Source organism: Oncorhynchus clarkii, chromosome 4 (genome assembly GCF_045791955.1).
Source record: "Oncorhynchus clarkii lewisi isolate Uvic-CL-2024 chromosome 4, UVic_Ocla_1.0, whole genome shotgun sequence".
In the NCBI taxonomy this organism is placed as follows: domain Eukaryota; kingdom Metazoa; phylum Chordata; class Actinopteri; order Salmoniformes; family Salmonidae; genus Oncorhynchus; species Oncorhynchus clarkii.
Genome location: NC_092150.1, coordinates 63,550,912 through 63,623,000, shown reverse-complemented (window position 1 = coordinate 63,623,000; position 72,089 = coordinate 63,550,912). Strand labels below are relative to the sequence as shown.

Below are 72,089 nucleotides of genomic sequence, written 5' to 3'. Positions count from 1 at the left end.
AGAATAATGTAGGCTCAGCTGTGGGCTACAAAATGCATAACTTCTGCAAGGAGTAGGCGGCAGGCCTGTTTCTTATAGTATCACCCTACAGAAAGACAGTTCACAGACAACCAAGGGAATGTGACAGAGGAAACCCGGATTCCAGGTGGGAAATGGCAGTATAGAAACCCAAATACCATGGCGTGTAGCGATCAATGGCATCCTTGTCAATGATCAATTAGCACAAGGTCGGCTGCGGTATCCCCGCAGGTTTCCCACTGCCCTGCCGCCACCCACGCGCCCGCCTCTCTCCCCCCATCTGGTGTTCTCACAGGCTCCCAGCGGCTGGCCCGGGCACATCTCATTAAGGAGTTATGTGTAACACAAACAAACCAGCTCTCTCAGAGTGTTTATCTCATGGCACAGAGCACTGTGTGCCCGCACATCAAAGACTGTGGGAACAGACGACGCTCGGCGCAGCAGCTGCACTGGGATCCTGTCCACACCCTTCCTGTTTGCCGCGGTCTACCTCGGGGCTATTATTTTCCCAACGGCCCTGCGACGATAACCCCCCTACTGCCGTGGACACAGCTCCGCTGCCAGCACCACCTCCCCGCTCCATGTCTTTGCTCCCGACCGCACCACGTCTCTCCGGGGCTCAACGGCCCACTGTGATGTCTGAAGCTGGCTGGCATTGTTCTCAGGGCGCTGGGGTCATAAACAGAGGTTTGATCAAAAGTTAATTAGCAATGTCAATTGAAAATATTTGCCTCGACGCAGTGTAATGGTTATTAACTGGAAATGAATTATTTACAATCTGAAAATTACTTTGCAGAGGAAGATTTATAGAACAGATTTACAACTGACTGTATAGCATGTGAAGCTATCTTTATTTTAGTGCCTGTACACAAATTAACTCTGGCTGCATGTCACGCCCTGATCTGTTTCACCTGTCTTTGTGCTTGTCTCCACCCCCCTCCAGGTTTCGCCCATATTCCCCGTTATCCCTGTGTACTTAAACCTGTGTTCTCTGTTTGTCTGTTGTCAGTTCATTTTGTTCGTTCATACCTACCAGGGTCAGGTCAGGCAGAGGTCGATAATCCAGAGTAGTGGGGCAAAGGTACAGGACGGCAGGCAGGGTCAGGGCAGGCAGGAATGGTCAAAACCGGGAAACTAGAAAACAGGCACTAAAGCACAGACAGAAGCAAGGGAAAAACGATGGTAGGTATGAACGAACAAAATGAGCTGACATACAAACAGAGAACACAGGTATAAATACACAGAGGATAATGGAGAAGATGGGCAAAACCTGAAGGGGGGTGGAGACAAGCAGAAAGACAGGTGAAACAGATCAGGGCGTGACAGTACCCCCCCCCCCCCCCCCCCCCCCCCCTCTAGGTACGCCACCTGCCGTCCTACCTGGGCGCATACCTGGTTGAGCGGGGTGCCGGCGATGGAACTGGGTCCCGGATGTCCCAAATGGAGACCCAGCACCTCTCCTCTGGGCCATAACCCTCCCAGTCAACCAGGTACTGGAATCCCCTGCCCCGAGATCGAGCCTTCAGGAGACGTCTCACACTGCTGGTTGGCCATCGAAGAGATGGGGGGGAGGGGTGGGCCTAGAAACAGGAAACAAAAGGCTGTGCGACATGGTATTAATTCTAGACACAGGAAAGGTAGGAAGTGTACGGAGGGTACGGGCAACAGAGCACAAACAGCAGAGGGGCTAATGATCTTGGAGCGGGGGGGGGGAGGTCTCCGCTTCCGGATGGGTGTAGCTGCAGGCATGTAGCCGTGGGGCTATAGTGGCGTGCCAGCGCATCGGGCTTGACCTTCTTGGATACATGTCGGTGCCATACTGAACCCCACCCGGAGGTCCTGGTACTCTGCGGGTCTGGCGGAGATGTCCGGGGCAATTTCCAAGCCCCCAGGAAAACATCCCGGGGCAGGCAGAGCTGACTTCAGGCAATGAGTGTGGCAGGACGGACTCCAGACCATGATGGCACCAGTAGCCCATGATGGCATCAGTAGCCCAGTCAATAGATGGATTGTATCGCTGGAGCCAAGAGAATCCCAATACCAAGGGGAACCTGCGAAGACTCAACTAACAGGAATTGGATCGTCTCACTGTGGTTCCCTGACACTCATAGATTGATGAGCGTGGTATGGTGGGTGACCCGGCCTATAGGAGCGCCCATCCAGCGCTCTAACGTTCATGGGGATGGAGAGGGGTTGAGTGGGGATGCCCAGCTCAGACGCCAGGGTAACGTCCATAAGACTCACATCGGCCCCCGAGTTGATGAGTACCTGGAGAGACTTGGACTGGTCAACCCACAGCAGAGGGGCATGGAGAGGGGGGCAAGTAGGGGGAGAATAAAAATGATTAATTAAAGACCCACCAGAGTACTCACTCCAATGAATGAGCTAGGTCTCTTGAAGGGACAGGTAGACACATAATGGCCGGCAGTACCGCAATACAGACAACTCTGGGTGTCAAGTCTGCATATACGTTCGGCTGGAGACAGCCAAGCCCTGCTGAGCTGCATTAGCTCGTGAAGAGGTGAATCGGCAGTCTTTGGAGACTCTTGAAGGAACTCTGGTAAGCTTTTGATCCTCTCGGGGACGTAGACACCAGGGACTTCATCAGATGCAAGGTGGGATCCTTGAGTGAGCGATTGGGACCGCAATCAGACCTATTCTCCCTCCTACATTCCCGTAGCCTACCATCGATCCGGATGGTTAAAGCGATGAGTGAGTCGAGGTCCATCGGTAGTTCCCGGGCTGCAAGTTCGTCCTTTACCTCCCGGACATCAGCGTGATGAGGTATGCTATCTTAGAGGGGTCCGAGGGAAGGAGAAAGGCTGCAGCTCCATGACGAGGGAACAACAGGTGACCGACTCTCCATCGAAGCGCTCCAAGGGAAGTAAGCGGGGTTCCCGGGAAACCAGGGTGACGGCCCTGCTACATGCCGGGTTACTGAGGGGCTGGGAGGTTACCGTCGTGGTAGGCTGCCTAGTAGACAACCCACTGAATTGCTCCCGCAATGTGTACAATGCTCAGTCGTTCGGCCACAGCCTGGAACCCTGCCATCAGACCGCGAAGCAACTTCTCGTGCCTACCAATGGTGGCTCCTTGGGAGGAGATGTCATTGCGGAGTTGGTCCAAGTCTTCTAGGTCAGTCATGATCAGTTCGTACATGTCATGGTCAGTTTGTACAGGTAGGACGTACCTGGAGGGGGGGGGGGGGGGTACTGTCACGCCCTGATCTGTTTCACCTCTCTTTCTGCTTGTCTCCACCCCCTCCAGGTGTTGCCCATCTTCCACGTTAACCCTTGTGTGTTTATACCTGTGTTCTCCGTTTGTATGTCAGTTCGTTTTGTTCGTTCATACCTACCAGCTTTTTTCCCTTGCTCCTGTCTGTGCTTTAGTGCCTGTTTTCTAGTTTCCCGGTTTTGACCATTCCTGCCTGCCTGCCGTCCTGTACCTTTGCCCCACTACTCTGGATTACCGACCTCTGCCTGACCTGACCCTGAGTCCGCCTGCTGTTCCGGTGTCTTACACCCTCTCTGTATTATTGACCCCTGCATGCCTTGACCTGTCGTTTGCCTGCCCCTGTTTAAAGAATAAACTGTCGTTTCTTCAACACTGTCTGCATCTGGGTCATACCTTAAAATGTGATACCGCATATTGGTCCCATAAAAACAATAACCAAACTTGAATTTATGTTCTCTTACTTATTTCATTTTTACCCATCTCCAGTGTCTGACATCAACTGCAGGCTCCGTGGTGTACCCTGAGTGCAATTTGAAGAATGAGTCATAAAAAAAAGTTACAGAGCGCATAATATCCAGTAACTGTAACTGACTGGCGGCCCTGGCTGCTCCATGCTGACTGGCGGCCCTGGCTGCTCCATGCTGACTGGCGGCTCTGGCTGCTCCATGCTAACTGGCGGCTCTGGCGGCTCCTTGCAGACTGGCAGCTCTGGCGGCTCCTTGCAAACTGGCAGCTTTGGCGGCATCCTGCAGACTGGCAGCTCTGGCGGCTCCTTGCAGACTGGCAGCTCCCTGCAGACTGGCAGCTCCTTGCAGACTGGCAGCTCCTTGCAGACTGGCAGCTCTATGCAGACTGGCAGCTCAATGCAGACTGGCAGCTCCTTGCAGACTGGCAGCTCCTTGCAGACTGGCAGCTCATTGCAAACTGGCAGCTCCTTGCAAACTGGCAGCTCCTTGCAAACTGGCAGCTCCTTGCAAACTGGCAGCTCCTTGCAAACTGGCAGTTCTGAACAGGCGGGAGACTCCGGCAGCGCTGTAGAGAAGGAAGGCTCTAACAGCGCTAAACAGGCGGGAGACTCCGACAGCGCTGAAGAGGAGGAAGGCTCTGGCAGCGCTGGACAGGCGAGGCGCACTGTAGGCCTGATGCGTGGTGCTGGCACTGGTGGTACTGGGCCGAGGACACGCACAGGAAGCCTGGTGCGGGGAGCTGCTACCGGAGGGCTGGGGTGTGGAGGTGGTACTGGAAAAACCGGACCGTGCAGGCGCACTGGAGCTCTTGAGCACCGAGCCTGCCCAACCTTACCTGGTTGAATGCTCACGGTCGCCCTGCCAGTGCGGCGAGGTGGAATAGCCCGCACTGGGCTATGCAGGCGAACCGGAGACACCGAGCGCAAGGCTGGTGCCATGTAAGCCGGCCCAAGGAGACGCACTGGGGACCAGCTGCGTAGAGCCGGCTTCATGGCATTAGGCTCGAATATACCGCACCGGGCTGTGCACCCGCACTGGAGACACCGTGCGCACCACTGCATAACACGGTGCCTGTCCGGTCTCTCTAGCCCCCCGGTAAGCACAGGGAGTCTGCCCAGGTCTCCTACATGACCTAGCCATACTCCCTGTTAGCCCCCCCCCCAAGAAATTTTTGGGGCTGCCTCTCGGGCTTCCATCCGCGTCGTCGTGCTGCCTTCTCATACCAGCGCCTCTCTGCTTTCACCGCCTCCATTCTACGATAACCTTCCTCGCACTGCTCCAGCGAATCCCAGGCGGGCTCCGGCACTCTCCCTGGGTCGGCCGCCCACCTGTCGATCTCCTCCCAAGTAGTATAGTCCATACTCCTGCTGTCCATAACGTCCTCCCATGTCCATTCCTCTTTACGCTGCTGTTGCTGCCTGTTGACACGCTGCTTGGTCCGTTGGTGGTGGGTGATTCTGTAACGGTTTTCTGTATGAGAAGGAGAGTCGGACCAAAATGCAGCGTGTAGATTGCGATCCATGTTTTAATAAACAAACGTAAAACACGAATCAATACAAACACTACAAAATAAAGAACGTAACGAAAACCTAAACAGCCCTATCTGGTGAAAACACATAGACAGGAACAATCACCCACAAACACACAGTGAAACCCAGGCTACCTAAATATGGTTCCCAATCAGAGACAATGACGAACACCTGCCTCTGATTGAGAACCATATCAGGCCGAACATAGAACTGGACAAACTAGACATGTAACATAGAATGCCCACTCAGATCACACCCTGACCAACCAAAACATAGAAACATACAAAGTAAACTATGGTCAGGGTGTGACAGTAACCCACAAGTATTCCCAGTGACAGAAAAATGTCACAGCTTAGAGGATGTGTTTATGTGTGTCCTGTGTTAGGTCTGTGTGACCCTTGCCCTGACCACCTCCTGGGGAGGCCATGTTTCCTGTGGGTGGCGGTGCGTGGCAGGTTGTCCCCGGTTACAGGCGGGAGGAGAGGCGTCAGAGTGTGCGGCGCAGACCCAGGTGAGCCACTTCAAAGACCCGGGGTTGTGACCTCCACCCTAGAGCCCCACTACCACATCCAGGTCGCACTCACGCATGACCCCTCCTCTCCCCAGGAACGTTGTCCTCTCTCTCAGACCTCCGCTGAGGGTCAGGAAATATTAGTCTTGGTCATGATTGGCACACACAATAAACACACACACAACACACTACACACACATCATGGTGACAATCCCAAAACTGAGTGTAGTGTTACTGGAGAGTTATTTGACACTCAGGGATGTTAATTTGTTCATATTGGGTTTGCAGTTGAGTATTGAAAAGGTCAACTGAACACACATGTTAAATCTCATCTTTGTACAAATTCCCCAATGTTTCTTCTACAATTGTACTTTCTCACACAGTTTGTCTTCCAGTAGCACAAACCAATCCGTTTGGTCTGTGTCTGACCCGTGTGACATGAACAAGTAGGACAGGAAATACACAGCAATTATCAAATGACCAACAAGTGTCTGTAACCTCATGTTCAGACATTTTTCTCCCACACTTCTCAACATTTCCAATGTAAAAGAGGTTCCTTTTGTCATTTTTTAGGGCCTGATCCAGTAAGTAGGTTATCTTGCTTTGTGCACAGAAAATGAGAAACAGCAATAACACCAAAGTCCATTGGGAGAACAAATAAGTAGGCTGGGACATAAAAGTGGCATTTCAGATGAGAGGAGTGTTGTTTCATACATCAAACACTTATTTTCTAGTGTTACTTCAAATGGTACTTTTGGTCAAGGGCCCCTGATCTTAAAACATTAAAGCCATGCACAGGCTGTGTGGGCGGTGTGTGTGTGGTGGCTACTGGCACCTGCTCTGCCAACACTACTGGCTCTCACGAAACCAGCCCTAATTTCCATCTGAAAGGGGCAAGTTGTGAGAGGAAAAACGTATTATCTGCTTTTTGGACCAGATCTTTGCTTGAAACCAAGAAGGGGCCCAGTTTTACCATTATACCAGCCATTTTGACTACAGCCTCCAAACAGAGACAAAACCAGAGCCACAACAGGAGGCTAGGTGAGAAAGAAGAAGTGTGAAGGAGAACTAGCTGAATGTGATGCAGGATATGAGGTCATGAATGTGTGGAAGCATCCACTCTGGGCCCAGTATAAACAGTCTTGTTCTGAGAAGTGCAGAAGCCATGAAACGTGTCAAGAGTCGGCTTCCGTTCCCCTCCATTGTCATTCATCTCAAACTGCAGTGGGTAGATATGACAACCTTGACTAAGCCCCCCCATTCCACCCTACTGGACTCTCATCTCTGAGGGAAAGGGTTTAATTGAGGGTAAATAGCCACAAAAAAACTGAACACTACCCTTTTGTACTTGTGGGTACATTAGATCACATTATCATTATCGGTGCTAATATCTGTCTAAGTGAGAGCTGAGTGCTGATAGCCTCTAGTCTTTTCTCAGCCAGGTCAGTAGAGTGGTCCCATAGTGCCGGTGAAGAGAGGACCTTCTCTTAACCCTACACGGCCCGTTCCCTATAGGCCTTGGCTTGAGCCTGGCCTGGACTCGGAGCACACTGAGGCCCCTCTGTGTGGTGTGCCAGCACTCTGTCACCGCCCGTTATTTACTCTAACCCTTGGCAGTCAGGCACGGTCAGGTTACAGTCTGGGAGAGAGGAGGGGCAGTGGCTTCGTCTTCATCAGTGGACCTGAACCAAGACCAGCAACCAGATCCACGACAGGAAAACAAAGAGCGTGGTTACGAACAATGGCAGCGACGGCCATTGGCTTGGCGCCGGAGGCACACAGGGCTGCAGCACACCTCTGTGCAGCCAGCTTGGGTCCCATGGACTTCTCTCTACCAGTTAACCCTCCACAGATGTTTAGTCAATAAGAAGAATAGAGTGTGCCATTATGCCTCATAGATTTGTCAGCTTATCCTGTTGCCCAGTCTAACAATGGGCAGCCACTTCCAGGTCCATTCACTGCCCAAGTTTCACTGAGATCATGTAAATAGATTATTCCATGGGGCCACTAATCTTCTGGTCCCATATCCTTTTATGAGGTAAGCATTGCTGGTCAATACGTTCAACAGGAACAAATGAACAGATAAATCATTCATGCTATCTACAATCAAGCCATTATTGCGTGAGTGTTGCTCTGGGGTTAGGGTCTTTTAAATGATAAAACAGAACTAAGTCCTCTTTTAAAGCAACTTTAAAGACTTTTGAATAATCAAAAATGGCCTTGACGTCAAAGTAGTTAAACCTTAAATCATTGTTTTTCTTTCCTTTCATTTCCAGGTACTTTTCTCATACAGGGTGATACATCCTCCTAGTCCAGGCACGAGATATCTATTTGCCAGCCCATTGGGAAAGAGCAGTGGCTATCTGGGAGACGTCATGGACACCTCTTCCTCTCCCTGCGTCTCTCTGTGGTGGTCAGTGTGAACAGCCTTAGATTCTTCTGGGTGATTCACAGGCCCGTTGATGACAGGTATTTTCCAAGCCTGGGCCTCTACAGCCACAGCTGCCCCTCCCAGTGTTTCCCGCGCTGAGTGTGTGAAGAACCGCTGGACGTGTGGGTGATCGGGGCTTGCGAGCACCCGGCCACCCCCCAGCCGCCCCCACGCGCCCCGATAAGGGAGCTGACCCCTCTGTTGTCACATTCTCCCAGAGATTAGCCACAGTGGTTGGGGTAGATTGGACCGGGCTGCCAGGGAACAGAGAACCAGAGAGGAGGGGCAGGGGTCAAGCATGTATGGTAGTAATGTTCTTCAGCTCCTATCTCTGATAATAAGGATCCGCCCCTTTAAAAAAAATGATATACCCAAATCTAACTGCCTGTAGCTCAGGCAAGGAAGCAAGGATATGCATATTTTTGGTACCATTTGAAAGGAAACACTGAGATTTGTGGAAATGTGAAAGGAATGTAGGAGAATATAACACAATAGATCTGGTAGAAGACAATACAAAGAGAAAACCAACCTTTCTTTTGTATTTTTTTTGTACCATCATCTTTGAAATGCAAGAGAAAGGCCATAATGTATTATTCCAGCCCAGGTGCAATTTAGGTTTTGGCCACTAGATGGAGGCAGTGTATGTGCAAAGTTTTAGACTGCTCCAATGAACCATTGCATTTCTGTTCAAAATGTTGTATCAGACTGCCCAAATGTGCCTAATTTGTTTATTAACAACTTTTCATGTTCAAAATTGTGCACTCTCCTCAAACAATAGCATGGTATTCTTTCACTCTAATAGCTACTGTAAATTGGACAGTGCAGTTAGATTAACAAGAATTTAAGCTTTCTGACAATATCAGATATGTCTATGTCCTGGGAAATGTTCTTGTTACTTACAACCTCATGCTAATTGCATTAGCCTACGTTAGCTCAACAGTCCCGTGGACAGAACACTGATCCCAAAGAAGATAAGGTGCAGAGCTGTAGGGTCTTCCCAAAGTGATGGGGGACCTTGAAAAACTAATCTTGAATTAGAATAGAGTTCATCTCAAGTCTGGCCTGACATAGATGGCCATTCCCATGATGCAGCTAGACTTCTAGATTTTTTGCTGTCATATGGAAACTGTTATTGCTTCTTATGATATTTATCATATTCTTGTTTTATGTTTCATAAAACATTTGTAAAAGACAACTGAAGTATTCAGGTGTGTTTGCAGTCAATACAAAGTTTTATGTTTTTGGTTAAAATGTTGAGACCTCTGAGCGTTGGGCCAGTAACTGAAAGGTTGCTGGTTAGAATACCCAAGCCGACAAGGTGAAAAATCTGTTCATGTGCCCTTGAGCAAGGCACTTAACCCTAATTTGCTCCTACTACTATGGCTGAACCTGTAAAACATCATTTTTCACTGCACCTATCCGGTGAATTTGACAATAAAACTTTTTTATTTTTGACACATCAATACCTATCCTTATCACTCATCACAAACCCACAGCACTCGCCAGTGTGTGAACACTAGCTTATTGTAATTTCACAGGCATCCTTCAAAGTGGAAGAAAAGACAGTGATAGAACATTGGGGACACAGCCCATAACAACAATATTTAGCATTGTTTATCAGGAGCAAGTGACCGGCTGTATCAGTGTTGTGGCTCTAGCAGGTCTTGCCCTGATATCGTCTGGCTGAGAGCTCCTTCCTGGACAGCCTTGTGGCTCCTCAGGGCCAGGTCAAGAGGGCCCAGACCCACCCCAAGGAGAGATGGTCTGTCTAGGGCTGGGACTGGGCGCTGGAGGGGAGAAGTCAGGTGATTGTCTGGAGACCCTGAACACAGACAGTGTTTTCACTAGGATGCCTGTGTTATACCTCTTGCATAACAAAAGTTAGCTAATATATTCTGCACCAACAGTCGTGGTTATTTTTGACTTTCTGAAGATCAAACAAAGTGTAAGCAAAGTATGCACGTGTGTGTTTTTTTGGAGGGGGGCAGTATCTGTTACTCTTACTGGTTTCTTGGTTCATTTTCTCCTGTGAACCACAGTAGTAGACTAGAATACTATTGGGAAGGTAGTTTCATTGGCTGAAGCCACAGGTAAAAGTGTATCTTTTTGCCAGACAACTGCTGTATCCTGCCGCAATTTCACAGTGGTCAGGTCATTTTATGTGTGGCTGATGACTTCCTCACTCCCAGCTGATAATTGGTTTTACACATTTACCACAGGGAGTCCCTCCAGTGTGTGTGTGTGTGTGTGTGTGTGTGTGTGTGTGTGTGTGTGTGTGTGTGTGTGTGTGTGTGTGTGTGTGTGTGTGTGTGTGTGTGTGTGTGTGTGTGTGTGTGTGTGTGTGTGTGTGTGTGTGTGTGTGTGTGTGTGTGTGTGTGTGTGTGTGTGCATCCCCATTGGGCAACCTTTACCAGGATCATTGAACAGCATAGTGGGACTGGTCGTAGGTTATGTGATCAGAAATCATCAATTTGTTGTTCCTTCCCTTCTTTTAGTGGTAAAAACAACAATCAGTTGTTTAACAGATTTTTTTTTTAAGTTTGAAAGAACATCGTAAATGTTTAATTTTTGCAAGGGATGCCACTACAATTCAAAGGTGAAATGGACAATGGGGTCTGGAGACATAGTAGGGAGACCCAATACTTCCTAAAGCATGTATCCCGACAGGAAACTCAGGTCACTAGACAGGAAATAGAAACAGTGGAGTGGAGCAACCTGTCTGTAATATGTCTATAAATATGTTCTATACCACTTCTTCCACCAGGATGCCAAAGCTCTCTCACTGCTAAAAAACATTATAACACCAGATAAGTGAATGTACCCGTCCTCAAGCATTAGACTTCTCTGGGTATGAACTTGCATGAAGGATGCATTCTGGACACACCTTATCTGGAGATGACAAGGAGATGTCAATCTAGAATGGGGGGATGATTTGTGGGCTGCTGGACAGAGTCTCTGAGCGTGTGCCTGCGAGGGGGAACTCCAGACGTGTTGCTTTTTAAAAGGCCTGACAGAAATACAGCAGCGTGACAGGGTGAATGGCAGGAAGGGACCTATTATTCTGTGCCGTTTTGTTCCAGCGTTGGCCTGTACGACGCCTGGACCCCGTCTGCCATGTTCTCGCTTCCCAGGATATCCGACTCACGGCCGCCGCTCCAGCTAAAAGCCAGCTATTTCACTCCTGAGACGCACAGCGCTTCCTGATATAGGATGCACTTGCTTGTCTCTCTGTGACCTTAAACACTAATAATGGGCCTATAATATGACTCTGGAGTCAAGAGGTTTGAAGTCCGCCCGCCCAGGGCATTGTCACAGTGACTGCTCGTTCCCACTCTCAGGGAAAATAAACAGAGGGCCGTTTGTCTCTGACAAATTAGACAACAATAAGGAAGAGTCTGTATTATTTGGATAGGACTGGATTGTTGTTTTAGCAAACCTGTTGTAATGATATACACTAATGTTTTGATTTGAAATGTGACGGATTCATTTATTGGTCTCAGACTGAATATAATCAGAATAAAATCCTTTAAATATTAGTAGACAATTTATTGGGCTGAATCTGTATGCCCAACAATGTTTGTACCCTGTTTTGCACTGCTACCATTTTGTGCTGCCGGGTTGTGTTGCTATTATGTTGTTGTCATGTTGTGTTGCTACCATGCTGTGTTGTGTTGCTGCCATGCAATATTGCTGTCTTAGGTCTCTCTTTATGTAGTGTTGTGTTACTCTCTTGTCGTGGTGTGTTTTGTCTTATATTTATTTTTATTTTTAATCCCAGCCTCCAAGGCCTTTTGCCTTTTGGTAGGCCGTCATTGTAAATAAGAATTTGTTCTTAACTGACTTGCCTAGTTAAATAAAGTTTAAATACAAAAATATATAATAATAAAGTAATGATACAGGCACAGCTCTAAGTTCCCTTGATACGTAATGGATTTACTCAGTAGATCCAAGGTCTGTAGCCTATTGCACATTCTGTAAGAAATCCACTTGTTTTTCACTCATATTGGGAGTGGCGAGAGGGGCCGTCCTTGTCTAAGCCCAAGAAAAGAGAGCGCAGGAAGTGGAGGCCTCGGTAACGGCGTCTGTTACCATGAAGCAGTTAACTTTGTTTGAAGAAGGCAGCTCGCAGGTGACTAAGGGGCAGCCTTGTGTTAGGAGGAGGGCTTGATATTGTGGCTGTTGTTTTCATTGTGTGCTGGGGACTCTGGGAGGGTAAGAACAATAATGCATGTAATGCTGATTTTGGAACGACTCCACACAGCCTTTCCCAGGCTGGGCAGCCTTGGGAACCACTGATACCATTGCACACCGGGCCGGGACCGGGGCTCCATCGCATGGCACAAGGCAGGGGCTGGAGCATGGGGCAGGGTGGAGGATGGAGCAAGTATGTTTGGGACGACGAGAATTCTACTTCCTGCATGGGAATGGAGGACAAAAAAAACACACACACACACACACACTAACACACACATATGCACACACTCTCTCTCACACACTGACACACACATGTACACACAGTCTCCACACAAACACACACACTCTCTCTTTCACACACAAACACATAGTCTCTCCCTCTCACAAACGCGCACGCACATGCACACACACAGTACATTATGCCTTTGCGCAAGTCGCCCAAGGCTGGACCAGCCTCATGCTCAGACTATTCTAAGAGGTGACACCAGACATACTGTTTCAAGACACCGTCAAGGAGACTCGACGATGGCAGACATATTTCAACTAATGTTTTCAAGTCATGTCCTGGTTTTTAATCAGTGGCTCTTGTTTTCTATCTCCCAAGGATGGAACGTGAAAACAAACAGATTAAGGTGGAGGAGATGGAAGTTTTATCCCCCTTTTGGCAAAGTAAATGTTCAACAATTTACCCTGTTTTGGAGGATCTGGAGGACAAGTGAAGTGAATTGTCTAATACTTTGCCACCTGTGTTGCAAATTATAATATCGAAACTGCCTTTGAAATAATCTACAAGGGTCTTTGTGACCTTCTAATGTTATAGATTTCCTTAGATAAATGTGGTGGGTTTGATTACAACTAGTCATTAAACATGTTAAAGGAATACATTTCCAGTAACACACTGGTTTGAAATCCCTTGTACGGATAACTCTCATCATGGGAGGGATTGACAGGGAAAGTCCCAGTAGGGACTACAGCACATGTTTTAATTACTCCTCTATTCCCTGGGTCACACCTGAGAGAGCTTGTGCAGGGCACTGGGCTATGAGAGGGTGCTGACAGGTCAATTGGCCTATATTCAGCAGAAGGTGGGTGTGGATGAGTGAGCTGGGGGAGTGGAGACCAGCCTCTCAGACCCAGGAGGAAGAGAGAAGATGTAAAGAGTGTGGACACCATGGTCACAGTGCAAATCCACTGTAGCATTTGAATCACTGATGGCGATAGAAAGAGACAAAATACGAAGAAATAAGGAAAACATTTTTTAAATTCATTTTGAGTGCTCCGTTTTTGTACTATTTTACTAAGATACAGTACTTTCCCTCTAAGTAGTGTGGTTTGACTTAAGTTGAAGTTATTTATTAATGTATTTCACAAACAGAAATAAAAACAACCTGTTCACTAAAGATCCCACCAAAGAGACCACCTCTTTGTTGAAACAAAGTTGTGAAAAATAAATGAACGTGTGAAAGGTCAAAAGTTGCCCAGGTCCATTATGGAAGTGGTGCATTTATAAGCTTTTAGATCATGTGGGTTCAATTGGGCAAACAACAAACACAAACAATGTGAAGAATAGGGTTAAGAGCAGCGGTGTCGGCAGTGGGGGGGGGGGGGGGGGGTGCGAAGCTTGGCTAGCGGTAACCTCCCTGTCACACCAGCCCAGCCTGTGTTCCTGGCTGCATCTCACACGACGATTGGGTTTCACTGCAGTGCGGTGAGTTGTGGGAACGAGTCATCACACTGGCAGGCTGCCTGGGAGTCTGTGCTACCCACCACCAGGGGTTAGGCACATGACGGGGGGGGGGGGGGTTGTGCACCAAACAATGCGCTGTCTTCACTGTTTAACCCAGGAAACTAACTACAGCTGGAGCATCCAACTGGCAGGGGATCCAATTCATTGTGTGTGTGTGTGTGTGTGTGTGTGTGTGTGTGTGTGTGTGTGTGTGTGTGTGTGTGTGTGTGTGTGTGTGTGTGTGTGTGTATGTGTGTGTGTGTCCTCAATTATATTTACAATGTAATCATTTTGTTCAAGTTGTGTTTTATTTGATCTTCATCCCAATGTATTTTATTCAGTTCCAAACAGCACTCCCTATCTGTTGCATCTCTGCTTTGGGCCATAGGCTTAGGCATAGACATAGGGTTAGGCATAGATTTTTTTCTCACTAATTGGTCTTTTGACCAATCAGATCAACTCTGAAAAAGTTCTGATGTGAAAAGATCTGATGTGATTGGTCATAAGACCAATTAGTGGGAAAAAAGATCAGAATTGGGCTGCCTGTGTAAACACAGCCATAGTGGCATATCTCTGAACAGATGATTCAGATGCGTGAAAATCTCTTTCCCCAAAGCTCACATGAGATGTTCTTGGCTCCTCCATGTCTCAATCGACTCTTTTTATAGTCCTTGATGTTGAGTAGACAATTTCAGTTCAAGACCAGGTGTAGACTCTTGACATTCTCCATGCAAGTCCATGATGTCATACACACTACAGACAGATAGACATTCATTCCTTTCACTCCTTGGGGGCAGATTAGGATTGCTGATGGTCTGGATGTTCAGTTTCACCATTTAAAACGTTCCTATGATTATCTAACTTCTCTCAAACACACCACCCCTTTGTCAGCCATGTTCATAGACTAATGTGGTCAATTATGAAAATACATTTATTCTGGTTATTTTGGGAAACTATTCAACACATTATTCCAAAGTATATCACTATATCTTTCCATATAGGCCTATAACTGGGGAATGACATGGTCATGGTGAATAGGTTTCAGGTGGGGAGAGGTGGGAGTAGTTTCTCAGAGGAAATAATTTCTCACTGAAGATGAAGGATTTCACCAACATTAACATATTTATGAATATTATATTTAGTTTTTATTGTTATCTTTTTTTAGACGAATTACATGTTTCTCTCATTCACTATTTTTGCTTAGTTTTTTCACGTTCATCTAACGGTTTTGCTACTGTAGCCTAATTTATTATTCCCTGCCATACATATATATTATTTTATCGTTGACACAGTGCGCTATGTCCTGTGTATGTTTTGTCACAGTACGCGTTGCTGTAAACAGCTTCTCACGCTTTTCGCAGCCCGCGGGTGTTTTAAACACTAGGCCGACTAAAACTGGGCAGAGCCAATTATCTAGGGAACTTGGTCCAGCGCCGCGGCACAAACTTCTCTCTCGTCATTGCTCAGTGGCTCGGGGCGTGTTTTTTCTACTGTGGGTGTTCCCAAGCAGGACGTAGGCGGCTACGCTGCCCTGCATCAGTGAATGAGGCTCCAACGGTTCGTGGGAAAGCTGTACAGAGGGAATTGTATAGGCACCAGTCATCAGTCTACCTGGCCGCGCACCGATCCACTGAGACGTTAGTAAAGACATATTCTCGCCATCACCATGAAAAGGCCTTGTGATGATAGTACTTCTGACAGCGACATGGATGAAACTATTGATGTCGGCAGTGAGAATAATTATTCTGGGTAAGTTCATAAAAATGATTTGGGTTAGATTAGTCCCATTTTCCGCGTGTGCGCCACATGGGAAACGTTGATGAAACTTTAAGTTGAGAAAAGTTTAGCAAAAGCGAAAACGTTTTATTCTGGTGTCAACCTTCAGGTGACAAGTGCAAATTCTCACCTTGATATATGAACACATCCAGGCAATTTTGGAGAATTCTCTCCAAAGTATTTTGAATATATAGGAGACTCTTGCTTGATCAGTGCAGGCTACATTAGTTTTTTATGCATAAATTACACACAGTAAACTGTGTGGTTTGGATAATTGCTCATTCGCAAAATAAAAATATTATTTTGAGTAAAACATATCGATTATGTTTGTCCCATACAGGCACAGCAATGGATCATTTATTAGATGTGGCTCCCCAACAACAACAACCCAAGTTATGGCAAGAAAAAAACGAAGAGGGGTAATTATTTATTGAGTAGTTTATTACCATCATTGTTATTATGTATGGCTTATTATTCATTACTGAATTATTTATTACTTATTATTTAAAGATGTATTTCATTATTGTCACGTTATTGTTAACATTATTATTAGTATTATTATTAGGCCTTGAATTGTTATATTTTCAAGTATGCAATAATATAATTGTCAATCCCAGATCATCGAGAAGAGACGGAGGGATCGAATCAATAATAGTTTATCAGAGTTACGTCGACTTGTTCCAACTGCATTTGAAAAACAAGTGAGTTTAAATTATATCCGCTCTGATTTCTAAATGGAACTTACACAAAAGTTTCATTTTCATCAAAACAATAACAGATAAGGTCATTTTGTCTGTCTTTTATTCGTCAAAAGTTCTGAGAGTTTTAAGCTTCATACATCCTGTTGCTCCTTGCAGGGTTCTGCCAAATTAGAGAAAGCAGAAATATTGCAGATGACAGTGGATCACCTAAAGATGCTGCAGACCACTGGTGGTAAAGGTAAGGAGTTCATTGGCTGCTTCTAACTGCTCTCTGCCATACTGTGTAGTGAAATCCTTGCAAGCAGACCCCTTTGACAAGATTAAAGGAGTGGAAATCAATGCTAATGGCAGGGTTGAACTCGTGGGAAAGCGATGCTGGGACAAAAGGAGCACTTGACCCTGCATTGTGTTTGCTTTCATAAATCCGTGGGAGGAGAGGAGGCTGCATTCACAGGCTGCCCTGTTGGTGGTTTGTTTGGAGTTTCCAGTGAGTGTAAAAACGGGTGCACTGGGGAGACAAAACAAACATACAATCATCCCAGCACAATCCCAGACTGTTAAGCTTATGCCTGGAGGCACAGCCGGAGCCCTAATGGTCAGCCTAGGGGACCAGTGTGTATCCATCCCACACCATTTAGTCTTCAATCCCATCAGCAGCTGCTGGCTACATTACAGCTCGTTAGAGGGACCAGCAGTATTTATAGTTGCTTGGCATTCATATTTTCACTGTCACTCCTCTGTCTGTTTGTCTCTCTAGGGTATTTTGATGCCCATTCCCTGGCTATGGACTTCATGAGCGTGGGCTTCAGGGAGTGTCTGACGGAGGTAGCCAGGTACCTGAGCTCTGTGGAGGGATTAGACAGCATTGACCCCCTGCGCGTGCGCCTGGTCTCCCACCTCAGCACCTGCGCGTCTCAGAGGGAGGCAGCTGCCATGACCTCATCCATGGCACACCACCAGCAGGTGCTCCCCCCTCACCACTGGGCCGCAGCCTTCCACCCCCTCCCCGCCGCCTTCCTCCAACAGAGTGGACTGCCCTCCTCAGACAGCGCCACCAGCAGACTGTCTGTGGAGGTGCCCCAGCGCGGCTCGGCCCTACTAACAGCCACCTTCGCCCACACTGACTCTTCTCACAGGGCGCCCTCTAATGGCAGCGTGGCACCCTGCGTCCCCCCACTCTCCACCTCCCTCCTGTCGCTCTCGGCAACCGTTCACGCGGCGGCCGCTGCTGCCGCGGCCCAGACTTTCCCCCTGTCTTTTCCCGGAGGATTCCCCATCTTCACACCTCACAGTGTGAGCAGCACAGCGTCTATGGTAGCTTCAGCTGTGTGCCCCTCCATTTCCACCACATCCACTTCACAGCAGAGCAGAGACCGAGAGGGCAGCAGCAAACCATACAGACCTTGGGGAACAGAAGTGGGAGCCTTTTAAGTGTTTGACTTTTACAAGGTCTCAGTGTGGCTGGAGGCCATCCACACCATACAGATAAAGGACCAATATTGTTTTATTAACTGGCTTTTTTTTGTGTCCATGGACTTTTATTCTACCAGCTTATTTCATTTCTGGCTGTGTGCAAATTCAAAGCACATTCATGCAAGCTCTCTCATGGGAGAGAGAGAGAGAGAGAGAGAGAGAGAGAGAGAGAGAGAGAGAGAGAGAGAGAGAGAGAGAGAGAGAGAGAGAGAGAGAGAGAGAGAGAGAGAGAGAGAGAGAGAGAGAGAGAGAGAGAGAGAGAGAGAGAGAGAGAGAGAGAGAGAGAGAGAGAGAGAGAGAGAGAGAGAGAGAGAGAGAGAGAGAGAGAGAGAGAGAGAGAGAGAGAGAGAGAGAGAGAGAGAGAGAGAGAGAGGATAATTAGATCCACTTAAAATGTACTAATGTTTTTAAGCAGTGTCTTTAGTTTGGAGTTGCTCCAATCAATCAGATGAAGGACATTGGAGGAAGAACCACAGGTTTTGGATATAATAAGTCAACACATGAATCAATGTAGTGTGTATCTACTCAAATCCATGAACTAACAAGTTTGTAAATATGTGTGAATATTAGATGAACTAGAAGCTATATTGAAGATGGAGGAAGACATATTTGGTATGATGCACTTCAATTTGCTGCTGGAAACACGACAGGAGCTTTTTTCTTTAGAATGTACAAAAACAACACATCACATCCCAGTTCCAACTGGAGTTGAATGATACTAGTATAACTTGTATTTTTATATAACCGTTTCTTTGCAAACAGCCCTCTATGGATGTCACTGATTAAACATTTTGTTAAATATTTGGCCACTCACGAGTATGTTCTTCTTTGTTTCACCACAGATCAATGGAACCAGTGTGTGTGCCACTGCCAATACTATAGTACCATATTAAAAGCTTCTTTTTTTTTTACAAGTCACAAATTGAAGACCACAAAGTATATGTTCAGTCTTTTGGTGAGGGAAAATATTCATCTTTCCTGTTATTTGTTTTTGAGACAAAACAAAACTCCCTAAGAGAGACACATAAGTATAATTGCATAACTGGCACCGTCTGGCACTGTCTGGTAGCCTATACACAGAGTTGTAAATCAGTCACCAAAATGTCTCTAGCCTTTCCCATCAAAAACTCACCCTATTCTGTAATTATATCTACTACAGGGACATATAGACCTTGACGTTTTAAAATATATTCATATGTGTCTGTTGTGTCACTTTTAGACTGCACCTCTAGTTGATTGCATTGGTTAGCTTATGGCAATGCTTAATGGCATTCAAAGGGGGAAAAAGAGAATCTGTAAAGAGTCTGGTTCCATTTCTCCCTTGGAGAAAGAACTTGTCAACGCGAATACAGGGTATCAACAGCCCTGACAAACCGCTGGTTTGGAACAGAAGTATAAAGGCAAAACAACTTTGGTCACTCCTCCCAAGATGGATCTTTATGCTGGCCTAATCCACTCTCTTTATCCTGGGTCTGTTAGAAAGATTTACATTAGTAAATCACTGTCACACCATTCAATTCCTTAAAAGAAAAAGTATCAGCATTTCCAAGTGAATGGGGATTACGACAAACAGCGCCTGCTGCCCACCGACAATCATGGGAACAGCGCTCGGTCATAAATCCGCGGGTTATATGCTTTGCTCCGGACTGGTTCTCACGCCGGGGCGAGCGCTTTGAAGTCCTGTCATAAATCAAAGGCGCACATGAACCACAGAAACGTCAAATGGCGGATGCTGTGGGCTAGCCTGGGCTGGTCTGCACACCTTTTAGTAGGCTTCATCATCGTCGTTTAGAATGTATTACATCTAATGTTTATCGATTCAATATGATGATGGTTCTTTTGTGAAATTGTTTTAATCAGTTTAATGTGTCCGACGCTACGCATCATCTCTCGGTTATCAATGTGCCCTTTTTTTTGCCGCGTAGCCTAATAACAATATTTTTACCAGTTTATGCGCCAAAAATAAAAATCACATCGATAACTCAACGGATTTCATGTTCTTACATAGATTTAAGACTGATTTAATATCTTCAAATGAAGCCGAGGTAAGGAGGCCTAAATACCTAACTTTGTACTTCAAACCTGAATTGCCGAACACTCAACAAAATGATCTAAGTCATACAAATGTTATTATCATTTTAAACATTTGTGATCAAGTTGCAACAAGTGACTTTTCTTGAATTATTAAAATAGTCATTGTGATTATTTTCAGTGAGTTTTATCACACCATATAAAGTTACCAAGCAAAAAACAAGAAACCTAACCATTTGAAATGGTACACTACAGGTGACAAATAAGATTATTTATATTACATAATAAAGTAGAAGATGGTTGATACGTTCAAGTGAGTGATTACAGACACCCACGGCAATGTCGCCACCTTGTGATGAAGTTAATTCAACCATTGGATATCCATTATCCAATCCATAGACATGAATTTGGACCATAGAGAACCAAGATAATAAAACATATATATGACTAGGTTCTATACAATTATTAAAGTTGTAGCCTCAGTATGTGTTCAGCCGTTTGCTCATAATGGGGGGTATCGATTATGCTGTACTGTGTGGCACCAGGCAAAGACCCGTTATGTCATAGGGCGAAACACGATAGGGAGGAGCTCCCATTCAAATCGAACAGTAATCAATACCGCTTGTTCATTTTGTCAACAATGCAGCATGGTGCATCGTCAGCATGGTGCATCGTCCATAAACATAGGCTACATATCTTTTCCATAAAATACATGTTTGAATTGTCTACCTCGTTTTCATTGGGAAAGCAGATGAAGCTAAATAGCAATCCATTTTGCATGCGATAACAGAATCCTACTCATTACTCCACATGCTCTTACGTCACTGCTTTGAACGGGGCACCTGGCTCACGCTTGGGAGTCAGACCGGTTCCAAAATAAATACAATCAACTTTTACCCGGGCAAACACTCTTACAGGGCACCCGGGTGAGGTTAATCGAAGCCCCTTAAAAACCACACAAGGGCTGATTTGGGATCAGTAAATCAGTGCTCAAAGCCATTCGACCAATGAGGAGCTTGGGGGGAGCACTCACCAATCAGAAGGCTTGTGATCTTTGTTCTTCCGTGGTGATCTCGCAAACGAGGAAGTGTGGAGACCATACACTAGAGATTAATGTTTATTAACAATATATGTTTACGTTCCTGATTAATAAAGCTTTGTTACGTTGTAGCCTATTGTATTTTCATAAAACTATGCGCGCAACACAACTATTTTGGGCAGGTTAAACATTACAACCAAGTGTTGCTCTGTTTGACGAGGCAGTGACAGTACAACCCACCAAACAACTTGAGAGGTTATGAAGACATTCAAGTTCCCAGCTCGACACGGCTATGCAGTGGAGATATCACCGTTTATTCCAACACGGTTGGCGTGTGCGACATCCCAGTATTATGGAATTGCAGGTGAATAAACGGTGTAGACTATTTCATAAATTAATCTCGTCACGACAAAATCGAAGAGCAGGGCTCAGGTAAATGTCACATTGTGATTAACGGATTGAGAGTTTCGAGACTGCAAGTGTGTATTTATTGTGGGTTACTGTCGGCGATTACAATATGACAGCCATTGTTTTTAGCTAGGTTCCATAGTGGTATCATGAAACCAAGAACTTGTTGCACTTTAATGCAATGCTTACTTGCATTTATTCTAATGAAGTGTGTGTGTGCGTGTGTTCTCAAGGATGTGGGACACTGCTTGTGCTGGAGCAGACCGAGACCGGGATCTCTCTTGTGAAAAGGTAATCAACTTTCCAACATTGAATTTCTCATACTGACACAGTTTGACAACAATGCATCACACATTCAACAGTCACTCAAACAACTACGCTGATGCATCCTCTCCCTGTACTGCTACCTCTGTCTCATGCAGTTTTGACTGGAACGATGGTCTGTTTGACGTGACGTGGAGTGAGAGTAATGAGCATATCCTGTTGACCGGAGGAGGAGACGGGTCTCTGCAGGTCTGGGACACAGCCAACCCCCAGCCCGGGCCACTGCAGGTGCTCAAAGAGCACACACAAGAGGTGGGCTTGTTACCTTGCATGAGCTTATCATCATATTACCAATGTAACTATTATAAGCATACAATTGTAGGGTTCCATCTTACAATACATCATTGTAATACTGTTGTAAGTACAGTATAATTACTAAAGGACAATGTTATCACTGTAGCCTACTGGTCCATGCATTATCATATGTGACACATTTGCTGCTAGTCTAGTTTTAGTTGATGGACTTCCTGTTCTCCCAGGTCTATTCTGTGGACTGGAGTCAGACCCGGGAGGAGAACCTGGTGGTGTCAGGCTCATGGGACCGCACAGCCAAAGTGGTGTGTTTCAAAATGGCGGTGGTAGTATTGGCATCACACACACACTGATCGTCAAACTGGATTGGATGAAACATGGCTTTGTTTTATGAGTGGAGTTGTTGTTCCAACAGTGGGATCTCAGCCGTGGCGGCCAGTCGCTCTGCACTCTTCAGGGTCATGAAGGGGTCATCTACAGCACACTGTGGTCTCCTCACATCCCAGGGTGCTTTGCTTCAGCATCAGGTGAGTACAGTTACACTTCCCTTGGTCACTAATGCTTCGGATATTTCATTAGTTAAAATATAATTTAAATTCTTTAGGTCGATCAAGGTTTGTGACTTTTTCCATTAACCTCGACTAACCTGCACATTGACTCGGTACCGGTACCCCAAGTTTAAAGCCTCGTTATTTTATTGTTACTTTTTTATTATATTTTTATTATAGTTTATTTAGTAAATATTTTCTTAACACTATTTATTGAACTTCATTGTTGGTTAAAGGCTTGTAATAAGCATTTCACGGTAAGGTCTGCCTGTTGTATTCAGCGCATGTGACAAATAAAAATGGATTTGATTTGTAATCAGTTTTTTTTTAAATCCAGAAATTGATTGTAATGCCTCACCATAACCACATGGTGTCACTAAAGCTCTAGTTCTGATTCACTGGTCTGGCGCGCTGCCTCTGAAGCAGTGTACAATTGCTGTTAATCAGTACAGCTGTAGCCTTTCATAGTAAGTATTTTCTTATTGTTCAATTCTGAATTATAGAGTAGAATATAGTAACTTATGCTTCTAAAAGGTTAAGGCCTACATTCATTATTATTGCCGTTTATGTTATGCTAGAGGGCCAATGAAGCACTGTCCACAGTTTCTGTGCTCCTGAAACATTCAAAGAAAATAGGTTTTGTATGTTACAACTTAACAAATTGACTTTAACAAAAGATCAATGGACTTAACCTGCATTTAGCATGAGCTCTTATCTCCATCAATTATCTGGATCATGCGACCTACAGTGTGCTCTTGTGCTGCTTGTGAACATGACATTGTTTCTATTAGAAAACAGATACATGTTGCCACACTGTGATCTCATCTAAACATGAGCCGTTTAGCCTACAGCGTCCTCCCTCTCACAGTCAGTTCCCAGTCGCAGCACTCTAGGGCTGGGTGCTAACATGGTTTGTCACCGCCGATAAGTCTTGGGCCCTGATGGGTATCAGAGCCTCTCTGTGGAGACCATATCAGAATTAACCAGGCTCTGTTTGCTCTGCCATAACTTTCTTTTATAAGGGGCTGTCTTGTCATAGCCTACAGTCTGTGTTCCAGTGTTCAGCCAGGGAAAAGTTCAGTAGTCGCAAGAGAAGATGTGAATCCATTGTACTATCCCAGCACGCAAAAAATTGTCATGGGACGTCATAAGGACATTGTTTTTGGGTGTAAGGAACATCTAAAAATTTTAAGTGTTCAAGTATTGCCCAAAATATGCTCACTGGGTTGAGTGGGTTCATGTATCAATGTTAACATTTTTCTGTGTGCGAAACTGAAATTGAACACACAAAACGTTAAACACCAGGGTGTCTATCGGTTTATGAATCTACTCTCTTTTTACAGATGTATCAGAAAAATGTAGTTTTATAAGGGAATGCTGTAACGCCTATTACTAGTCAAATACGTTTCAAAGATCATGAATAACAATGATTTGATAGAGGGTATATTTACCTTTGTAAGAGTTGGGGGAATTATACTGAACAAAAATATAAACGTAACATGTTGGTCCCATGTTTCATGAGTTGAAGTAAAAGATCCCAGGAATGTTCCATACACACAAAAAGCTTTTCATACGCACACCCCTGTTAGTGAGCATTTCTCCTTTGCCAAGATAACCTGTCAGGTATGGCATATCAAGAAGCTGATTAAACAGCATGATCATTACACAGGTGCACCTTGTGCTGGGGACAGAAGGCCACTCTAAAATGTGCACTTTTGTCGCACAACACAATGCAACAGATGTCTCGTGTTTTGAGGGGGCATGCAATTGGCATGCTGACTGCAGGAATGTCCACCAGAGCTGTTGCCAGACAATTGAATGTTAGTTTCTCTACCGTAAGTCACCTCCAACGTAATTTTAGTGGATTTGGCAGTACGTTCCAACCGGCCTCACAACTGCAGACCATGTGTAACCATGCCAGCCCATCCCAGCTCACCTGCGGGATTGTCTGAGACCAACCACCTGGACAGCTGATAAAACTCTGGGTTTGCACAAAGAAAGAAAATAATTTCTGCACAACCTGTCAGAAACTGTCTCAGGGAAGCTCCACTGCGTGCTCGTTGTCCTCACCAAAGATCTTGACCTTTCTGCAGTTCAGCATCATAACCGACTTCAGTGGGCAAATGCACACCTTCGATGGCCACTGGCACGCTGGAGAAGTGTGCTCTTCACAGATGAATCTCGGTTTCAACTGTACCAGGCAGATGGCAGACAATGTGTATGGTGTCATGTGGGCGAGGGGTTTGCTGATGTCAATGTTGTGAACAGAGTGCCCCATAGTGTTGGTGGGGTTATGGTATGGGCAGGCATAAGCTACGGACAATGAACACAATTGCATTTTATCGATGACAATTTGAATGCACAGAGATACCATAATGAGATCCTGAAGCCAATTGTTGTGCCATTTATCCGCCGCATCACCTCATGTTTCACTATGATAAGGCACAGCCCCATGTCATAGCAATTTGTACACAATTCCTGGAAGCTGAAAATATCCCAGTTCTTCCATGTCCTGCATACTCACCAGACATGGCACCCACTGAGCATGTTTGGGATGCTCTGGATCAACGTGTACGACAGCATGTTCCAGTTCCTGCCGATATCCAGCAACTTGGCACAGCCATTGACGAGGAATGGGACAACATTTCACAGGCCACAATCAACTGTATGCGAAGCACATGTGTCGTGCTGCATAAGGCAAGTAGTGGTCATACCAGATACTGACTGGTTTTCTGATCACACCCCTACCTTTTTTTTAAGATATATGTGACCAACAGATACATATCCGTATTCCCAGTCATGTGAAATCCATAGATTAGGGCCTAATGAATTCATATCAATTGGTTGATTTCCTTCTACGAATTGCAACTCAGTAAACATGTTGAAATTGTTGCATGTTGCGTTTATATTTTTGTTCAGTGTATGTGAAGATTGACTGAAATCACATAATCATATCTGTTCTGGTGATCGCCGCTGGTTTGATATCAAAATATGATACATCTGGTCAAATGTACCAGATTTTTACCCCATGATGATGTTGCGTATTTCTTCGTTAATATACACTGCACATGATCCCCCAATGATCTGCCATGAAGGGGGCACAGTAGAACAATATAATAATTGTGAAGACAATGGTTTTAGTGTGTGAGACATTTTTTACCTAGCTTCAGGGGCTAGCCCCCTCACCCCACTACACGCACACACACACACACACAGACCCTGGTAGGTTATCTTATCCTTCGCTCTCTACATCTCGCTCAGTAAGGCAGCCTACCCCGAGAGCCATTAGCTATGATAACACAGCGAAGTGTTGATGGAAGGTCCCCGTTTTCCTTTTAAAACCTTGACACTGAAGTTGTTACCAAGCAGGTAATGAGAAGTGGGTGAAAATCAATAGGAGGGCTGTGAGGCATGCACACAAATCCCACAGCACAGCTGTATTGGTCCATGGGAGCGAGAGGAGATGGGAGAGAGAGGTTTGCAGGATGCTGCCTCAGCAGGGGTACATAGTAATAGATGCGACGTGAGGGAGATCTGGTGGTAACCCCACACCCGCAGAAGCCAGAACCTGCAGTTAGACACTTGATCCAGAACTGCGTATTGTCAAAGCTGCCTTACAGCTTTCCAAAAGCACAGTATTTAAATCCACACTCGGTTACGCAAACTCTGGATTGGCTAGGTTTTTTAGGGATATATCAGTGCCATATAAATGGATGATTGCGTTTTCTATATTATATGAGCTGTGTTCCTTAAAAGCAGCCACACGTGGGTAAATGATGTGCTGTTCACGAACAATTTGTTATTTTTGAATGACTCTTTTTACTCACTCGATAGTCATGACTAGTTTTTCTGAGTGACTCGTTATTTTTTTATTGTTTGTTTCACCTGCTGGCTGTAATTAATTATACAGCAGGATTAATACAGTACACGCTCTTCCGGTGACCAACAACTGTCTGTCATGTGCTCACAGGCAAAATAGATCAGGCTGGAGGCAGCATATCAAGAAAACAAATACGTGTTTATAACTGATAATTGATTGAATGGTGCAAGATTGAATGCAATTCCTTGATTATTGAATGTTATTATAAATACAGCTTTGTAGAACCAAAACGTACACAGCCTCTGCTCAACATCCCCGGGGGGGGGGGGGGGGGGGGCACACAATGCTTGCACTTGCTGATTAGTGCTTATCTGGAACTCCCATATTCTCTCTCTCGCTCCTCCAAGATGGGCCACGGCGACAAGCCCTGCCTGCTTGCAGCATCTTGGCAGGGATGAAGGAGAGCTTTACAGGCAAGTGGCTTTGTGAGGCTGCAATCTCCACCATGGATCCATTTCACTGTAATTAAAAATGTGAGTTGAGCCCTGAGCGAACCAAAAAAGCAAAGTTGCTATCAAACACCAGCATCTAGGTCATCCCAACCACTGAATATTCACCTAACTAATCGCTCAGAAACTCTTTAACAATTTTCATTCATCTCCTCCCTTTCGCCGTGATTCACTTTCGTAATTGGCAACGTTTTTTTTTCCCGCTGCGTTCTGAAAAGCCATCAAGGAATTCATTTCTGCAGTGGTTTCAGTCAATAGGAGTGACAGTGGGAGTTAGTCTGTGAGCTGCTGCCTCTCTTTGTTAATGGGAACGTAAAGTGGACAGATTCATTTAGAATTCAAGGCACACTTGGCTACTTCAGCATGGCTACCACAGTATTCCACAGCGATTTGCCATCCCATCTGGTTTGCGCTTAGTGAGGCTGTCATTTGTTTTTCAAGAAGACAATGACCCAACACACCTCCAGGCTGTGTAAGGGCTATTTGACCAATAAGGAGAGTGATGGAGTGCTGTGTCAGATAATCTGGCCTCCACAATCCCTCAACCCAATTGAGATGGTTTGGGATGAGTTGGACCACAGCGTGAACAAAAAGCAGCCAACAAGTGCTCAGCATATGTGGGAACACATTCAATACTGTTGGAAAAGCATTCCAGGTGAAGCTGGTTGAGAGAATGCCAAGAGTATGCAAAGCTGTCATCAAGGCAAAGGGTGGCTACTTTGAAGCCACCCTTTTAACACGTTTTTGGTTAGTACATGATTCCATATGTGTTATTTCATAGTTTTGATGTCTTCACTATTATTCTACAATGTAGAATAATATTATTCCTTGAATGAGTAGGTGTGTCCAAACGTTTGACAGTGTGTGTGTATACAGTGCATTCAGAAAGCATTCAGCCCCCCGTCCCTTTTCCACATTTTGTTCCATTACAGCCTTATTCTAAAATGTATTAAATCATTTGCTTACAGAAATATCTTATTTACATAAGTATTCAGACCCTTTGCTATGATTGGAGTCCACCTGTGGTAAATTCAATTGATTGGACATGATTTGGGGAGGCACACACCTGTCTATTTAAGGTCTCACAGTTGACAGTGCATGTCAAAGCAAAAGTTAAGCCAGAGACCTGAATATAGCTGTGCAGCGACACTCCCCATCCAACCTGAAAGAGCTTGAGAGGATCTGCAGAGAAAAATGTGAGAAACTCCCCACATCCATGTGTGCCAAGCTTGTAGCGTCATACCCAAGAAGACTCGAGGCTGTAATCTCTGCTAAAAGGTGCTTCAACAAAGTACTGAGTAAAGGGTCTGAATACTTATGTAAATGTGATATTTCAGTTCTTTATGTTAAATACATTTGTAACAAAATGTGTAAAAAGTTGAGGGGTCTGAACATTTTCCAAATGCACTGTATATAAGATCCCACAGTTGAAAGTGCATATCAGAGCAAAAACCAAGCCATGAGGTCGAAGGAATTGTCCGTAGAGCTCCGAGACAGGATTGTGTCGAGGCACAAGTCTGGGGAAGGGTACCAAAAAATGTGTGCAGCATTGAAGGTCCCAAAAAATACAGTGGTCTCCATGGATTTCACATGACTGGGCAGGGGCGCAGCCATGGTTGGGCCTGGGAGGGCATAGCCCGCCCACCCACTTCAGAGCCAGGGCCACCCACTGGGGAGCCAGGCCCAGCCTATCAGAATGGCTTATGGTAGTGTAATTAACATTAAATTCTCTGTCAACAGCTCTGGTGGACATTCCTGCAGTCAGCATGCAAATTGCATGCTCCCTCAACTTGAGACATCTGAGGCATTGTGTTGGTTGACAAACTGCACATTTTAGAGTGGCATTTTATTGTCCCCAACACAAGGTGCACCTATGTAATGATCATGCTGTTTGAGCAGTTCTTGATATGCCACACCTGTCAGGTGGATGGATTATCTTGGCAAAGGAGAAATGCTCACTAACAGGGGTGTAAAAAAAATGTGTGCAAAATTTGAGATAAATAAGCTTTTTGTGCCTATGGAAAATTTCTGGGATCTTTTATTTCAGCTCATGAAACATGGGACCAACACTTTACATGCTGCATTCATATTTTTGTTCAGTTTAGTATATCTGTAGAATACGTAGGATGGAATGGTATATGTACAGCAATCGTTAAATAGGATAGGCCTTGACTAGAATACAGTATATACATATGAAGTGGGTTTGTAACCATTAAAGTGGCCAGTGTTCCATGACATTGAGAGCGACAGAATGTGGTTTAGCATAATGCTGTGATGCAATGCAGACTAGGACAGAGAGTAAAGCTCAGTATGCACGTATTTCACCTAGATTTGGATGACTTTTTCCGAATTTAGATGGACTTCACATAATTAGATGGACTTCACAGAAGAGATGCCAAAGAAGTTAAGGCAATGCCTTGTGACGGGCTCCGAACCGCTTTACAATGCAATGAGTTGCTCTTCCAAGTGGATGACCACAGATCAATGAGGTTAATTAGTGGAAGTGTTTTGCTGCAAACAGACCAACTCTTTATTCCAGAATGACTGGACATATTTCAAACCACATTTACCCGACCTTATGTTGACTTGCAAGCTTGAGCTGGGCGATATGGACAAAAATCCATATAGCGATAAATCGCCTGAATTGATGACATAACTATAAATAGAATAATATATTTATAACATTAATATGCTCCACAGTTGTTTTATTTTATTATCCTTTAAACTACTACTACTAGTTTGATGGTTGTAGCCATCAAGTTATCCAGGCTGCATCACATCCAGCCGTGATTGGGAGTCCCATAGGGCGGCGCACAATTTGCCCAGCGTCGTCTGGGTTTGGCCGGGGTAGGCTGTCATTGTAAATAAGAATTTGTTCTTAACTGACTCGCCTAGTTTAAATAAAGGTTCAATTTAAAAAAATCTATTGTCACATTAACAATCACCCATATTAGCAAACGTATTTCATTTCAAACGTCACATTTCTCTAGTACGGGCTACTTATCGTACTGAACAATGTCAGCAAAATGTCTGCGATAAGTGATCGGTATGGTTGGTGTCGATAATTGAGGGTTTATTGTCCCAGCTTTACTGCAAGATATGTGTTCCATGGAAATGGCATGGGGCTGTAAAAGTGTTTTGCTTGAATAGACCACCTATTCATTATAGAATGTCTAGAGGGTTTCTTTCAAACCACATTAATCCAATGCTGATACAGTATGTAAACATATTTCCAATGGAAATGGCAAAGTTGAAAAATAAGTCTTAATTTCAAATATCACAAATGATATTTGTATGTACAGGTATAAAGTATTTAATCATAATATTTAAGCCTCTATATTCATATTTAAGCTGTAGATTTAGGACTAGATGGGAAATGCAAAAAACATTGAAATGTAAACCTTGATTTTGCTGTATTGTAGTATAGTGTAGTGTAGCATTATGCTGTAGTGTAGAATTGTATAGGGTGAAATGGTGTGAAGTTGGCATTAGGCTCTGGAGCTGACGCAGCAGGTTTCCATTGATACTTGTAATAGACACTGAACACCCGGCCGAGGTCATTCACTGCAGACTGCAGAGGGAGTGGCCTAAAAACCCATTGTTACAATCTCACCAGGGAGCCCCTTCCAACTTGGGTCTGAGTGTGTGTGTTAAAGAAAGAGGAGAGGGAGGATGGATGGAGGGAGGGAGGGTGGATAGTGAGAGCATCTTGTCCAGACCATCTTAAAATGCTTCCATCTGGCTGTCGTTGTGCCGATGAGTGTCGCAGTCCCTTGGCAGGCAGGGCCACATTCCCATGTCCCTGGTCCTGTATCTGATCCAGGATGAGCCAGGGGGAATGGGGGCTGCTGCCTGCCTTCCTTCCTCTGTGGAGTGAGAGCTGGCCCTTGAAATGAGCGTCATGGTCCAAAACCCTGTGGTAGATTGTACGAGGGAGGCTGAGTGTGGGTACAGTTGACTGTGGAAGTGTGAGTCATGAATAGAACAGCATGGCTGCCTGTGTCTGTGACCCTTTCAACCCTCAATCTAGTCTTGTCTTTTGTCACCAGGGGACGGGACGCTGAGAGTGTGGGATGTGAAGACAGGGAGGTGCAGGCTGGCCATCCCAGCCCACAAGGCAGAGATCCTCAGCTGTGACTGGTGCAAATACGATCAGGTACCGAGGTATTTTACTACAGTACAGCCCCCCCACTGTTAAAACCTCAACCCAAAACATTTAATTTGACGCTTGGAAGCAGGAGTTTATGAAGTGGACCTAAAGACATTTAGGTTTAAAATGCCAACGCTTCAACCATGAATAAAACCCATCTTGGAATTGAGAACAGAGATACTGTACAATCACCTCTGCCATATACTAGCCTCACTGCCGTTGTTATTAATGATGTTGCAAATGTATATGTGAGAAGACCTCTCTATAGGTTGTAAAAGGTCTTCAGCATTTCTTGCCATAAAGATTAATATGAATTTCCCCTAATTATAATTACAGTTAATAACATGCCTGTGTTAGTACAGTATGTACGTTTGGGATACTTGTTTAACCCACTCTGTCTGGGCTGTCCTCAGAATGTGATAGTAACCGGAGCAGTGGACTGTAGCCTGTGTGTGTGGGACTTACGGAATGTCCGGCAGCCTCTGTCACGCCTACGGGGCCATTCCTACGCCATACGAAGAGTAAAGGTAATTAAGCATTCCTTCTCACCCATACAACATACTAGGGCTGGGCGGTAAACCGTATTTTACTATATACCGTTGTTGATGCACGGACCGGTTTGGATTTTTATTTGACCTTACATAACGGTATTTCAATATTTGGTTTGTTAGTTTCAAGTTGTAATGTCACATGCACAAGTACAGTGAAATGCCTTTCTTTCAAACTCAATGCCCAACAATTGGATAATCAATAACAATGTAATACTTGAAAATAAAAAATAAGAATAGGAAATATGAAATACACAAAGTTAGTAAGTAAGCAAGCATACTATATACAGGAAATGTTGAAAAGGTCAGATCCAATACCATATTTACATGTGCAGGGATACTGGAGTGATGGAGGTAGATATGTATAGGGGTAAGGTGACCTGGCAACAAGATTCAATCCTAGTAAAAATGTCCTGTCCTAGGTCAGGTAGGATCACCACTTTATTTTAAGAATGTGAAATGTCAGAATAATAGTAGAGAGTGATTTATTTCAGCTTTTATTTCTTTCATCACATTCCCAGTGGGTCAGAAGTTTACATACACTCAATTAGTATTTGGTAGCATTGCCTTTAAATGATTTAACTTTGGTCAAATGTTTCAATTTGCCTTCCACAAGCTTCCCACAATAAGTTAGGTGAATTTTGGCTCATTCCTCCTGACAGAACTGGTGTAACTGAGTCAGTTTTGTAGGCCTCCTTGCTCACACACTCTTTTTCAGTTCTGCCCACACATCTTATAGGATTGAAGTCAGGGCTTTGGCCACTCCAATACCTTGACTTTGTTGTCCTTAAGCCATTTTGCCACAACTTTGGAAGTATGCTTGGGGTCATTGTCCATTTGGAAGACCAATTTGCAACCAAACTTCAACTTCCTGACTTATGTCTTGAGATGTTGCTTCAATATATCCACATAATTTTCCTACCTCATGATGCCATCTATTTTATGAAGTGCACCAGTCCCTCCTGCAGCAAAGCACCCCCACAACATGATGCTGCCACCCCCGTGCTTCACGGTTGGAATGGGGTTCTTCGGCTTGCAAGCCTCCCCCTTTTTCCTCTTAAGATAACGATGGTCATTATGGCCAAACAGTTCTATTTTCGTTTCATCAGACCAGAGGACATTTCTCAAAAAAGTATGATCTTTGTCCCCATGTGCAATTGCAAAGTGTAGTCTGGCTTTTTAATGGTGGTTTTGGAGCGGTGCTTCTTCCTTGCTGAGCGACCTTTCAGGTTATGTTGATATAGGACTCGTTTTACTGTGGATATAGATACTTTTGTACCCATTTCCTCCAGCATCTTCACACGGTCCTTTGCTGCTGTTCTGGGATTGATTTGCACTTTTCACACCAAAGAACATTAATCTCTAGGAGACAGAACGCGTCTCCTTCCTGAGTGGTATGACGGCTACGTGGTCCCATGGTGTTTATACTTGTGCGTACTATTGTTTGTAGAGATGAACGTGGTACCTTAAGGCGTTTGGAAAATGCTCCCAAGGATGAATAAGACTTGTGGAGGTCTATAATTTTTTTCTGAGGTCTTGGCTGATTTCTTTTGATTTTCCCATGATGTCAAGCAAAGAGGCACTGAGTTTGAAGGTAGGCCTTGGAATACATCCACAGGTACACCTCCAATTGACTCAAATTATGTCAATTAGCCTATCAGAAGCTTCTAAAGCCATGACATCATTTTCTGGAATTTTCCGAGCTGTTTAAATGCACAGTCAACTTAGTGTATGTAAACTTCTGACCCACTGGAATTGTGATACAGTGAATTGTAAGTGAAATAATCTGTCTGTAAACAATTGTTGGAAACATTTCTTGTGTCATGCACAAAGTAGATGTCTTAACCGACTTGCCAAAACTATAGTTTGCTAACAAGACATTTGTGGAGTGGTTGAAAAATGAGTTTTAATGACTCCAACCTAAGTGTATGTGCATATTATGTGTGAGTGAGTAAATGAGTGAGTGAGTGTGTCACGCCCTGGCCATAGAGGCTTTTATTCTCTATTTTGGTCAGGCCAGGGTGTGACTAAGGTGGGCATTCTATGTTCAGTTTCTATGTTTTGTATTTCTTTGTTGTTTGGCCGGGTGTGGTTCTCAATCAGAGGCAGCTGTCTATTGTTGTATCTGATTAAGAACCAAACTTAGGTAGCTTTTCCCCACAGGGTTTTTGTGGGTAGGTGATTTCTGTTTAGTGCTTTTCACCTTTCAGGACTGTTTCGGTTATTCCCTTTGTTATTTTTGTATTTAGTGTTCAGTGTCAATAAACAAACATGAACTCGTACCACGCTGCGCTTTGGTCCTCACCTTCTGCCACCAACAGCCGTTACAGAGTGTGTGTGTTGGAGTGACTGTGTGGGTGTGTAGGGCCATGTGAGTGTGCATAGAGACAGTGCAAACATTAAAATCAGTTGTATTGCGTTGGGATAGAAGCTGTTCAAGAGTCTGTTGGTGTCAGACTTGAAGCACCGGTACCTCTTGCCGTGCGGCAGCAAAGAAAATAGTCTAAGGCTTTGACGATTTTCCTGGCCTCCTTTTCACACCTCCTGATATAGAGGTCCTGGGTGGCTTGGAGCTCGGCCCCAGTGATTCACTGGGTTGTCCGCACAACCCTCAGTAGCGCCATGCGTTCGTAGGAGGTGCTATTGCCATACCAAGCAGTGATGCAGCCAGTCAATATGCTCTCAATGGCACAGCTGTAGAACCTTTTAAGGATTTGAGGGCCCATGCCAAACTTTTTCAACCTCCTGAGGGGGAAGAGGAACTGTCGCACCTTCTTCACAAATGTCTGTGTATGTTTGGACAAATTTGTACATCATTTTTTACCCCATTTTCCTCCCCAATTTTGTGATATCCAATTGGTAGTTAGTCTTGTTCCATCGCTGCAACTCCCGTACGGACTTGGGAGAGGCGAAGGTCGAGAGCCGTGCATCCTCCGAAACACGTCCCTGCCAAGCCACACTGCTTCTTGACACACTCGCTTAATCCGGAAGCCAGCCGCACCAATTTGACGGAGGAAACACCGTACAACTGGCAACACGAGTCCCCGGCCCGCCACAAGGAGTTGCTAGAGCGCGATGGGATAAGGACATCCCGGACGGCCAAACACTCCTCTAACCCGGACAACGCTGGGCCAATTGTGTGCCGCCTCATGGGTCTCCCGGTCGTGGCCTGCTGCAACACAGCCCGGGATGGAACCCGGGTCTGCGATGCAGAGGCTTAGACCTCTGTGCCACTCGGGAGGCCATTGTTTGGCCCATTTTAAGTCTTTAGTGATTTGGACACCGAGGAACTTGATGCTGTTAAATGTATGAATGTAATAACTGAGTGATGAAACTCATAAAAAATGATGGCAATAGTCTGTTCTTACCGCCAGTAAGAGACCGCTAACAGACTGCTAGCCGAATGTGCGCACAATGCACTTTTTTTGCTCCTGGTGATGAAGTAAGAAACTGCCATCGAATCCATTGAAAATACTTGGTCATAGATAGGTTGTTTGTTTAGCATCAAAACCGACGCATGCACAACTATGGGGCAAAACACACAGGTTTGGCTTAGATTGTTGACAACGTGTAAACTTTATTTTGTTTCCAAATGTTTATTGAAAACAAATACATTTGCACAATTAGCACTTGTTGTCTCTCAAATACGTTGTTACAGTTGTTGATTAGCTAGCTAGCAAAGTTGAGCCATATAAGCATTGCCATGACATCAGTCAAAACACCTCAAAACAAGACATGGTATCAATAACAAGATAAAACTAGCTGAAACGAGCCACTTACGATTCCCGACATGGCTGTTTCTTGTCATTGCTGCTAGCTTACGATTCAGAATCGTAAACAAAGCATGGCTTCCGTCCCCATCAACGCATGCGCATCATTTTCGTGACATTGTCAGACAACTCGTCTATAGAGGACCATAATTATTATGATAAAGGAAAAGTTTTTTTTTTTTTGCTAAATAGAGGCATAGAAAGAAGAAACAGATGTGGTACGATGTGGAAACGATAACACACGAGGGAAGGAAATGCAGAAATAGATAAATGCAAAAAAAGTATTTGTGGTTGAAGTTTGATTGAACATTGTTTTACAATCAGAAGAGAGAACCACTTGAAACCACTTAGAATGTATTTGTTGCCACCCCAGGGTCACTCACTACTTATGAAGTATATTTAGAACAGATAAAATACCTTCATACCGTCAAAAATGAGAAGTGGAAGCAAGAAACAGCTCAGCAATACTCGACAGCACAGCTTCCCTCCCTTACCTGCCTGCCTAGCAACCTGTTCTGGAAAGATGGTTCTGGTGTGATCAAAGCACTTAGCTGAATGGAGTTAACAAGCACAGTACAGTACGGTCTGATGGGATCCTTGGCAGCTTTGCAGTACACTGGCCCTGCTCACAGGTCCTGCTGTGGTGACAGCTATAGATTTTTTTTCTCTCCTCCAAGATCTTTTTAATGGATTTTGAGAGAGAGGTGGTGGGTTGGATGCTTGGATGGGTTGGTCGACGGGCCCTAGCTACCATGTCCAGTCTAACAACCACCAATTAGTCAGATTAAACAGAATTGACTTCACCCAGCCCCCCGACAGACGGCCCAGCAGGTTTCTAGACCTCATTGGCCCCTCATCACATGATCCATGTGATTCTCACTCCTCTTAACAATGGGGAATCACCCTGCCACACACTTTAACATCACATAAGCAGCTAGAGCTAGCTACAACACCATCAGGAAGTCCAGTGTTTTCAGGACAGCTTTTTAGCATGCATGGGTAATCAATAGATGCAAGGTGTTCGTAGTGGACCTCATCTTGAGATTTCCAGTGTGTTTGTGAACCCTGCCATCAGGTATAGATTTTCTTAAGGCTGCAAGTCTATGTGATGTTACAAATACAGCATATCAGCAAGTCTGCGAGGACACTGAAAAGAGTGCTCAAAGTAAATGGAAAAGTGCTTGGCAAATCCCTTGTGCTTTTCCATATTGGAAAGGTAATATACTGTCGATACGAGCAGAGATTTGATTGCTTTCATTTAACAACATCAAACTTGAAAAGTGTTTTGTCATGGTTGTGTGTGTGCCAGCCAATTTCCCCCTCACCAGGGTGACCACCTGTCCCGGATTGTGTGGGACAGTTCCGCATTTTGGCCCTTTGACCCGCAACCAAACAATCATGTGTTGCATTTTATCAACAAATTAAAACACTAATTTACAAAGGTCGATTTGACCCTTGTTTCAGTCAGACTCCCCATTAATTTGATGAGAATTTACTTTCCAACCTGTTTCTTTTGCAGTCTTGTTGCGCTAATGACAAGATATACTCTGTGGCCAGTTTATTAGGTATACCTATCTAGTACCGGGTCAGACCCCCCTTTGCCTCTAGAACAGCCTGAATTCTTTGGGGCATGGAAACATTGCTCAATTTGTATCAAGGGACCTAACGTGTGCCAGGAAAACATTCCCCACACCATTACACCACCACCACCAGCCTGTACCATTGACACCAGGCTGGATGGGTCCATGGATTCATGCAGCTTACGCCAAATCCCGACTGCCATCAACATGACGCAACAAGAACTGGGATTCGTCGGACCAGGCGGTGTCAGGGGAAGGCCCTAAAAGACTCCAGTCACCCTAGTCATAGACTGTTCCCTCTGCTACCGCACGGCAAGCGGAACCAGAGTGCCAAGTCTACGTCCAAAAGACTTCTTAACAGCTTCTACCTCCAAGCCATAAGACTCCTGAACAGCTAATGAAATGGCTACCCAGACTATTTGCATTGCCCTCCTCTTTTACGCTGCTGCTACTCTCTGTTTATTATCTATGGATAGTCACTTTAACTCTACCTAGATGTACATATTACCTCAATTACCTCGACTAACCGGTGCCCCCGCACATTGACTCTTTACCGGTACCACCTGTATATAGCCTCGCTACTGTTATTTTACTGCTGCTGTTTAGTTATTTGTTACTTTAATTTTTTATTTATCTATTTTTTGCTTAACACTTATTTTTCTTAACTGCATTGTTGGTTAAGGGCTTGTAAAGTAAGCATTTAACTGTTAGGTCTACACCTATTGTATTCGGTGCATGTAACAAATGTATTTTTCCACTCCTCAATTGTCCAGTGTTGGTGATTGCCTGCCCACTGGAGCCACTTCTTTTTGTTTTTAGCTGATAGGAGTGGAACCCCGTGTGGTCGTCTGCTGCAAAGGAACGACGCGTTGTGCTTTCCGAGATGCGGTTCTGCATTCAACTGTTGTACTGCGCTGTTATTTTCCTGTTTGTGACCTGCCTGTTAGCTTGCACAACTCTTGCCATTCTCCTTTGACCTCTCTCATCAACAAGCTGTTTTCGCCCACAGGACTGCCGCTGACTGGATGTTTTTTGTTTGTCGCACCATTCTCTGTAAACCCTAGACAGTCGTGCGTGAAAAGCCCAGGAGGCCGGACGTTTCTGAGATACTGGAAACAGCGCGCCTGGCACCGACAATCATTCCACGCTCAGGTCACTCGTTGGGCCATTTCTAATGTTCAATGGAACAGTAACTGAATGCCGTGATGCCCGTCTGCCTGCTTTGCGTAGCAAGCCACAGCCACGTTACTCACTGTCTGCAGGAACAAACCATTTTCATGAACGGGGTGATGTACCTAATAAACTGTATCATAAGGATGTGGTACTGGTGACGTAAAATACTTCTCCAATCGTTGTTGAGATTTGATATTCTGCACAGAGCAAGTCGAGACGTAGGCCAATGTCATATCGTCAGCCAATCACATTTGTCAAATCCTTTCGGGCTAAATTTCAGCTGAAATTGGAGAGGACAGTTAACTATTTACAAAAAGCATGCTCGTAACGAAGAGCTACAAAGGTAAGTAAATAGCTGTTTTAGACTGAAATATATAAGGTAGTTCAGCAAAACTTGTGAGGCTCTCCCTGCTCATTAGTTGCTCATTCAACAATTAATGTCATTTTTAAACGTCTCCTTTCCTAACTGTTGTACATTCCCAGAGACCAACCAGAAATGTTTCCTTTGCCAAATATTCCCATATTTTCATAAAATCTTTCGTTTCTACATAACCAAATTTTGTGCAAGGCAGTAGAGTAGGCTAATTGTCATTCGATCAGCTTGCTCAGTGCAGCGGGAGAGGGATTTTTGTTTGTGTGTTTTTATTCATGTAGGCTACACTGTCCGGCGAATGTACTGCAAAATCATTCCGTTGTCCCGCATTTGGGTATTTTAAATGTGGTCACGCTATCCCTCAGCTGTTAATAAAGTTTGACAGTTTAAAGTTTATATCGTATTCTTGTGGCTTTTCCCACAGTTCTCTCCATTCAACCAGACCGTGTTGGCCTCCTGTTCCTATGACTTCACAGTCAGGTAAGACATTCTAATCATGACTCGGTCATTCTTGTTCAGCTTGTAATGCAAACTGAGCAATAATATCCCACTGTGCATGAACAATGTTTAAAGACAAACGCCACAAACAAGATTTCATTTGTGAAACCTTTACTAAAAACCCATTGGAGTCAGTGAAGCGTGATCACTAGATGATACTGTTTCCTGGAAGAAGGGCAATCTCCTTGAATTATTTAAAAGAATTGACCTCCAGGAACACTCGTGTTTGAGAGGCCTGTATAAAGATGTGTAAAATATACATGCAAGCAATGGAAATACCAACCAAATTGTGGTACTATGTTGAGTAGGGTCATAAAATCTGTAATTTCAAGGTAGACTGGTTTATTTTTATTTGGCAAATCGTATTCTCCATCTCAGAGTTTGAATATGTGAGCCTAATTCCCAAACAATGCCGTCAGTCAAGGGTGTGATGTTTAGTGTCATGCATCCACCAACAGACCCCCCCTCCCCCCCTCACATAATCAGAGCAGCGACAACATGACCCATAAATCACTTTTGTGTACGCTGTCGCCTTTTAGAATCATTCCTTGAGACAGAATTAAAATCGTCCTATGCTATCCTGTACTGAGATCCTATTCTATTCCTCCAGTTTTTTTCCAACCTTAGATCTATTTGAATAATGTTAATGATGCCTGTTGAGGTTGATGCAGGAAGTTGGGTTTTAAGGTAATGTGTCTGTATCGGCCCTTTAAGATCTAGGTATCACCGGTCCTCCAAAGAGAGGGAAGGTTGTCTTGTAGTGATGGGGGGGAAAAAATTGATACAGTTACATATCGGGACATTTATTTTTCATGCTACATCGTGTTGTTTTGCACCAGTTGGCTGTACCTGCACCAAAACCAGTATATTTCCTTCATAGCTTGTTCTCCATCTTTTTTTAAAAATATGGAGCCAATTTGTTTTCAGCACTTTTGTTTCCATGACCGATCAAAATGTGATGTTCTCATGGCTCTCTCTCGTCCCTCTGCAGCAGACATATGATGAACAATAGGGTTGGAACATCGAATCACAATAAAATCACAGTATCGAATCACAATATTATATAGAATCTTGAGAATCACAATACATATCATATCAGCACCTAAGTATCGTGAGGTCCCTGGCAATTCCCAGCGCTATTGTCTTGTATCTCTACAAGTTCTATTGTCACATACACTGCATAGATGCAGTGAAATGTGTTGTTTTACAGGGTCACCAATCGTAGTGTGACACCCTGGAGCAAAGTAGGGTTAAGTGCCTTCCTCAAGGGCATATCGACAGACCATGTCGGCTCAGGTTTTCAAACCAGCAACCTTTCGGTTACTGGCCCAACGCTCTAACTGCTTGGCTACCTGGTGCTGTTTACAGTGCAATGTGCAATGCAGTGCAGTGTTCAGTGGGCTGGTTGGCTGCTGAGGTTTGGACCAGTGCCAACCTGACTTTTATTGATCTGGCCTGGGGCAAGACTGCCTTGGTTAATTCAGGCAGATTACTGTGGTGGTGTATTTCATTAGAAACTATCGCTGACTACACAGAGACATTTATGCGACACCAGGCTTCTTCATGCCCCTCCAAGGCCAGCCTTATCTTGTTGTTTGAAGTCCGAAATCGAGTCAATTGCTTTCATGTGAAAAAAATAAACACTATTTTTTTACATTTTATTCTTGGTGTTGGATAAACAGTTTTTCTCTGACTCTGTGGGGAACCTGGTCTCTTTGTTGACGACTTGGCTGCATCTGTCTGACAGAAAGTTATGCCATGTTATGCAAGTACCCTTAGGTAAAACATAAGTAACACACTTGCCACTGATCGGAATTAGTCATTTTTGGGAGGTTTTCTTCGGCATGCTGTCACTGGATTACTGTCATACTGTTTGCTGAAGGCCTACCTGAACTATCTATCTCTGTTCTAGCTGCTGTTCACTCTTCACTTCCCTTGACTTGGCTTTTTGTTTCCGATGTCACGTGAAAGTCAGTGGCTATGGGAAAGCCCCCTCTCTATATATTTTACAAGCCCTTGTCCCACACTGGTGCCTCTGTGCTCTTATAGGCCTAGACACACAGAGCAGGATCATGAGTCTCTCACAGAATTTCAGCCTCAAAACTTTTGAGAAGTGTAACTTGGTCCAAAAAAAAGTTAGATTTTTACATTCTCCCATCTCAAGAGGTTATTTAAAAAAAAGTGCCTATTAAGTGCCAAATAAAGTAACAGTAACCGAGTTGACGATTTCTTCAGAAATCAGTCACGAATCCCCTTTTGACAGGGGGAATGGAAGCTTATTGTGTGCAAAGGGAAGTGGCAATTGAATGCAAGTTTCACAAAAAAAAATGTTTTAAGTTCCCTTAAATTTAAATGTAATTTAACTTGGCAAGTCAGTTAAGAACATATTTTTATTTACAATGACGGCCTAGGAACAGTGGGTTAACTCCCTTGTTCAGGGGCAGAACGACATAATTTGACCTTGTCAGCTCGGGGATTCCATCCAGCAACCTTTCGGTTACTGGCCCAACACTCTTAACCACAAGGCTACCTGCCTCCCAATTGAGGGACGTAAATGAATCACTAATCACATAAAATAAATAAGAATCTTCAGAAATTACTTTGTCAAAGCAACAAAAAAACTAAGGCCTTACAATGATGAAACTTGAAGACATTTTTGGATTTAAAATATTCCTAGAAGTGACACATGGTTGGGGGACATGTCAAAATGCATTTATTTATATTTATGATTTATAGAATTTTCCATATGGTCTATATTAAAAGGCACTTCATTTAATATAACAGTCTTTTAAAATTCAATATTGCCGCACAATTTCTAGTTAAATTATCATAGGCACTGTTTTCATGTAACAACCCAATTATGTTGTGCTGGCCTGTACACATTTGGGAGAAATTAGCAGTTATCATTCAGATGTATATATGATATTGGTTACTGAATGGATATTTAACCAGAATTGTCAGTGCAACTCAAGCCCACGTTAGCCTACAGAGCTAATAGCCTAACTCTATGTACATATGACTGGGTAAACTCATAGGTCAATACTGTTTTTGATGTGGAGCGTGTTTAGCCATGAGGTTGTGTCATATTCCGTGAAGAAACCAGGTAATTATTTCTAGCACTGCACTGCATCGATCACCTATGCTTTTAAGGTAATCAACGGAAATGATTTTCCTTAGATCGTCATGGCACTGCTGAACAAAAGGTTTGTTTTCCTATGTACTGTCCATTCATTACAGGCATGGGACTGTGTAGAGGCGATGGCACCTGTTGTAACATAGACCTCATCCCAGGCCTCTGTTTACTCACTCCAAGTTACGTTTGGGTGTCTTTAGAATTCTACCGGGTCCTGGTGTTTACATGAGATTAGGTGTCCTGTTTGATTCACAGCGCTAGGTGAGGTTGGGTTGCCATGGTGGGCTCTGTTCATTCAGGAGTGTTGGGACGGAAGGTAAACGATGCGCTGGCCGCTGCCACCTGTTATTGTAGGGCTAATTAGAGCAGGATATTGCCTCACCTCAATTAGCCAGAACGCTGGCTGGGTATTGTGGGAGGAACGAGAAGGGGAGCCATCTACAGTACCTGAGCTGCGCCTGGATCTGACTGTTTGTTCCCACAGAAACGTACTGAGTGTGAGTTAAGGAGATGTATCGTGTCATCTTTTGAGTCCTACTGACACTACTCTTGAAGTGAATGGGGTGGTACACCTGCTTATCAAACATTTCATTCCAAAATCATGGGAATTAATATGGAGTTGGCCCCCTACCTGCTGCTATAACAGCCTCCACTCTACTGGGAAGGCTTTCCATTAGATGTTGGAACACTGCTGCAGGGACTTGCTTCACTTCAGCCACGAGCATTAGTGAAGTCGGGCACTGATGTTGGGCGATTAGGCCTGGCTCGCAGTCGGCATTCCAATTCATCCCAAAAGTTTTCGATGGGGTTAAGGTCAGGGTTCTGTCCAGGCCAATCAAGTTACTCCACACTGATCTTGACAAACCATTTCTGTATGGACCTCGCTTTGTGCACAGGGGCATTGTCATGCTGAAACAGGAAAGGGCCTTCCGCAAACTGTTGCCACAAAGTTGGAAACATAGAATCGTCTAGAATGTCTGGTATACTGTAGTGTTAAGATTTCCCTTCAAGGGCCTCCCGGGTGGCGCAGTGGTTAAGGGCGCTGTACTGCAGCGCCAGTTGTGCCATCAGAGTCCCTGGGTTCGCGCCCAGGCTCTGTCGTAACCGGCCGCGACCGGGAGGTCCGTGGGGCGACGCACAATTGGCCTAGCGTCGCCCGGGTTAGGGAGGGCTTGGTCGGTAGGGGTGTCCTTGTCTCATCGCGCCCCAGCGACTCCTGTGGCGGGCTGGGCGCAGTGTGCGCTAACCAAGGTGGCCAGGTGCACAGTGTTTCCATCCGGCGCATTGGTGCGGCTGGCTTCCGGGTTGGATGCGTGCTGTGTTAGGTTGTGTATCGGAGGACGCATGACATTCAACCTTCGTCTCTCCCGAGCCCGTACGGGAGTTGTAGCGATGAGACAAGATAGTAGCTACTACAACAATTGGATACCATGAAATTGGGGAGAAAAAGGGGTAAAATAAAAAGATTTCCCTTCATTGGAATTAAGGGACCTAGCCAAACCCATGAAAAACAGCCCCGGGCCATTATTCCTTCTCCACCAAACTTTACAGTTGCCACTGTGCATTCAGGCAGGTAGCATTCTACTGGCATCCGCCAAACCCAGATTCGTCCATCTGACTGCCAGATAGTGAAGCATGATTGATTCATCACTCAAGAGTCCAATGGCGGCAAGCTTTATTCCAATCCAGCCAACGCTTGTTATTGTGCATAGTGATTTTAGGCTGCTTGGCCATGGAAACCCATTTCATTAACAGTTCTTGTGCTGACGTTGCTTCCAGAGGCAGTTTGGAATTCGGTAGTAAGTGTTGCAACTGAGGACAGACGATTTTTACACACTACGCTCTTCAGCACTTGGCGGTCCCGTTCTATGAGCTTGTGTGGCCTACCACTTCGCGTCTGAGCCGTTGTTGCTCCTAGACGTTTCCACTTTACAATAATAGCACTTACAGTTGACCGGTGCAGCTCTAGCAGGGCAGAAATTGTACAAACTGACTTGTTGGAATAGTGGCATCCTATGACAGTGCCATGTTGAAAGTCACTAAGCTCTTTAGTAATGTTTTCTATGGAGATTGCATGGCTGTGCTCAATTTTATACACCTGTCAGCAACGGGTGTGGCTGAAATAGCCGAATCCACTAATTTGAAGGCATGTCCACATACTTTTGTATGTTCTCTTTGTGGATTTGTTTTATTCTTCTGTTGAACACCAATGTATCATTTAAACTAGAGAACAATCAACACATATTTTATTTTTCGAGGCTAATTTCCGAGTTTGTTTTCATCATCCGCATTGCTTTCGCAAACCTCTTATTTCCTTTTGACTCTAATGGTCTAAGTGGATTTTTTTCTTGAATGTAATCCTACCTGTTAACATCCAATGGGCTCCAGACCCACAATGCAGTTGCAGTATGGGAGAGGCCTATTGCTGATTGGCACTAACAGCTCTCTTTCTATAATAATTCTAAATGACTGACTCCCCTGGCACACATAAATAGGCCCGGAATATTTTCAAAATAAATCATTTAATTACATTTGCTAAGTGGTTCAGTCTGGCGCGCGCTGCGTCAGGGCTTTGAGCCATCGCCGGGCATCAGAAGGGGAGAAACGGCGTTTCAATTAGTGGGATTGCCTCAAGTTCGGCTGCGTCTGCTTCCACAGGCTCTGGGACTACTCCAGGACCGAGCAGCCGCTGCTGGAGACCCTGGAGCACCACTCAGAGTTCGTCTGTGGCCTGGACTTCAATCTGCAAATCCCCAACCAGGTCTGTCTCACTATTGTCTAACTATCATCTCACTGGCCCATGTATTTATCTCAGCCACAGGGCTCAGCCATTGGACCCAACTTCTGTGGGGAAAAACGCTACTAGGGGTTCCGACACAGCGACATAACACAACAGTGGACACTTACCCCTGCAGGCCCAGCACGTTCACTTAGAGAAAACACTACTTCTGCCTTTTCCTGAGGTATATGCTGTACTGAAGAAAACTGTTGCATAGAGTAAATGTATCCTTATAAAGTCCACTGCAGTGCTGTTCTATCTATCTATATATCTGTCTGCATTACAGTAGCCAGCATCACATTCTCCCACACAAAGTTTTTGATACCAGTCCAGCTATCAATCTAGCTGAGGAGCCATATAATTGAAAACGTCACTCTCAGTTCTTCTTATTCCTAACCCGTACCTAGCCTCTACTGTTGGGTCTCTCATGGCTGTTTACATTGTTCAGCCTGAGAGGACTGGAAAATTGACTGATAGGATGTAATAAGCTCTATTGTAAAGGCTAGTCATTACTGGGGTTGTCATTTTTCATATGACGCTGATAGCCTTCCTGTATTATTCTCTGGAAAAAACCCGTCACGCACAATTTGGCATAAACACGACTGTGGGTATACAGTGTCCATGGAGCCTGTAGATCTACACACATACACACATCGAACAAACACACCCACATTCCTGGAAACTTTCAAAGTTGACCAGTAAACTACCAGAATGTTGGTATCTTTCAAGGATTTGATGTAATCTATCACACAACATCTAGTGGCCCTTTAGGGTACTTCAGGTGTTGAATAATATCTAGTCCTCTGTGTGGCTTTATCACCTATTAAATAAGAAAACATTTAAATAAAGAATGACAAAGCTGTAAAATATATATATATATATATATATATATACACTACCGTTCAAAAGTTTGGGGTCATTTATACATTTCATTGTTTTTGAAAGAAAAGCACAAAAAAAATGTCCATTAAAATAACATCAAATTGGATCAGAAATACAGTGTAGACATTGTTAATATTGTAAATGACTATTGTAGCTGGAAACGGCAGATTTTTTACAGAGGCCCATTATCAGCGACCATCACTCCTGTGTTCCAATGGCACGTTGTGTTAGCTAATCCATGTTTATCAGTTTAAAAGGCGAATTGATCATTAGAAAACCTGTTGGCAATTATGTTAGCACAGCTGAGAACTGTTGTCCTGATTAAAAAAGCAATAAAACTGGCCATTAGACTAGGTGAGTATCTGGAGCATTTTGATTACAGGCTCAAAATGGCAAGAAAAATAGCACTTTTTTCTGAAACTCGTCAGTCTATTCTTGTCCGGAGAAATTAAGGCTATTCCATGCAAGAAATGGCTTTAGAAGCTTCTGATAGGCTAAGTGACAACATTTGAGTCAATTGGAGGTGTAATTGTGGATGTATTTCAAGGCTTACCTTCAACCTTAGTGCCTCTTTGCTTGACATCATGGGAAAATCAAAAGAAATAAGCCAAGAAATAAGACAGAAAAAAAAATTTGACCTCCACAAGTCTGGTCCATACTTGGGAGCAATTTCCAAACACCTGAAGGTACCACGTTCATCTGTACAAACAATAGTACGCAAGTATAAACACCATGGGACCACGCAGCCGTCATACCTCTCTAAAAAGAGATGCGTTCTGTCTCCTAGAGATGAACATACTTTGGTGCGAAAAGTGCAAATCAATCCCTAAACAACAGCAAAGGACCTTGTGAAGATGCTGGAGGAAACAAGTACAAAAGTATCTATATCCACAGTAAAATTAGTCCTATATCGGCATAACCTGAAAGGCCGATCAGCAAGGAAGAAGCCACTGCTCCAAAACCGCCATAAAAACGCCACACTACAGTTTGCAACTGCACATGTGGACAAAGATTGTACTTTTTGGAGAATGTCCTCTGGTCTGATGAAACAAAAATATAACTGTTTGGCCATAATGACCATCGTTATATTTGGAGGAAAAAGGGGGAGTCTTGCAAGCCGAAGAACACCATCCCAACCGTGAAGCACGGGGGTGGCAGCATCGTGTTGTGGGGGTGCTTTGCTGCAGGAGGGACTGGTGCACTTCACAAAATAGATGGCGTCATGAGAGAGGAAAATTGTGGATATATTGAAGCAACATCTCAAGACATCAGTCAGGAAGTTAAAGCTTGGTCACAAATGGGTCTTCCAAATGGACAATGACCCCAAGCATACTTCCAAAGTTGTGGCAAAATGGCTTAAGGACAACACAGTCAAGGTATTGGAGTGGCCATCACAAAGCCCTGACATCAATCCTATAGAAAATGTGTGGGCAGAACTGAAAAAGCATGTGCGAGCAAGGAGGCCTACAAACATGACTCAGTTACACCAGCTCGGTCAGGAGGAATGGACCAAAATCCACCTAACTTATTGTGGGAAGGGTGTGGAAGGCTACCTGAAACGATTGACCCAAGTTAAATCATGTTAAAGGCAATGCTACCAAATACTACTTGAGTGTATGTAAACTTCTGATGTAAACTTCTGGGAATGTGATGAAAGAAATAAAAGCTGAAATAAATAATTCTCTCTACTGTTATTCTGACATTTCACATTCTTAAAATAAAGTGGTGATCCTAACTGACCTAAGACAGGGCATTTTTACTAGGACTACATGTCAGGAATTGTGAAAAACTGAGTTTAAATATATTTGGCTAAGGTGTATGTAAACTTCCGACTTTGTGTGTGTGTGTGTGTGTACAGTTCCCTCAAAGTATTCAGACCCCTTGACTTTTTACACATTTTGTTACGTTACAGCCTTATTCTAAAATGTATTACATTGTTATTTTTCCTCATCAATCTACACACAATACCCCATAATGACAAAGCAAGTACAGGTGTTTAGAAATGTTTGCAAAAAACAAAATTGTTAAATTTACACAAGTATTCAGACCCTTTACTCAGTACTTTGTTGAAGTACCTTTGGCAGCGATTACAGCATTGAGTCTTCTTGGGTATGACGCTACAAGCTTGGCACACCTGTATTTGGGGAGTTTCTCCCATTCTTCTCTGCAGATCCTCTCAAGCTCTGTCAGGTTGGATGGGGAGCATCGCTGCACAGCTATTTTCAGGTCTGTCCAGAGATGTTTGATTGGGCTCTGGCTGGGCCACTCAAGATCATTCAGAGACTTGTCCGAAAGCCACTCCTGCGTTGTCTTGGCTGTGTGATTAGGGTCGTTGTCCTGTTGGAAGGTGAACCTCCAGTCTGAGGTCCTGAATGCTCTGGAGCAGGTTTTCATAAAGGATCTCTTTGTGCTTTGCTCTGTTCATCTTTCCCTCGATCCTGACTAGTCTCCCAGTCCCTGCCACTGAAAAACATCCCCATAGCATTAGGCTGCCACCACCGTGCTTCACCGTAGGGATGGTGCCAGATGTGACGCTTGGCATTCAGGCCAAGGAGTTCAATCTTGGTTTCATCAGACTAGAGAATCTTGTTTCTCATGGTCTGAGAGTCCTTTTGGTGCTTTTTGGCAAACTCCAGGCAGGCTGTCATGTGTCTTTTACTGAGGAGTGGCTTCCATCTGGCCACTCTACCATAAAGGCCTGATTGGTGGAGTGCTGCAGAGATTGTCGTCCTTCTCCCCAGTAGGTGGGCCTATGCCCTCTAAGACCCACCCATGGCTGCGCACCTGCCCAGTCATGTGAAATCCATAGATTAGGGCCTAATGAATTTATTTCAATTGACTGATTTCGTTATATTAACTATAACTCAGTAAAATCTTTGAAATTGTTGCATCTTGAGTTTATATTTTTGTTCCGTAAATTATTGTAAAAACAATAACAATCAACTTAGTGAATACCATTGGTGTTCATAAGGCTTTCAGCATGAAATAACCGTAATATTTTGACCATAGTTACGATAGATTACGATAAAAAAAATTAAAACATTTTCTGTTAATTACCAAATTTCCTGAAGATTCCGGTAACTTTAGTAAATGACCATTCAGCTTTGCAGCCCTACACACACACAGGGGGCTGCCTGTGGTGCAGTCTGCGGGGTCTGGACGGTAGTTTCCACAGTCAGGCCTGACGTCAGCACATAGTGATGGATGAAAGACAGCAGGTCAGAACTGTCAGTGAGTCATCACAGCCAGGCTGTGACTCAGATAACAGCAATCAACTACTGCACAGTTCACTTCTCCACCTACATCAACTGTGCATATATTAGTAAAGGAATTAGACTAAGACATCTATATTTGTTCAATGTTTGTGTCACCATATCCTTTTTGGATTACCTTGAGGATGATCTTGAAGTATTTTTTTCCCCTTCTGGCAGAAGTACATTTTGTAGAAAAGTAGATGGCGTTTAACATTCTCTTTTTAAGCAGTGTGGGTATGGCATCTCAGTCATCCATTTAGGTCTTGTACTTTACATAATTTCAGTTACCCCTGTAAAGTTGTGTAAATGTAAACACTTTTTAAGGATATGCCTTAACTTGGAACAGTAATCAAAATTACTCAGATACCCCCGCTTCTAATTATTATGAATGATGACGTCCCCTGAGCCAAACTCGTCTGGGGGCTGAAAATCTCTTTCTGGCAGATGTTTGCCAGTTGCACATCTACTGCTACCAATGGAAGTCGTGCCTACCCAGCACAGCTACACAAAAGCTTGCTTGGCACTCCAACCAATTTGTTGGGATAAGTGTATTTTTTCAAGCATAAATTTTTCCTAATTTATTCTTTCAGGCACAGGTTTGTCTGTTGCCAACCTGCGGGGGTGCAGGAGGGTACGGTTACCTGTGCCAAGAAGAGGGTGCATGCAGTATCGGAGCGGGGGAAAACTCCTACAGCAGTGTTTCTCTCCCGCCCCCCCACCAGTGGAGAGAATAAACCGTAGGCTAACGCACACAACCTCCATCTCAACATGCCAAGAAGATACAGCCTTGACACAGCCCACTACCCTCTCCAGTCTCCACATGACTGGAAGTCTCCTACAGTACAGCCCCCAACTGTCTCCCTCTACCAACACACAGCACATCACTGCACACACCCCCATCCCCTTACCCTCACCCCAGCTAATGTGCAGAGTGGTCCCCCACCCTCCCACAGACTAATGCTGCATGCAGTCACACGTGTCTGATTGATCCCCTCTCTCCAGGTTGTGCTAGCCTCTGACCAGCTCTATTGTCGTTGTGCTGTGAAGCGCACCACACCACACAGCACAGCAGCCTCCCCTGCATAGACCCTCCAAACTGCAGCAATTACATGTTAACAGCTCCTTACAGAGGAGCAGGAGTTAAGCTGCTTGGATGCCAGGCAGGGGTAATACATCACAGAGGGGAGAATATGACAGATATTCTAACATCCAGAGGAGCAGGAGTTAAGCTGCTTGGATGCCAGGCAGGGGTAATACATCACAGAGGGGAGAATATGACAGATATTCTAACATCCAGAGGAGCAGGAGTTAAGCTGCTTGGATGCCAGGCAGGGGTAATACATCACAGAGGGGAGAATATGACAGATATTCTAACATCCAGAGGAGCAGGAGTTAAGCTGCTTGGATGCCAGGCAGGGGTAATACATCACAGAGGGGAGAATATGACAGATATTCTAACATCCAGACGAAGTTCAGGGAGAGACTCAAAGTTTTCCTCCCCTAGAATAGGTTGGAGAAATCCGGTTTTGGAGAAAGTTGAAGTATAGGATTGGACCTCTCCGTTCTCTGTCACCCAGCAGGGACTGGGGACAGGGACACCCCTCAGAGGTCATTCCTCCTCCTCTTCCTCTTTTACCCTCCAGACTGCTGCAGCGCTGGCCTCTCTGTGGCTTTTACTTTGTTTTGCAGTAAAGTAATTAATGGAGGACATTTTTTTCCTTCAATGGCTGAGTCACGGGCTGGTCTGCTTGGCAGTGAGGCAGATTCTCCTCTGTAGTACTCAAGAATAATGAATTCCCCCCTCCCACCAAGGTACGGAGAGGAGAGGAAAGAGCTAAATGAAGTATGGCGCTCTGTTGGAGACATATTTCTTCAGAGCTAAATCATACTGGCAGAATTCTATAGCACCGTGTTTGTTATTTTATGACCCTCCATACTTTATTGTTCATAAAAGCTAAATAAACTTAGCCTTTTATTTAAATATATGTGGGCAGATAGGCCAGTATATAATTTGTCGTGTGTGAAGACTTTTTTGACTGCCGTGCCACGGAGCTTTCGGTCTGTGGAGCTAAAAAGCCCTGATCAATTTGCCATGCTATTGAATAGCATTTTTATTGTCTTTATAAAGACTAAATGAAAGTGGACCGTGTGTAATTTGAGTTGATAACCATGACATTCTGTACTTCTGATAGAGTTCAAACTAATAACGAACCCCACTAAGGCTCAAAAACATGTCTCCGCATTGTTGAAAAAGCACTTTAACGCCTTTTGAGGCGTCAATGCAATGACTGCTTGAAAAGCCAATCTCCACTCAGACACTGTACTCGCAGTATACAGAGTAATATTGAAAATGTCTAAACAGTATGTGCAATTCTGTCTGAACAACAAAAAATGGTGTCCTCACATCTAGACACTATAAAATGTTCACTGCTATTATAGGAACAGCAGACAATTGTGGACCAAAACTACCCTCGACACTCTCCATCTAACTCTGAAATCCCGCCCATTGTATGAATGTGACTGACCATACAACAAGTCGCATGCATCCTAATATATCATAGTCTGACTCCAGTTTGAAACCCAACAAAGACACATTTTCTTATCATGTGAAATCACATGAGGACGTCATCTCCATCACTCGGATCACGTGGAATCTAATTTTGATTCGTGCAATCTGTCTTTGTGTCCACAGGTGGTGGACTGCTCCTGGGATGAGACGGTGAAAATCTACACACCTCTATGCCTGGCTGCCCCTCCGCCTAGCGCACGGTAGAGAGCTCATAATTGCCCTGCCGCAAGGAACAGGAGAGAGGACTTTTAGGACGGCAGTGGGTTTCAATCATGGCCATGGCGTTTGCCAAAGCTTCACTGCGGTTTTCATAATGATTCTACTAAAAGGGGGGCTGTGGGAACGCGTCATCCTAGCCCGCACACACAACAGAGTCTGAATACAGATGGGAAAGCGGGGATTCCTCCCCGTCTGAGAGAGAGAGAGAGAGAGTTTTATATGAAGGTTGCTCAACTCAAACACGTGCCAACAAAATGCCTGATGATCTGCTGTTTGTCCTTATTGTTGGTAGAATGTATGGTCATATTGGTGTATTTAGTGATAGTGTACTGATTTAGTGAGGGGTTGAAATGCATTTGATTATTTACTTAATTTCTCTGGGTCCTCGACCAAGGAGGAACAAACCTGGCTATATAACTCGACACACAGGCTTGAACTCTATCCATGATTTTGTCAGACTTTCCATTGCATTAAAATGTTCATTCTACGGATATGAAAGTAAATGTCATGAATCTGACAGAATGTTCTCTGTGCCCTGGTGGGAGAGGTGAGGGGAGAGAGCCCTAATTTAGCCCTCAGCAATCCCAGCTTTATGCTGCTTTATGCATATTAGAGTAGAGTTGGGCTGCCGATTGGTGCAGCGTTCTAAGGCACTGCATCTCAGTGCTAGAGGTGTCACTACAGACCCTGATTCGATTCCAGGCTGTATCACAGCTGGCCGTGATTGGGAGACCAATTGGGTGGCGCACAGCGTCCTTAGAGTTTGGCCTTCATTGTAAATAAGAATTTGTTCTTAACTGACTTACCTAGTTAAATAAAACATAAAAGCTGTTGAGGCCTGAACCAAATGTTCTCTGGAGACCGTTTTTTTCTGTGTGAGTACATTTCATAATAAAAGTGACTGCACACAGGCGAGCTGTCTGGCATTGCACCAATCTGAAATAGGCTCCAACCCTCTTGGAATTAGTATTTTACAATCTCCTTTGCTATTGCTTCTTTTTTTGCATATAGACTGAATTCATTGTCTTCACCGGTTTATTATTTTGCCTATAGGGCTACGTTTATTTTAGTGTTTGTTTGTTTTGGTTTCTTTATGCTTGTCTTATCAAGATTTGCTTAGCGCTATGGACTAAATTGCAATCACACTGGATGCATTCTTATCACACATAATTCCTACTGGTCGACATGGGAAAACTTACAAGGGAAATATATAAACAGAGTGTGCCTTTCTCTGCTTAAAATGGGATTTAATCATGAAACATACTAACTTTATGCCTATTTTATTTGAATGAGCCTCCATCATTTGGATTTTTCACACTGGAAGCTGAATTGTCGTGGTCAAAATCAATCTACAGAGATATTTGTTTTTTAATACATCAGAGACAGTAATGCATGGTTGAGGTAACACTATAGAGAAGGGTTCCCCTCAACTTTATGTCCCTTGAAGAAAATTAACTGGGTCCATGTGCCCTGGTCCCCGTTCATCGTGGCACTACAATTTAGTCTAATTTACGCCGATTTCATGCGTTTGCAACGCGTTGTAATTGGTCCGAGGACTGCAATATGTAAATAAAACAGACTGGTAAAGTTCTTCAAAGTAAGTAGGCTGGTTCCTACGTCCGTTACTGTGGGTAAAAGGCAACCAACCACAGTTGCGGCAAATGTGTTATTCAACGTGGGAACTTAAGCGCTCAAGTGTTGCGCTCATGCAGCTCTGTTCTAGAGGTAATATACTGTCGGGTTTACCCATATGCACTGCACTGTAGTTTAGTTCTTTCACAACAGCTCACCTCGCAGTCTCTGTGCTGTATCCAACAGCATGTGACACCAAAGTAAGTAAGCTAGAACCTCACGAACAGAAAAGGTGATTTAATTGATGAAAAACGCATATTCAAACATTTGCGTCAACATTCCCAAGCTTTTTTATCTTCAACGTTTTGGGGCCAGCCTCTATTTGTTTTACGGACCCCGTTGTATTGAAAGGTCCTGCTTGCAATCGATTTTTTTCTTGACATTAATAACTTGGACATTTACAGCTGTGATCTCAAGGAGAAAGGCTGTACAGTATACACTTTATTCAAAGGGACTGAGCGCACAATAAGGACTCACCGTTATTTTCCTTGCTCTTGCTTAAAGGGAAATTCAAGGCAACCATGGAAGTTTGTAAAGGTCGTTTTCTTGGTATCTCCGTCGCTGTTGCTCATGGATTTTTCTCGGGATCGTTGAACATTTTGCTAAAATTTCTCATCACGACTTATAACTTCAACTACCTCACTCTCATCCAGTGCCTCACCAGCACATTGGCAGCGGTTACACTTGAGATACTAAGGAGACTGGGAAAAGTAGACATACCCCCGTTCAGCCTTCAACTAGCCAAAGTCTTCGGAAGTGTTTGTATTCTGTCCACATTACAGTCCACTCTGACACTATGGTCTCTCAGAGGACTGAGTCTACCCATGTATGTGGTTTTCAAACGTTGTCTACCGTTGGCCACCCTGGGTATCGGCGTGTGCATTCTGAAGAACGGAACCCCATCAGTGGGGGTCATAACGGCGGTGCTCATCACTACTGGAGGAGCAGCTTTAGCTGGTAAAATTATTATAATATTATACTTATACATCAAGTTAAGTAGGAACGAAACATTATGATTTATTCTAAATTGCCTATCCATATGGTGCATATTACGCAGTTGAAAGTGGTGAGTGTATGGGCTTCAAACTACTGCATACAAGCGATAATTCATCCTAGAGCCAATATTACAAATACACCAACCTCCCCACTGGGCACAGACGTCATTTCAAGGTTTTGTTGTGATTTAAGTCTGGTTGAGTTCTCAACTAACTTGAGTTCAAGTAAAACACAAGTCACTATGTCATTGGATTTAGATATATATATTTTTTAAATCAAAATTCCCTTTTCAGTTGATTACTTTTTGCAAATCAAATCCGTTTTCTACGTTGATTCAATGTCATCACATATGTATATCGTTTTTTTAAAATGACGTGGAAACTTGATTCAACCATTTTTTTCCTACTGGGGATTACACAAAAAACAAGTTAAAAAAAGTGATTTGTGTTTTCTAAAAAGGTGCCATTGTAAAGTATACAGATGCAGAAGTTCTGAATGTTGCTGATACTGTGAGGAAAATGCGCCACCTTGCTCTGTCCCCATTGCGCCATCATATGGATAGGATGTGTTAAAGATGTCTCCACACTACTTTATAATAACTTTCAGAAGAGCCATTACATCCGCACCGCAAATTGGCCAGTGTTACCTAGTGTTGGTTTTTCAGTGTAACATTTCTAGACTTGATTCAAGAGTTAAATTAAATCTGTGGAGTTGGACTTATCACACCCTGAGATGGTTATTCCAGTTTAGATGGTTTAGGTAGTCTCATTGAGCAATCTTCCTTACCTTGGCAGTCATTCTGAATGCAGATTGCAGGTGATTAGAAGTTCAAATTGTTGGATATCCTCAGCCACTCTGGATAGATTCCAATAGGAATTACATATCACTTTGCAAGCCAGCATAAACTTGCCTGATTTGGCCTCCAAACAAGGAGTTTCAGACCACTGCGTTAGGGTAAAACTAGGCCGTCAAAGTAAGGTCTTATGATATATGTAATGTGTTGCCATAAAGAGTTTCATTTCAATGATAACATATTCACACGGGCACTGACTTGATGAAGGCTACAGGACTGAATGCCATGGAATGCAATAACCATGTCACTATCAAACACAGTCATGAATGGTACTGGTAACTCCACAATTCATGGAAAGGCACACTGGGAAATATGCAAATAAGGCTTTACACCCTACAGTGTTAAAGCAACACCCAAAAACGAGTTACTGCAACACTACAGGGGTTAATTCTCTAACACTGAGAGTAATAGCATTAGCTCTAAGCAAAGTGTTAGTAAAGTGTGGACCCATATAGACTGAAAAAGTGTTATATTTAACACTCAGAGAGCTGATTAAACACGGGATAATTTTTGACAATAAGAAAGCTTTGAGAAAAAAAGGTAATCGCGTATTTTCTTTTGCTGTTCTCTCACCACTGCGGTTCTTATTGTGACACGGTGTCTGTGTTAACTCAGGGTCTGGTGACGTGACGGGTGACCCGTTTGGCTACGTGACGGGCGTCCTGGCTGTGATCATCCACGCCTCCTACCTGGTCCTGATCCAGAAGACCAGCATAGACAGTGAATATGGCCCCCTCACGGCCCAGTATTCCATCGCCATCATGGCCTCCCCAGTTCTCTTAATCTGCTCCATCGTCAGCATGGACTCCATCAACATGTGGAGCTACACGGGCTGGAGTAACCCCTTCATCTCTGGCATCTTCTCCATCTGCATCCTCATCGGCTGTGCCATGAACTTTACCACGCTGCAGTGCACCTACATCAACTCGGCCGTCACCACCAGCTTTGTGGGCGTGGTAAAGAGCATCGCCACCATCACAGTGGGCATGGTGGCCTTCAGCGACGTGGAGCCCACCAGGCTGTTTGTGGCCGGCGTGGTGGTCAACACGGTGGGTTCGATCACCTACTGTATCGTCAAGTACTTTGAGACCAGGAGGAAGACCCTCTACCAGGACCTGGAGGAGCAAAGCAAGGACGAAACTCTGCCTGGACAGCCTTACGTCGAGAAGAAGCCACCCAACGGAGACCTGGAGCCCCTGCCCAATGGTCGCAGAGGGTCTGACGGAGGATCGATCGAAGGATCTATCCCCACACAGGAGCACCTACTCAATGATCAGCGCCTCAGTGACTACCCACCTCAAGACACCAGCAACAGTATGGAGTTTGTAGAACTCCAGAGAGAGGCCTTCCACAGCGAGAACCGGGCCAGCCCGTCTGTGAGTGACAGTTACGTGGGGGTGTGGAGGTCCATCCGGAACCTGAAGTTTTTCAAGAAAGACACCTTAATAGATCATATGGAGGTGCAGAGCCCTTGATGGGGAATCTCTATTTTCAAAGGAATGCATGTTTTGTCAGTCCTTTATGTTTGTATCTGTTTTCTATTTGTTTGTAAGACTGCTTTGACATTGCACACTGATGAATGTTTTGAGATCGTTTTTTTTTCTGGCAAACATGCTCTTATGGAAGCAAAATAATATTTTTAAGAAGATGGAATGTTCATGTGAACTGGATAAAAATACTGACTATTCTTAAAAAAAACATTTGTTTAAATGTTTTATATTGATTTTATCAGTCATATTAATAACAGGTGAATAATTGATAGTACATCGTGTAAGGTTGAAATTGATATGTTATGACATGTTATAAAAAATATGAATAATTTCTTTGCACGTAATGTTACTGCCTGTCCTGATTCTGTATGATCCATGAATTGTGATGTTTGGCAAGTGAAGAGCAATAGCAACTACCTTGCATGAACAATGCAAAGTCAATTTAAACCATTTTTATGAAACTGTTCGACTGGGATGTTGGCTTCTTCTTTATGATAAAACCATTAGAGTGAAATGCATGGTAATTGTTTTAGCCATATTGCCTTTCCATTGAGGAATATTTTTGAATTACCAACAATAGATAGCTGTTGTGATAAGGTTCACTTATTATCAACGCTATATAGGCGTACTGAAAGCGTCTCCCAGGGGCAGATTGTGAGGACATCATTATGGGTAGACCACATCGATCCTTAATGTCAATATTAGATTGGAAAGAGAATTACTTCTGTCTCTACAGAACACATGGCTCATTAGTCAAAGTAAACCACAACAATTCCCGTAGAGAAGATCTGAGCTGTTGAAGAAAACACAGCTATTTGTGTCGTGATTCAAAGTAATACTGTATACATATCTGAAAGCTAATGCATTTTCCAGCATGTTTTAGAATACTTCCTTATCTAAATGCATGCAGTGAGAGGATGTTTGTGTCCTTCCAGAGTACCTGCAGTGGAGAGGAGAGGGAGAAGCGAGAGCAATCTGTCCCCCTTACCAACCAGAAAGAGGCCTGCAGTCAGCACTTTAGCTGCAGGAAAATCCATCCCAAAGTGCCTTTGAAATCCTTCAGTGGGACTCTGGAAGTACAGATAGACCAGGGGAAAAAATAACTGGACTTGGAAAATAAAAAAGAAATAGGTGATTCTGAGATGAATTCAGACAAATGTACAGGAAATGAAACAACATGCACACATTGGAGTGGTTTTTGAATTAAACAATATTCAACATTGCACTCCAGTATTGTCTACTTTCAATTATGTTATCTAGGTGTTTCTATGTAGACCACTGATTGTGGAATCGATCACAGAGTGATATTTAAACACCTCATTAACCAAATCTGCATGGATTCTCCATACAATCCATACCATACAGCTACACTTTCTAATGTTGGCCTGCCCATCAACACAGCCTCTATCTAATCCTCATTTATGTGATAGGCAAAAGGTACTTTAATAAAAATGCCATCTTTTTAGGAGACGTTCATTCCCATTTCCCATTTTTGCTAGCAAAAAGTTTACTGGAAGTATTTTACTAAGAAATGCCATGGAAGAGAGAGAGGGGGAGAGAGAGTCATATTTCCATAAAATGGAAAACAAAGCCTGTAATGACACAATTTTTGGTGAATTCAATAAATGTGAGATTGAACATTACACGCTATTGCAATTATTCAGGAGGAAGATATGGTTGAGAAACATCAGGCGTAGGGACATCAGTCTGCAGAAGTCCTTTGAGGACCTGAAGAAAGGGCATTATGCTGTGTGTGACGAGCACTTTGAAGAGTGTTTTATTCTGATTAAGGTACTATCTATCTTTGTCAATAAAATACATTTCAGTGAAATGATACTGAACTTTTCTGGTAAAAATGTCTCTTTCAAAAGGGTTCACGGAAGACACTCTCCTCAGAGGCAGTACCTACCAGAATAAATTGCTGGAATCCACCCCCTCAATCTGCAACAGATGCACGGCGTAGTCTAGAAAGAAGTAAGCCAACTACAAAGTTTGTAGGTATAAAGTCTTGAACAGGTATAAAGTCTTGGTATATTTTTGAAGGAGAGGACAGGGAAGCAGATATATGAGTTTTAGGTGAGAAAGAGAGGGTAGACCCAGCTCCAGCAGAAGAAGCAGCAGATGCTGAGTTTAGTTCAGGTGGTCTGCAGGAGGTGGTCTGTCAGGTGACAGAGGTGGTAGAAGGCATCCTCACGAGCACACAGGAAGCTCAGGTGTCAAAGGAAGCAGCATGTACCACAGTTGTCATGCAGGAGGGGGCCTTCATCCAATTGAAGGAGGTCTACAGTATAATAATAGTAATAATACATCCACAGTGGTTAATTGCACACACATTGAAACAAAAATATTACAGATGTTACTTTTTTAAGAGAATACAGTTCCTGGAAAATAAGCTGTTAAAATCACACAAAAACAACCGCCAAATGCAAAGCAGGCATGCCACAAGACTAAGAGCCATCAAAACCAAGTACGTCGTCATCTTAAAGATTGGAATTTTGACTTCTAATAGACAACAGTAGGATTGATTATACAATTATATGGTGATTTCATCATGCATGTATACTCTTTATAATTTGTAGAACAAAATAAGATCCAATGTTGGAGGGCATGGAGTCACTACCTCCACATCTAAAGGACTACTTCAAACTACATTGCAGTGTGCAGAGTAATAAGAGAGGGCGGAGGTTCTCTGTGGAGATGAAACAACTTAGAATACAGCTGTACCACAACAGTCCTTCCATTCCTGCAGGAAAAATTATCCTGCCATCCCTAGTACCCTCCATTGGTACCTTGCCCGCACCATTGGTTGTTTCACTATATTGGATCACTCCAATATATTGGTATCACTCCGCAGCGGAGGGATACATCCGAGGTGAGGATTTACTTCCCTGTACACCTGTGTCACGGCTGGGGTCCGCCCCTATATATAGACCCCATGGCGATGACACGTTCTCTTTCATTTTCTCGGCGGACGTCCATATGGTTTGAGGTACAAACTTTCTGAAGTTTGCTTGGTAAGTCACTGGTAAGTGTAATATATTGCGTGGAAGTATACTCACTGGCTGTTTGCAGTCTGGAGAAGCTGGCCATATGGCCAGAGCCCCTCCTTTTGAGTGCTCCACTCTCTGCGCCGGTTGATCTGTATTTTCAGCCTGTGGTTTTGTTAGCGTTACACTATGACTCTGTGTGCATCCATTAGTATGGTGGCTCTTGCAGCCACAAACTATAATTTATTTTACACAACTTGCCGACTGACTTGTTCTATGTGTGTGTTGTGAATTGCTTTAACATGCTGTTCTCTGCTGATTACCCTGCAGGTCTTTTTTCTTGTTCTTTCACCTGCAGAGTGTAAGAGTAGAGTGGTGGGCTTTCCACTACATTGAGACATTCACTTTGGAGTTCCTTAACGGAGTTACTCCATCATATGGTGCTGTTTTCACTGCTTGGATATTAAACCGGTAGGTAATATTGCAGTTGGCGTAAAACAAATAAATCAAATCCATTACCTGGTTGCAGTTTTTTTGTCTGCCTGCTTTTCCACACAGGTCCCATTTTTTGCAGAGGTACTGGGTAATTTATCCCTCACCGGGTTCCTATTCCTAAGCGGGTCCCTTCATAAGCTCTCCCAGGGCATCGGACCCCTGCTCCATGGCCTTGTTGGCTTGGCTGAGCTTATGGCTTCCCTTTGTGGCAAGTGTGATGTAGGCATCCCCCCTGGGGATCTGCAGGGCTCACCTGGGAATGAGCTCCCTCCCTCAGGAGTGGTGTGCCAGCAAGCTGTTAGTCCCTCTACTGGGCCCAGTACCCCTACCAGGAAGTGTGGCTGGAGCCACCGCCCAGCTGCTGCCAGTCCTGAACGGGGGCAGGAGTCGGACCGCTGGAATCACCTTGAATGGAGGGCGCATGCCCTGTGTCAGGAGGTTGATAGCTTCAATAGCGACGACAGCTGTTCCCTGTTGGCAAGTGATAGGCTGTTCCTGGGGGATGATGCTGGCACTGTTCCCCACCGTGAGCGGGGCTGACAGGTCATCAGGAGCCTACTCACTCGGGTAGCCACTGCACTGGACATCAAACTGGTGGACAGTGATGACTCTCCATCTGTCCCCATCTCTGCTGAGTGCCGTGCGGCCTTGCAGGAGAGCTGGGCCTCTTCCAGGGGGCGCTTTGCGGGCGCAGAGTCACTCGGCCTCTGGGAGTACCCAACCATGGACACTATGATTGCTGCCATTGTCCTCTCGGACTGGGAAATTATAGGGCGGAACCCAGAACTGAAGCCGGGATCCCCCCAGAGTCTTTGATGCAGACTTGAAAGCCACATTTGGGTCTCTCTGCTCTCTTGGCCGCCTTACCAATGAAGCCATGCTGCTGCAGGCCTTCCCCTCATCTCACTATCCTGGTGAAGAGAACAAAAACAAACAGAGAAAAGGAGAGTCATACATTCCCTTTATCCCAGGGATCATCAACTAGATTCAGCCGAGTGCCTTTTGTTCTTGAGAGGAGGGCCAAATAAAACCGCCCATGGGCCAATTTCATCCCGCAAGTTGGGGGAACCCTGCTTTGTCCTCACTGTCACTCAGAAACTAATTCCAATGTCTGTCTGGTGATGGTTCTGTTCAAAACAAAACGATTGTAAAATAATTTCAGTTCCAACACCTGGTTCTAGCTCGTTTGAAGTGTAACAATGCAGCACATTAATTTATGCAAACTCTGTTCGTATATGCTCATCCGTGTTCTAGCTCTTCAAGTCAACAAATACCTCCTCTGCTTTCTCAGATGCGTTGTCCTGAATGATTAGCTAGCTACTGTTTGCTATTTTTCTGGCACGTGCAGAATCTGATTTATTGATCTACAATAGCTAGCTAACGTTAGCAAGCGAATCGCCATTTTGCTGAAAAATATCAAATATACTGTATATTTCGAACTAGCTCCTATTTCTCTCTTGCCCATGTGAAATTATAAAATGTATTAAGAGAACAGTAATGGCTTAGCTATAGTTAATAAACTAAATTATATTTTACCAATAGTCCCCCAAAATATTTGATAAAACTGTACGTCAGACCATGCACTCTCTTATTTCTTCTTGCAAAGTTAGCTTAGCTATATCGCGCAAGTTGACTGCTCCATTGCTCCCGTTCTTTGGATTGCATCTTCCCAGGTCCCGGTAGTGTAAGATAAACTCTGAGTTGTGTGTATTGTCAGTCTGCCACCAACAGTCTGTGTGACCTGTGGGTCAGAGCATGAAATTCACCGTCCAAGTCTGTGTGACAGCTTTCCCCTACCTATCCCTTTTATCATAGGATATCGGTCGTCCTTGTCTTGTGCTGACTTAGCCCACCAGCTAGTGTGTGTGTGTGTGTGTGTTGGCCACATACTCCGATGCTGACCTTGTCAAAATATCAATCAATCAAATGTATTTATCAAGCCCTTTTTACATCAACAGAAGTCACAAAAAACCCAGCCTAAAACTCCAAACAGCAAGCATTGCAGATGTAGAAGCACGTGGCTAGGAAAAACTCCCTAGAAAGGCAGGAACCTAGCGTTGTGTCTTTGGCTATGCCGGATTAAGTGATATGACATGCTATTCTATAAAATAATTTATCCGTAATTAATATCACCTGATTGAGCTAATCATGTAAATGTAATTAACTAGAGAGTCGGGCACCATGAAGGAATATTTATAGAGCTGCCCGCCTGTCCAGCATCACTACTCTGGACGGCTCTGACTTAGAATACGTGGACATCTACAAATACCTAGGTGTCTGGTTAGACTGTAAACTCTCCTTCCAGACCCACATCAAACATCTCCAATCCAAAGTTAAATCTAGAACTGACTTCCTATTTCGCAACAAAGCATCCTTCACTCATGCTGTCAAACATACCCTTGTAAAACTGACCATCCTACCAATCCTCGACTTCGGCGATGTCATTTACAAAATAGCTCGCTGGTCACCATAGCATCACCCACCTGTAGCATGCGCTCCATCAGGTATATCTCTCTGGTCACCCCCAAAACCAATTCTTTCTTTGGCAGCCTCTCCTTCCAGTTCTCTGCTGCCAATGACTGGAACGAACTACAAAAATCTCTGAAACTGGAAACACTTATCTGGTGCTCTGATGCTCTCCCCAGATGGAACTCCCTTTCAGTGCTCATGCTAGCAAAGAACAGGATGCTGCATCCAGAACACGCAGTCCTGTATCTCTGCAACCTGAAGAATGCATCTCTTCAAGCGTTTGCGTTCATGACCAGAGCTCTAGGCAGACTGAAGTCCACCCTAGTTGTGACTCGTCGCTAGGTCTGGCTTGCCCAAGCCCCAATGTCCTATGACTCCAGTCGGACGCTGAGAAAGCTCACAGTAGTCCCCGGACTGCTCTTCGTCCCTGCAGCTGAGCGGGTCATTGAACGTAGAAAACAGCTGAGTCAGGCTACTACGCTGTGGAACCCACAGTCCAGAAACCAGGCATCCGAGAGGTGTGGCAGAGGGAGGCCTGATGACCGTGAACATCGCCGCTCTCACTTGGCCCAGCCCTACACACGCCCTTTGCCCCACCACCAGCCTAACAAAGGTGCTCGCCAGCCCCAGATGGCGATGCAGCTAACCCAGCCCCCCAAGAGGCCGGGGCCATGGTCACCCCACACCAACCCCACAATCAGGCGTGGAGGCAGAAAGGGAATGGCGGGGTCGGCCGAGTTACCCAGCAGCACGGGACCTACTGGGCATCCCACTCCTCAGACCAATGGGTGGTGATGACCCTCTCAGTTCCAAGGCCGACCCCCACCATTCTCAGAGTTTAAAATGACTTCAGTCACAGACCCTCTGAAAGTTAGCACCCTCAACCAGGAGATTACATCTCTCCTGGAGTCCGCAATCACCAGAGTAAAAGCATCAGAACAGCAAGATGGCTTTTACTCAACCTATTTCCTTGTTCCAAAGAAAGACTGAAGTTTCCATCCATGGTCTAAAATGGTCTAATGTTTTCCTAAAGGTTCTCCTTATTCACAAACCGTAGCCGCAGGGTAATGGTTCACATCCCTGGACTTAAAGGACTCTTCCTTTCACGTTCCTGTGTTACTGGAACAACAACGTTTTCTGTGGTTCGTCTTCCAAAGCCAGGCATACCAGGTACCCTTTGGCCTCTCCCTGGCTCCTTGCGTCTTCACAAGATATGTGAGCGCAGCCCTGAACTCCCTCCACCTACAGGGATCAAGATCCTTCCTTACAACGACAATTGGCTCATCTGCGCACCTTCTCGCGAGTGTGCGGCCGAGGGCACAGCACTGACACTGAACCACGTCACCACACTGTGTCTTACTGTGAACAACGAAAAAAGCAACACCACGCCAGAAGGTCACTTTTTTTTTTTTTTTTGCATTTTCCAATTAAGAACATTCAAAACAAAAGTGAAAAGATATTAGACAACGATAGGACAAAGTAACAGTAACAGACGAGCGTAGCAAAAAAAATATTATAATTATATATACAAACATACAATAAGAAAATAATAATAATAATGAGACATTGGATCACTTGCCGTAGGATACATATTATACATTACGTGTGAAACATTATGTGAGGATTATACCGAGATTCAATCAATGAGATGTGGGGGGAGATTCTCCATATAGTCAAAAGGTTGCCAAATTCTGTAAAATGTCTTTAACTTATTCCTCAAGCAGTAAGTGATTTTCTCCAAAGGGATACAACTATTAACTTCCGATAGCCACATTGCAACTGGCAGGGAGGAATCCAATTTCCATTTCAAGGCAATACATTTCTTGGCAATCGCTAGCAATATTTCTGTTAGCTTTATAGTATGGCTTTGCCTAAGACTGGAGTTAGTAAAGTTTCCCAGTTGACAGACCTCCGGGTCTAAAGGGAATGCAACCCTGTGAATTGAGGATATGGTATCGCATACCCCCTGCCAGAAACCGTGTAGTTTTGAACACTGCCAAGTGGAATGGAGGAATGTTCCTTCATCTGAGCCACATCTAAAACATAGGGAGGAGATATCAGGGTTGAACTTGTGCAGTCTAGATCGGGTGATATAGAGCTGATGGAGGAAATTAAACTGGATCAGTCTGTATCTGGAGTTCAATGTGGATGTAACACCATCCCTGCATAGGTCACTCCATAGACCCTCATCAAGATCAATACCCAGATCTTTTTCCCATCTAAGTCGGGGTTTATCTAGCTCAGACAGTGTTATTCCTGACATAAGAGCATCGTAAACACGGGAAATGGTCTTGAACAGTGGTTGGTCTGCGTGGCAGAGTTGTTCAATAGGTGACATCTTAGGTAGGTTCCATTGTCCCTTGAGAGTCACCCTAATAAAGTTTCGTAGTTGTAGGTAGCTAAAGAAGTCCCTGTTAGGCAAGTGGTATTTCTGTTTCAGCTGATCAAAAGACATAAGAACTCCCTCCTCGTAACAATGTTCCAGAAGAGTGATCCCCTTATCAGACCATGGTCTAAAGTTACTATTCTGGAAAAACATAGGGATTGTTCCATAAAGGGGTTTTAGGGGAAAGGAATCCCCCTCGTCTGAACAGCTCAGGCAGTTTACCATGCCAGGACAGAATGTAAGATTAAAGGGTTGTATGTGATGGTTTTTATAGATTTTCTGTCCCATTTGTGAAACAATTCTGCCCCAGTGTCATCATTTACCTCAAGCTTTTCAATGCTCAACCATGAGGGAGAGGGACCATTGTCAAACCTCTGAGCCAGAAACCTAGACCATGCAGCCCAGTAGTACATTCTAAAATTGGGGAGGTTTAAGCCCCCTTGACTGTAATCAAGGGTCAGTTTATCCAGGCCAACCCTAGGGGTTTTGCCGTGCCAGATAAACTGTCTGGTCAGCTTGTCGAGAGAGGACAAAAATGCTGCAGGAACAGGGATAGGGAGAGATTGAAACAGATATAGAAATTTGGGCAGGACATTCATTTTAATTACATTGATTCTACCCAGTAGAGTGAGAGGTACAGTGCCTTGCGAAAGTATTCGGCCCCCTTGAACTTTGCGACCTTTTGCCACATTTCAGGCTTCAAACATAAAGATATAAAACTGTATTTTTTTTGTGAAGAATCAACAACAAGTGGGACACAATCATGAAGTGGAACGACATTTATTGGATATTTCAAACTTTTTAACAAATCAAAAACTGAAAAATTGGGCGTGCAAAATTATTCAGCCCCCTTAGGTTAATACTTTGTAGCGCCACCTTTTGCTGCGATTACAGCTGTAAGTCGCTTGGGGTATGTCTCTATCAGTTTTGCACATTGAGAGACTGACATTTTTTCCCATTCCTCCTTGCAAAACAGCTCGAGCTCAGTGAGGTTGGATGGAGAGCATTTGTGAACAGCAGTTTTCAGTTCTTTCCACAGATTCTCGATTGGATTCAGGTCTGGACTTTGACTTGGCCATTCTAACACCTGGATATGTTTATTTTTTAACCATTCCATTGTAGATTTTGCTTTATGTTTTGGATCATTGTCTTGTTGGAAGACAAATCTACGTCCCAGTCTCAGGTCTTTTGCAGACTCCATCAGGTTTTCTTCCAGAATGGTCCTGTATTTGGCTCCATCCATCTTCCCATCAATTTTAACCATCTTCCCTGTCCCTGCTGAAGAAAAGCAGGCCCAAACCATGATGCTGCCACCACCATGTTTGACAGTGGGGATGGTGTTTTCAGCTGTGTTGCTTTTACGCCAAACATAACGTTTTGCATTATTGCCAAAAAGTTCAATTTTGGTTTCATCTGACCAGAGCACCTTCTTCCACATGTTTGGTGTGTCTCCCAGGTGGCTTGTGGCAAACTTTAAACAACACTTTTTATGGATATCTTTAAGAAATGGCTTTCTATTTGCCACTCTTCCATAAAGGCCAGATTTGTGCAATATACGACTGATTGTTGTCCTATGGACAGAGTCTCCCACCTCAGCTGTAGATCTCTGCAGTTCATCCAGAGTGATCATGGGCCTCTTGGCTGCATCTCTGATCAGTCTTCTCCTTGTATGAGCTGAAAGTTTAGAGGGACGGCCAGGTCTTGGTAGATTTGCAGTGGTCTGATACTCCTTCCATTTCAATATTATCGCTTGCACAGTGCTCCTTGGGATGTTTAAAGCTTGGGAAATATTGTTGTATCCAAATCCGGCTTTAAACTTCTTCACAACAGTATCTCGGACCTGCCTGGTGTGTTCCTTGTTCTTCATGATGCTCTCTGCGCTTTTAACGGACCTCTGAGACTATCACAGTGCAGGTGCATTTATACGGAGACTTGATTACACACAGGTGGATTGTATTTATCATCATTAGTCATTTAGGTCAACGTTGGATCATTCAGAGATCCTCACTGAACTTCTGGAGAGAGTTTGCTGCACTGAAAGTAAAGGGGCTGAATAATTTTGCACGCCCAATTTTTCAGTTTTTGATTTGTTAAAAAAGTTTGAAATATCCAATAAATGTCGTTCCACTTCATGATTGTGTCCCACTTGTTGTTGATTCTTCACAAAAAATACAGTTTTATATCTTTATGTTTGAAGCCTGAAATGTGGAAAAAGGTCGCAAAGTTCAAGGGGGCCGAATACTTTCGCAAGGCACTGTAAGTCCATCCATTTACAAAGGTCACCCTCCACCTTTTGCAACAAACTGGCCAGATTGAGTTTATAGAGGTTGTTCAGATTACCATCCACCAGTATGCCCAAATATGTGAAGCCCATAGGTGACCATCTAAAAGGAAAGAAGGTCACCTTTATTGGCATGGCTCTGAACTCACACACTATGAGAGCATGTATAACACCTCAGCGTGTGGACAGCCTTCTTCTTCTGCAAAAATTCCAGTTGAATGCGTTGAAGGTACGAATGTTACAACAACTGATGGACATGCTCGCGGCGGCCTCTGCGCTGACACCGTTAGGCCTGCTCTCTTTAAGGCCACTACAAGTGTGGTTCAACGACCTCTGCTTGGACCTCAAGCGGGACAGAAACGCCAAAATACGAGTGACAAGAGCATGCTACTCTACTCTGTGGCCGTGGAGGAAGTGCCTACCTGACTACAGGTGTCCCTCTCGGATCAATTCTGGCAAGGCGGGAAGTAGCGACGACCTAAGCTTCACTAACAGGCTGGGGAGCAGTGTGGCGACACAGATCTGTAAGGGGAGAGTGGTGCTCCCGCTGGAGGAAAGAGCACATCAACGTGCTAGAACTTCAGACAGTTTACCTAGCCCTGAGTCACTTTCTGTCGGTTCTCAAACACAAACATCTCCTGATATGATCAGACAATACATCGACAGTGTTCCACATCAACATCAAGTGGTAACAAGTTCTGTACGGTCCCTAGAAGTGGCCCAACAACTGCTGACATGGGCCCTACCACATCTGGCCTCCCTACAAGCCATTCATCTCCCAGGCAAGGTGAACGAGGTGGTGTTCTTCTTATCATGCCAGAAGCCGCTCCTGGGGGGATAGAGACTTCTTCCGCAAGTAGTGAAGATGATATAGCAGCAGTTTGGACCAGCACACCAGAGCACACCAGAGCAAACATCACACTGCTCCCTCTGATTCTCTCTGTCAGAGTCCAAAAGCCCCCTGGGCATGGATGCCTTAGCCCACACATGGCCAGAGGGCCTACTGTATGCTTTCCATCCGACCCCCCTGATCTTAGCTGACACTGCACAGGGTCTCTCAAGCTCAGCACAGGCTGCTGCTTGTAGCCCCCAGATTTCCAGCGAGACCCTGGTTTCCAACCCTCAGTCTTCCCGAGGAAGAACCTTGGCAGCTCCCTCACAGACAGGACCTGCTCTCACAGTTGGATGTCAGGATATGGCATCCCAGACCAACTACAGCTATGGGTGTGGCCTCTGAAGAGCCCAACCCTCTACAGATTGGCTACAATCCTGCTATTATTGAGACGTTACAGAAGGCCAGAGGCCCATCAACCAGGATGATGTATGCTGGTCGCTGGAAGCTCTTTACCGAATGGTGCTCTAATAAGGCGGTCTCTCTGCCTCGAAGATGTATGCCTCAGCCATATCGGCTAACCATATATGCATTGATTGAAGATTGGCAGGGAGACTACATCATCTGCCAATTCTTACAAGGTGTCCACCGGCTGCATCCTTCCAGGGCCGTCCGCGGAGCATCCTGGGATCTGCCACTAATATTGGTGGATTTGACACAACCTTCCTTTGAGCATACGGAGGAGATGGACATAAAATTGTTATCTCTGAAAATGGTTTTCATCTTAGCTATTTCATCAGCGAAACGTGTGAGTGAGTTCCACATGCTCTCTGTGAGTCCTGTCTGCCTACGATGGAAGGCAGACGACCTAGGCGTGACCTTATGACCCAATACAGCCTTTTTACCTACGGTTTTATCATCCCTTCACATCAATCAAGCCATCGAACTGGCGGCCTACTGCCCCCTCCTTTCCAGAATGCGGAGGAGGAGCAAGAAAATGTCCTGTGTCAAGTCCGTTCCCTCAAACACTATATGCAAACCTCGGAGCACTACAGGAAGTCAGACCAGCTGTTTCTGTGGTTCGGTGGAAAGTCAAAAGGCCTTCCATTGTCCAAGCAGAGGCTTTCACACTGGGTTGTGGATATCATCGCTCAGGCCTACAAGGGTGTAGAGCTCCCTGTCCCAGAACGTGTGATATGTCACACGTTCAACCGTACTGGCGGTCTGAAAGGTATGAAGTAGAACGAAAGTTACAAATGTAACTATGGTTCTATGAATACCTGGAAGACCGTCAGTACATTCCTGTCACTCTGGATCTTTTGGCGAAAAGATTCTCTGTACTCCATACATTTTCCCTGACACCCAAAAGTACTCGTTACATTTTGAATGCTTAGCAGGACAGGAAAATTGTCAAATTCACACCCTTATCAAGAGACCGTTCCTGGTAATCTCTAATGCCTCTGATCTGGCGGACTCACTAAACACAAATGTTTCGTTTGTAAAGATGTCTGAGTGTTGGAGTGTACCCCTGGCTATCCGTTAAAAAAAAATAAACGGTGCCGTCTGGTTTGCTTAATATAAGGAATTTGAAATTATTTATACTTTTGATACTTAAAACCAAATACTTTTAGACTTTTACTCAAGTAGTATTTTACTGGGTGACTTTCACTTTTACTTTAGTAATTTTCTATTAAGGTATTTTTTACTTTCACTCAAGTATGACAATTGGGTACTTTTTCCACCACTGTATATAGCCTGCCTAAATAGCTGCATGTAGGCAAACTCCCCTCCTGAAAAAGGTACATGAAATCGCTAGACTACCTGTTCTCGTGCTTATGTTTTCTTTGATTACTGTTACAACTGAAAAAGTACTAAGTTTGTTTGAACAAGCGGTAGCAGAGTCATGGAGTGAGTAGCAGCTGGAAGTCTGTAAAGTGTAAAGTACTTAATGGAAATTCTTTAAAGTACTCCTTAAGTAGTTTTTTGGGGGTATCTTTACTTATTTATATTTTTGAAAACAAAGAGTCGCACACTATGTATATACTCACAGTAATTTACTGGGTAAACCACCAACGTTTCTGCATCACTGTGCCTTCTCTTTGTTATCATAGCTTACGGTTTTCTCCAGCTAATGCTTTTTGTTAGACTATTTATTTTTTTGACAACTTTTACTTTTACTCCGCTACGTTCCTAAAGAAAATACGTACTTTTTAATCCCATACGTTTTCCCAGACAACCAAAAGTACTCATTACATTTTGAATGCTCAGGCAGGACAACAATGTGGTCCAATTCACACACCCATCAATATAACACATTTTTATCTCTACTGCTTCTGCTCTGGTCGGACTCACTGAACACATAGTGGGTTTGTAAATTATATTATTTTGGCTACCATGGCTATGCCCTCATAGCAGTGGCGACCCGTCATTCAGGGTTTTGAGCCCCACACTTGTCTGTGTTGTTTGATATTTTGGCATTAATACGTGTCACATATCAGTTTGCAAACAATGTAAAAAAAAACAACAACAACACGTAACTGAGTTAATAAAGCCACATACCAACATGGTCTATTTTTTGCTTTCTTATGTAAGGCAGCTCCAAAATGCAGGTGTTTCAGCAAACTTTGTTAGTTTTTTCTCAGTTTTTGTTGTGAAATAGTTTGTATTCTGTTTCATTTGTTCCTGAAGGGGAAGGCACCTAGGGAGTGCTTAGGCAAGAGACCTGCGGGCATACATAACCTGTAGTATTTACTGTCTATGCACACTAGGTAAGACCTGGGCAGACCACCCCTTGTATTTTGGCTAGCGCACCAGGTGGTGCTAAAATAGGTAAGTAGTGGGTAAGGTAAGGAAGGAGAGGGGGCTTTGACATTGACTTTCTTTGCTTTGGTTCCGTCCAGCCCCTTTTCCCCAAATTAACATGTGATAGAATAACTTCTCTGTAAACGGTACCAATCTCTGCCTTTGTCATCCTTACTCGCACCTACAGCCCCATACTTCTTTCACTCCACGGGGAGTTGAGTTGTAGCAGGGTGTTGCGTTCCCTCTTCCTAGAGGCGTAGGTATCATACATCTGTCTGTTCCCAGCTTCTGCATTAATTGTCGTATGTCGTTGTGTTACCCGGTTCTGACACTGTTCCTGTCTGTGCAAAATTAAATGTAGCTGTCTATTCACCACCAACAACTGATGTTGGCACTAAGATGGCACTCAACAAGCTCTAAGGCCATAAGTAAACAAGAAAATGCTCATCCAAAGGTAGCACTCCTAGTGGCCAGGGATTTTAATGCAGGGAAACTTAAAGCTGTTTTTACCTCAGTTCTTCCAACATGAATGTGTAATCGGAGGGGAAAAAAACCCTAGATCACCTGTACTCCACACACAGACGCGTACAAAGCTCTCCCTCCATTTGGCAAATCTGACCATAACTCTATTCCCTTGAGTCCTGCTTACAAGTAAAAACTAAAGCAGGAAGTACCAGTGACTCGCTCGATAAGGAAGCGGTCAGATGGTGCAGATGCTAAGCTACAGGAATATTTTGCTAGCACAGACTGGAATATGTTCCGGGCTTCTCCCAATGGCATTGAGGAGTACACCACATCAGTCACTGTCTTCAATAAGTGCATCTGACGTCGTCTAAACAATGACCATATGTACTTACCCCAACCAGAAGCCATGGATTACAGGCAACATCTGCACTGAGCTAAAGGCTAGAGCTGCCGCTTTCAAGGAGGGGGACTCTAACCCGGAC

The 72,089-nt window shown here is 44.3% G+C and overlaps 3 protein-coding genes across 3 annotated transcripts; all 3 read left to right on the top strand.

Moving 5' to 3' along the window:
- The first annotated feature begins 15,684 nt into the window (after positions 1–15,684).
- On the top strand, positions 15,685–18,859 carry LOC139407775 (hairy/enhancer-of-split related with YRPW motif protein 2-like). Its single transcript, XM_071151634.1, has 5 exons — positions 15,685–15,859; positions 16,227–16,305; positions 16,504–16,587; positions 16,744–16,825; positions 17,345–18,859. Exons 1-5 carry the CDS (start codon positions 15,777–15,779, stop codon positions 18,016–18,018), a joined length of 1,002 nt encoding a protein of 333 aa, XP_071007735.1. The 5' UTR covers positions 15,685–15,776; the 3' UTR covers positions 18,019–18,859.
- A 2,288-nt stretch (positions 18,860–21,147) lies between these two features.
- LOC139407774 (peroxisomal biogenesis factor 7) lies at positions 21,148–52,767 on the top strand. Its single transcript, XM_071151633.1, has 10 exons — positions 21,148–21,494; positions 21,772–21,829; positions 21,961–22,114; positions 22,342–22,419; positions 22,530–22,641; positions 31,041–31,147; positions 31,555–31,668; positions 39,010–39,065; positions 44,875–44,977; positions 51,824–52,767. Exons 1-10 carry the CDS (start codon positions 21,389–21,391, stop codon positions 51,902–51,904), a joined length of 969 nt encoding a protein of 322 aa, XP_071007734.1. The 5' UTR covers positions 21,148–21,388; the 3' UTR covers positions 51,905–52,767.
- Positions 52,768–54,072: 1,305 nt separating this feature from the next.
- Positions 54,073–56,875, top strand: LOC139407773 (solute carrier family 35 member D3). Its single transcript, XM_071151632.1, has 2 exons — positions 54,073–54,508; positions 56,016–56,875. The coding sequence occupies exons 1-2, from the start codon at positions 54,073–54,075 to the stop codon at positions 56,873–56,875; spliced, it is 1,296 nt and encodes a 431-aa protein (XP_071007733.1).
- The last annotated feature ends 15,214 nt before the right edge of the window (positions 56,876–72,089 follow it).

Excerpts from the sequence above, each read along its gene's own strand:
- LOC139407775 (XM_071151634.1), top strand. The coding sequence starts at position 15,777 with ATGAAAAGGCCTTGTGATGATAGTACTTCTGACAGCGACATGGATGAA. Across the intron at positions 16,588-16,743 it reads CAACTGCATTTGAAAAACAA|GGTTCTGCCAAATTAGAGAA; the intron begins GTGAGTTTAAAT and ends TGCTCCTTGCAG. Across the intron at positions 16,826-17,344 it reads GCAGACCACTGGTGGTAAAG|GGTATTTTGATGCCCATTCC; the intron begins GTAAGGAGTTCA and ends TTGTCTCTCTAG.
- LOC139407774 (XM_071151633.1), top strand. The coding sequence starts at position 21,389 with ATGAAGACATTCAAGTTCCCAGCTCGACACGGCTATGCAGTGGAGATA. Across the intron at positions 21,495-21,771 it reads CCAGTATTATGGAATTGCAG|GATGTGGGACACTGCTTGTG; the intron begins GTGAATAAACGG and ends TGTGTTCTCAAG. Across the intron at positions 22,420-22,529 it reads GGGACCGCACAGCCAAAGTG|TGGGATCTCAGCCGTGGCGG; the intron begins GTGTGTTTCAAA and ends TTGTTCCAACAG.
- LOC139407773 (XM_071151632.1), top strand. The coding sequence starts at position 54,073 with ATGGAAGTTTGTAAAGGTCGTTTTCTTGGTATCTCCGTCGCTGTTGCT. Across the intron at positions 54,509-56,015 it reads TGGAGGAGCAGCTTTAGCTG|GGTCTGGTGACGTGACGGGT; the intron begins GTAAAATTATTA and ends GTGTTAACTCAG.